Source organism: Alosa pseudoharengus, unplaced genomic scaffold (genome assembly GCF_046254945.1).
Source record: "Alosa pseudoharengus isolate Yale_2024_CS ecotype anadromous, Long Island Sound unplaced genomic scaffold, YU_APseudo_1.1 YU_APseudo_1.1_scf_11, whole genome shotgun sequence".
Classification (NCBI taxonomy): Eukaryota; Metazoa; Chordata; class Actinopteri; order Clupeiformes; family Clupeidae; genus Alosa; species Alosa pseudoharengus.
In genome coordinates this window covers 24,482,683-24,554,771 of record NW_027468576.1, presented here as the reverse complement: position 1 = coordinate 24,554,771, position 72,089 = coordinate 24,482,683, and the positions used below count along the sequence as shown (strand labels likewise).

At 42.3% G+C, this 72,089-nt stretch overlaps 2 protein-coding genes across 5 annotated transcripts; both read right to left on the bottom strand.

Moving 5' to 3' along the window:
* Positions 1 to 23,830: 23,830 nt before the first annotated feature.
* Positions 23,831 to 31,044, bottom strand: mfsd12b (major facilitator superfamily domain containing 12b). Its single transcript, XM_076278533.1, has 10 exons — positions 30,290 to 31,044; positions 29,977 to 30,187; positions 29,634 to 29,763; positions 29,164 to 29,385; positions 28,511 to 28,603; positions 28,294 to 28,386; positions 27,601 to 27,771; positions 27,401 to 27,495; positions 26,962 to 27,092; positions 23,831 to 25,196 (listed from the first exon to the last, which is right to left on the bottom strand). Exons 1-10 carry the CDS (start codon positions 30,552 to 30,554, stop codon positions 25,117 to 25,119), a joined length of 1,491 nt encoding a protein of 496 aa, XP_076134648.1. The 5' UTR covers positions 30,555 to 31,044; the 3' UTR covers positions 23,831 to 25,116.
* Positions 31,045 to 33,375: 2,331 nt separating this feature from the next.
* On the bottom strand, positions 33,376 to 66,916 carry csnk1g2b (casein kinase 1, gamma 2b). 4 transcript variants are annotated; one of them, XM_076278530.1, is made up of 12 exons: positions 66,776 to 66,916; positions 62,555 to 63,393; positions 53,554 to 53,623; positions 44,589 to 44,737; positions 44,061 to 44,295; positions 42,485 to 42,570; positions 40,574 to 40,658; positions 40,275 to 40,420; positions 39,726 to 39,806; positions 38,312 to 38,413; positions 37,222 to 37,328; positions 33,376 to 34,591 (listed from the first exon to the last, which is right to left on the bottom strand). In XM_076278530.1, exons 2-12 carry the CDS (start codon positions 62,780 to 62,782, stop codon positions 34,537 to 34,539), a joined length of 1,344 nt encoding a protein of 447 aa, XP_076134645.1. In that variant the 5' UTR covers positions 62,783 to 63,393; positions 66,776 to 66,916; the 3' UTR covers positions 33,376 to 34,536. The 4 variants fall into 4 exon arrangements, with proteins under 4 accessions (XP_076134645.1, XP_076134644.1, XP_076134647.1 ...); XM_076278529.1 differs by having other exon boundaries at positions 40,275 to 40,423; positions 66,776 to 66,915; XM_076278532.1 differs by lacking the exon at positions 38,312 to 38,413 and having other exon boundaries at positions 66,776 to 66,915.
* Positions 66,917 to 72,089: the final 5,173 nt, after the last annotated feature.

Genomic DNA, 72,089 nt, shown 5'->3' with positions numbered 1-72,089 from the left:
TATTTGTAATCCTATTACAAATGAATATCTCTCCACAGCATGCCGAACGCTAATGTACAAGCAGACCAGATCAAAAACGATGTGCATACGTGCATGATCTTTTTAAAGTATATGTCACCTTTGTATAAGTCGTGCAAAGAAAAGAGGGATTGTGTATTTTGATGTGTTAAAGAACTTGACCACATTTAGCAGCCAAGCAGAGTGTGCAGACAGACCACCTCACACATGTTTGTAAGGTTGTGTGGGTGCAAGCTATAAGGAGGGTATTTTGTTTTTTTTGCTTCCATGCGTTCAAGTTTATGTGCAAGTCCTGACTGGTCTGGTGACACACACACACACACACACACACACATACACACACACACACACACACACACACACACACACACTCACTCACACACACACACACACACACACACACACACACACACACTGATACACCGTGCAGTGCTGTGCTACTTCCCACAAGGCTGGTCTTGTCTGGCTGGAGGTGTTGTCATTCCTTTTGCCCTCTCAACCCCAGATAGTAGTTGGTGCAGACATGTGAACTACCAACAGAGAGAGAGGGCTGTGTGGTCACACAGGACCAAGAATAAGAATAGAAATAAATGCCTGGCTATAAGTCTGCATTTGCCACTTGGATCAATGGGGTGAACGATCATTGATAATTAAAAGACCATTCATTTCAAAGATGTTCTTCATTTCAAAGATGTTCTTCTTTTTTTTAGTTTCTTTAAAACAAAAAAAATCATTCATTTGGCTTTTTTATCCAAAGCGACCAACACATGTCAATTATTACGGGGCCAGTCTCCCTGAAAGAACTCATGTTAAGAGCCTTGCTCAAGGGCATAACAGTGGAACGCACAACTTCTTCTGGCTACTGCATGCTAGTGGGACCTTAGCCACTACATTACCGCCGCCCAACATATTTCTGCCATCAAGGATTATGAAAATCTTTGCCTGACAAAAAGCATCTATCTTTTCATAGTCATAATAGTGTAGATCACATCACTGTTGCTCACAGGTTAGTTGGGTTCAGAGTCAGAGTTTTGTTCAAGTATGATCTCAAATAAAAGTGCAGTGCACACAGACCAGTTAACATGTTGGTACATTTCCAGTCAGGAAAATAAAACATTTCAGAATAATGCTTAGTGAACGTAGGAACAATGAACAAGAGAGAGGGAGAACTCATACCGCCACAGGCCCAGTCCTAATGTATGCAGAGCCAACCAGAGCATTTGGGTTTATATCTTTGGGCCTTTGGCACACAGTATGGATCATAGATTAATGTGCTGTAGACTGAGAACTCCTGGAAGCACATTCAGGACGGGGGTGGAGTGGCAGGAAAAGAATTACGCATGTGTGCAATATCAGAAGCCTAAAGCATGAGTTTTTTGGCTGCCTCCTCTCTCAGCAAACACATGCACTCACATATGCGCCAAGGACCTGCAGGCCTATTGAGGTTCGAACAGCAGCATGAGCAGAGCTGTGTGCTACTTTACTGAAAGGAAAACCTGATTGGAGTTCAGTTGATTAAGCACCTGGTCCATGGTATTTCAGTGAAGGACATCCATCAAAGTGTTGTCCTCAATAAACCCAACGCCACTTTACTGTTAGTGGTGCTACGTGAATAGGCCGTTCACACGGATAACTTTTGCTCATAACAGCAAAAAAACAGCAAGGATTTCAAATCATTCTCATGATTTCCTCTAGAAAGCTTGTGAAACTTTGGTCAGAGCGGGAATAAAACAGCTAAGAAATAAAGCAGGCTAACTTTCGTTGGGCGCAGGCCAAATACTATGAGCCATTACTAGGAAGGCCAAAGCAAACCAACAGCGATGTGGAGAAAGAGAAGGCCTCTGCTGCCCTCTAGAGGTGAAAAATAATACTAGCATGCCAAATGGCTATGCAAGGCCTAGGGTAGGGCCTACACACTAGATAACTATCATGGCGAGAGGACATACGTCTTGTACCAAAATAATACATTAAAATTGACATATAATTGTTGACAGATATTGATATAAAATATCAATATGTACTGAAAATAATTATATATGCTACTGTTTAGAAAACGCCTAATTCATTTTGGAATGAATGAAATAACCTTTTCCTTCCAGGCCCTCTAGGGTCAGCATAGACACTTGCGAGGGGATTCTTGCACAAGTATTTACAGGATAATCCAAGATCTAACTCAATACATTATTTCCAAAAAGCAGCATTACCCCAACAGCAATTTTAATGAATTTAGGCACATTGGGATGGAGAGGAAATTTTTTTAGAAAAAAAGAAAATCTCTGACAATATTCGTTCTAAACTGCTTCAAATAGAGACATTTGGTTTACTATGTAACAAAAGAATAAACTCTTGGACTTTGAAATGCAACATAGACAATAATGTTTTAGGCCTACTAAAAAAAGGTAACAAAACAAAAGGAAAACAAAGAAAGATACAAAAATGTAAATTATCTGCACAAAACCACTGATTACTGCTCTGATGCATGGATTTGATGATGGTATGACAACACTCCTCCTCACACTTTTGAGGCCATATTGCAATTATGCTAATCATATTCCTAACTGAACAAACTCATTAAAATTCCTAGACCTATGTATACAATTTAGCGGTGTCATACATTAGCCATTAAAATGCCCCAAATAACGTAAAATTGTTTATACTACTAAGTCACATAAAAATGATTGGCAAAATGTTGAGGTCAAACAGAAATGTCATCCTACACAGACAGACACAAATTCAGAGAATTCTAATTCTCAAATATTTTTTTATTTTTTTAAAAAATGGGGCTATATCATATCGACAACTCACAACAACAGATTAGATAGACCAAATAAGTCAATCACAAGAGCGGATGAAGAGGGGAAACATCATTGCGTGCAAGATCTTTCCGCACAGATGGCGTGAGGATTAGAGACTAAATGTTTTCCTTTTCTGATGAGGGAAGATAATCTGCGGGCCAGAGATTGCCTTTTGAGTGCTGCCCCACTCTTGTTAATTAAATGATGGGTCAAGACGAATGAGCATCCTTGTAATACAGATTTAAACCCCGCTGGGCGTATCAGCAAGGACTTAATAGTTTGGCAACATGGTTTTGCTGTGGAAGTAGTTTCGGTCAGTGTAAGTTATTTTATTACAGTTGCCCGTCATGTTAAGAATGTTATATTTCCCGTAGCCTACTCTGAGGGTGTTCCAAAGTGGGGCACCAATGATCATGTAGGCCTACTGAAACAAAATACAACCAGAAATCATTCCTTTGTCCCAAAACAGCACCCCCTCCCAAAACAGCATCTCTTAAAACTGTGAAAAGGCAGCTGAAAGATCTTTTCTTTGCTGGCGCTTGAGTTGACCATCCCCTTTCCTAATTTTAGCTTCCTCGCTGTTTCGGGTTCTCGGAATGATTCACGCTAGTTTCCAGACGTCTGAAGTCACAGCCTAGAACCACAAGCCGTTGGTCTGACCCAGCGCTGCTCCGGAGCCGAGCGAGAAGTGCTGAGGAAGCCGCTCCAAAAGCAGACGCCTCGTTTGCTCTCAGCCGCGGTGGGAGAACGGGCCGGCCTTGCCACGCTCCTCCAGATTATTTTTTTTTAAGGGCTCTGACTGTGGAACGTCAGGCCCTCAGCTTCCCACCCAAGACCTCTAATGTAAACGCTGTATGTTAGTCAGCGTTGTACGGCAGTAGCCCTGCTCGGTGATGCAAGACCGTCGCCATGTGTGCGTGCCTTTGGCACGGTGCGTGGTGTCAGCCCTGGGCCGCACAGTGTACTGGCATTTGCCTGTGAGGTCATACCCAAAGGGCGCCTTCCTACACAGCATGTGAATAAAGGCCGCAAGAGCTGAAAGCCAATGTTTCCCAACAGTCTTATTTTGTAAGGACTAAGCTAGTTTCAGAGCAGCTGCCAACGTTGTGTAGCCCTGAGTTATAGTGAGTGAAATGGAGGGCCATCATCTCGTCGACTACTTAAGACCTACTCAGTAAAAAATACAATAATACATGTGTTTCATTGTTATTACAAATATAAACACAGTAATGAAAAACAGCTTGTGGCATTACACCAATAACTAACGACTAACGTATTCCCTTTCCTAAATAATGTTAAGGGAGTTGGAGCGGGACGCAGTAGGCCTACTAGGGAAGTTTAAATCCCAACCCAAATTTGGATTTTCTTTTAGATTCCACTTAGTGTAATACAGTTGGATCGTTCTGCCAGAGCATGTAAATGTTTGTATTTAATTTCTGAAAGCCCATTAGACATCACTAATCCTGCGTTTGCTCTTACTTAAGAAAATCCCAAATTCTGAGGAGATGTTTCTTTGATTAAGTTTTTCACCCGTCTTAAGTATCAAGCGCAAAAGATTTGCCCACATCCAAATTTCACTCAGCCATCACCCCTGCAAACATACACAAACAGAAATCCTTTTTTGATCATTCTTCAATGTGATTTATTACATCTCTGTTTAATTTCTGGTGTTTCTCATATTAATTGGCAAGAGGATATAAGATCAAAGCATTTCAGCAGCATGGGCCTCTGACTGAACCACTGCCATAGAATAAACAATTCATGGTTTTATTTTAGCAACCAATTTAGGGAGGCCATAGTGATCATTCAGTCAACATACTACCCACAAGGGAGGATTTATGCCATCTTATTATACATATCAAGATCAATTCATATCATTTTCAATTAACGCATAGCACATAAAATAAAAATCTCAAGGGGTGCTTTGCGATACTCAAGGGGTTGTGTAAAGGTTAAAGAATGTATTTTGCATTTGTGTTCTCTGATGAGCTGTGAGCGGAACTTCTTTTTCCTGTTTCTTTTGCCATCTTTGAGTTTATGACCACAACAGTCAAACATGTGTCTCCCACCCCCTCGCCCTGACCAAACGTTTGGTAACCGGAAGACACAATAGTAAATATACACACACTGAGACACCCACAAAGAAAGCACACATACACACACATACACACACACACACACACACACACACACTCACACACACACACACACACACACACACACACACACACACACACACACACACACACACACACACACACACACTCTCACACACACACACACACACACACACACACACACACACACACACACAAACTTACACTTACACAGAGATACTCACATATAATATGCATACAAACACACACACACATTTCTACACGTGGGCAGACTGAACACACAGAAACACATTAAAACTCTGGAAAGGTCAAAGAGTTTGGTCAGAGGGCAGGGATGAGTAAGAGTCCCTCACGTGAGACAGCCTGGCACGAAGTACTCATCTCCCACGGTGACAGCACACCAGCGGCCCACGTCCAGAGAAGACACGAAACATCAACCGCATCGTCTGTTCTTACCCATATCACAGTGATGTCAAAGTGACTTACAAGTGAGGTACAACGCAAGCAAATAGCCGATCATGTAAAAAAGTCCAATTCAAATGGTTTTATAGGTTTTGAAGGGCCAGCTAGGATAGAGAGAAGATTTTTGTTGTTGTTGTTAATTCGTGTGTGTAGCTGCGAGAAAATGACCTCATACTCGGTACCATTTTCATTTATATTGTGAGTATAGGCTTTAAAGCACGTTGTGCCTCTATACATGCTTCATAAGTGCTATGTAAATAAGATGATAATTATTATTTATTATTGCTGCTCATGGGACAGAGGAAGGCCTTCCCTCACTGCCTGGAAGTCAATGTTGAGAGTTGGCCTGGTCCCAGGCAGAATACAGGCCTGCAGAGCAGACTGGAGCCGAGCACATGTGTGAAACAGAGGCCCATTTCTCAAAGCGCGCCTGACAAACAATCAAAGCCCCGCATTTTGATTAGTTATTAGTAAGACCTCGTGGCACGTCTTAATTGCCAGGGCGGTTTAAACAAAACTGTGGGTGGCTAATGCTGAATAGAGAGCAAAGGAGTGAGGGAGACAGAGAGAGAGAGTGAGAGAGAAAGAGAGAGAGAGAAAGAGGCAATCACCTTTGTTATAGAAGTTGGAGAGCGAGAGAGCGAAGAGGGGGGAAGAAGTCAATCCATTACAGATGGATAAATAAGCCAAAAAACGGAGACTGTAGCGTTGAGCAAACACAGGGCATTCCAAAAGCAACTGGCTGAGAGAAGAAAGGAGCTCTCCAGAGCATGGAAAACTCAAATGAGAGAGACAGTCCCCTGGATAGCACTGAGGAAAAATCACCAAACTTTTCGGGATTGTAAAGTTGCAAGGGACTGTAAAGGTAATAAGAGCTACTCACGTTCCTGTTGTTGGTCCACTGAGTCAATTATAATCATTGATACAGGATAACCAAGACCCCCTTTCAAAAAAATATGTAGGCAAAACTGAGTTCAGGGGTTGTTGCGGCACTATGAAATACCTTGCGTCATATTCGACTCAACTCCCAGAAGTTGTTAAAAATCAAATCTCGGTTAAGCAGTAATATTCAAATCACAACACATGGAAAACAACCTCTACAAAACTAGATGATATTGCAGGCAACAGTATGTTCTTAGACAGCAACATACAGTATACATGGTTGTTCATATCTGGATGTCATTATAAAAAATCAGATTCTGAGTGCTGAAAAATGCTCAGGAGCATTTACATAGAGGGCTGACGGCGAAGAACATTATTTCATCGTCAAAACAATGCAGACAGAAAGCTGTCAAGCTGTCAAACATGTGGACTTTGAGAGATATGTTCTTTTGCTTCATGAAAAAGTGAAAAACAACTCTAGATTGGTCCAAGATAGTTTCTTATCGTTGACCATTCATGAACATATAGCAAACATTTAAACATGACTTTCAAATAAAGTTTTCCTTGCTCCTTCAATGAAATTGCCAACAATGAGTCAATAATTCAACTAAATCACCAACAATGGTTCACATAAAACTGGATATGACAATGTAAGCTTAGTGACTTAATTAAAAAAAGAGAGATTATTTAATGATTTAAAGATGATTTAAATATATAAATCATTATAATTGAGGTGTCATCAGCAAATTAACAACATAACAACTAAAGATATTATATTCAAACCGAATATAATTGAATGATCTGTGCTTTGTTGTGCTGTCTCTGAGCTTCCACGCAATATCCCATATTAACACCAATTGATGGTAAAGAGTTCTCCAGAATCAGAATATCATTTATGTCCCTAAGGCTTCAGTGGTCACTTTAAATGATGAAACTAGTTCCTCAACACTTCCCATCACACCACAGCACACAGCCGTGCCAACAGAGTCCCATACCCATTACCATCTGTAAACACAATTAATCAGCCAATCTCAACCTGCAAAGATCAGACCTGCTAAAACCCACCCACCCCCACCCCCACCGCCCACCACTGCCGTCAACAGCCCCCTGGTCAGTCCCACCAGACACTCACCATCCACCAGGTCTTGGCCGTCATGTCGTAGCAGAGTTGCCATTTGACAGCGCTATCAGCTGCGCCTCCGCTTCCACCACCCATGTGTGTGATGCTGGGGAGCTCCATGGCCGTTGTATGTGCCGCACACCCCGGGACGGTGGACAGAGTCGGCAAAGTGGCTCTCGCCGCCGTTCCACGCTCACACACACACACACACACACACACACACACACACACACACACACACACACACACACACACACGTTTACACACTCACCACACTAACCACGCTCCCTCTCCACGATTTCTCTCTTACTCAGGATAGGCAGGCAGGCAGGCAGGCGTCAGTCGGTCCTCCGTCACTCTGACACATCCATATGTCCACACATGCATACACACACACACACACCCACACACACGCATGTACACACGCCAGCAGCACATGGGGTAGATGGGTCGACACACAGAGACTCCTCCAGCCAGTTCTGTCTTTCTCTCTGTTGACTTGAATCTCCCTCTTTCTTCTCTCCCTCTCTCTCTCTTCCTCCTCTCATCCTCTCTCCTCACCTCCCCATGGGTCACTCACTCGGAGAAGATTGGGCAGTCGGAGGAGAGAGAGAGAGAGTGGGTAAGACCAGCAGGATTAGGGCACCGGCAGCCAAACAAGAGCTGCCCCCACTTACAGAGTAGACACACACACACACACACACACACACACACACACACACACACACACACACACACACGTATGTACACACCCACACACACATACACACACATTCAAACCAGAGCCACAGCCAGCACCACCACACTCTCGCCACAAGCTGCTACAGACTAGCTAATGCCAGCTGTACTAACACACACATAAACACACACACACACACAGTAATATGCTCAACAGAGGAGCAATTTTGTTTTGTATTCATTTGATAAACTGGAAGAGACCAGCAGATAAGGTTAACTGAAGCAGTATGTTCAAGTCACCACTGACATGAAGCAGTGAATGTCAGCTAACCAAATCGGAGGAAAAACAAAAATGACGATGCAGTTTTTTACACGGAAATAAAGACTGCTAACAGAAGGCTCTAATTGTCTGCCCCCTGAAACCACCTACAGAAGTTCCTCCTAAATACAGTAACAATATGGGCACGTGGGGTCATAGAGCTTAGCAGACTCTGGGGAATAAACACACACACACACACACACACACACACACACACACACACACACACACACACACAGTCAAACATACACACACAGAAAAAACACACAGTACACATAACAGTACACAGAGATGGGGGAACACACAGGTTGAGCTAACAGCCAGGGAGAGACTGCATCTCAGCCGTAATAACCACACAGCTGGAGTCAGTTAGCCAGCCCTCCTCCAATACCCCCTCCTCTCCTCTTCGATTCTCCTCTCAGCGTGCATCTGGAAGAAAGGGACATATTACACGTCTTGATTGGGCTGAAGGCAATCTGCCATGTTTTAAGGTTACACTTCCATGCATGGAGAGTGAGTGTGGAAGTTAAAATGCCTCCTTTCAGAAGGGCGGCCCACTTGCTGGTCTCAAGGCATTCTACCCACAGGCTTGCTGATTGTGCATAGAGGGGGGAGAGAGAGAGAGAGAGAGAGAGAGAGAAAGAGAGAGAGTTTACTTTGCCTTTAAATGCTTTTTTATGCCTCCCACCACTCTCGGTGGCAAAGAATGGTAGGGTGCCAAAATACACATTCTGTTTTTGTACTATCCTTTGGTGTAAAGTAAACTACATGAAGAGGATTATTTCAGTGTACTTTATGTAGATTGATATGTATGTTTAATGCCATGTATCCATTTCAGTCATAAAATTATACAGGTTGCATTGAATATGAACAGTTTACATATTACCGATTAAAATAGAACAAGGACATTTCAGGATTGTTTTTTTTTTATAACCTGATAGGATTGACAGCTGTAGGACAAAATTATCTATATACTCTATATGACTATCATCATATACATTTGATGTATCTGAAAATTCAAACAAAAGATACATTGTCTATGTCTTTCCTTTAGGAAAGAAAATTTAGGAGCCCCCTGACAGAAATGGTCAATGAAATTTTATAAGCATCAGTTTGTCGTGTCATTCTCGGACCACTGAAAAACGGTACAGTATCTCAGTACAGAATCTCAGCTGTTCCACATGTGTCTTAGACACTCTGCCTACCAATTTCTTCAAAACTGTTTTTCACCTTATAGCGACAGATGTCCTTCACATTGTAAATGTATCACTGCTGTCTGGCACTTTTCCTGAAAACAGCTGTTGTAAAGTCACTTCTAAAGAAGAATAACCTGGATGCCTCCATGCTAAACAATTACAGGCCCATATCCAATCTACCTTTTATTAACTAACCTCCTTCCTAACATCAAATGGGTATTTTGATTACTTTCAGTTACATAGTTTTCAATGACATACACCTCAACACAGATTCAGGTAAAACATCAGTCCTAGTGCTACTGGGTTGGATTTACAGGCACAGTTATCAACTGGCTAAAATCATATCTACAAGAAAGGAGCTTCTTTGTTGCCAACGTCCTTGACCTGTGGTGTTCCCCAGGGGTCGATTTTGGGACCACTATTATTCAACCTCTATATGCTCCCACTTGGACAAATCATCCAAAATAATTTGATTTCATATCATAGCTATGCAGATGACACACAAATTTACTTAGCTCTGTCACCAAACGACTATGGTCCCCTTGAATCTATGTGTCATTGTATAGAACAAATCAACACCTGGATGTCTCACATTTTCTTCAGCTGAACAAAGAAAAAACTGAAGTAATTATACTTGGTAAAAAGGAGGACATATAGGGTTGCCAGTCTCCTTGACACAAAAGGGTTGAAGGCAATTGGATACTGTTAAAAATCTTGGTGTATTTATTGACAGTGATCTAAATTTCAACAGCCACATGAAAGCGATAACTAAATCAGCTTCTTACCACGTCAAAAATATTGCCAAACTTAGAGGGCTGATGTCAAAACATGATTTAGAAAAACTCATTCATGCATTTATTTCCAGTAGGATTGATTTCTTCAATGGACTGTTCACAGGCCTTCCTAAAAAGATTATTAAACAGCTTCAGGTGATACAAAAGCAGCTAGGATTCTAACAAAAACTAAAAGAACTGACCACAGTACTCCAGTTCTTAAGTCTCTGCACTGGCTCACAGAATTGACTTTAAAGCACTACTGCTTGTTTATAAAAGACAGTAAATGGAGCAGGACCTAAATACCTATCAGACATGCTTCAGCAGTACATACCTTCTCATCCTCTCTGGTCTCAGGTGAAAAACCTGTTAGTAAAACCTACTGTTAGAACTAAACATGCTGAAGTTGCTTTTAGCTGCTATGCGGCTCAGCTCTGGAACCAACTTTCGGATGACATCAAAAAGGCCCCAACTGTAGCCAGTTTTAAATCTAGACTTAAGACCAAACTGTTCTCAGATGCTTTCTGCTAACTGCGCTGAGATACAAATCCTGAATCTGCCTTGAAAATTATTCTACCTTGTCCTTTATTACTTTTATTACTTTTTTACTACCTTTGCCTTTGTTTTTTTGCTTATTAATTATTCTTTATTTTTAAATGATTTTACCTTGTGCATTTTATGTTTTCTTTTTATTATGATCTTTATTATTATTATTCTTTACTTTTTAAACTATTCTTTGACTATTGCCCTTCTATGCTTTTATCAGCTAAAATTCTTGTTTGCTTTTGTTTATGTAAAGCACATTGAATGACCTCTGTGTATGAAATGCGCTATATAAATAAAGTTGACATGACTTGACACTGGACAGAACAATGTACAGCATTGTGAATATATGTGTGAGCGTGTGTGACAGTGAGTACATATGTGAGTGTGTGTGTTCGTGTGTGTGTGTGTGTGTGTGTGTGTGTGTGTCTTATGTTCAGGACCCCACACACTGAGAGCATCATGGAAAGTAGTGCATGCCGTGTAACATTCTTGACATCTGTGAGTGATACCAAGTGCGTCTGTGTGAGTCACTGACTCTTTCTGTGCTACACAGCAGGCTGTGCTGCAGTAACGCCATATACTGTACTGTATACAAAACAAGTGCCACAGGCTTCATCTCCTGTCCTGTGGACCTGTCCCCCACTGGTTTTTAGAGGAACACAACAGGCATGCTTAGAATTCCCTGACAACCTTGAGTGAGCAGCAGATTTTGCTGGAAAAAAACCTGAAAACATTAGGGAACAGTCCATTTGTGAGTTATTGCCTATTCACAGTACCCTAAGGTGGGATTAATGCATAATACACCATTTGGGCCGGTTGGACTTTCACAGTTTGCACCTCAAGAGAGCTAAAAAATCGTGGAGTAAAAGAGTGGGTCTGCAGAAAGTGAATTTTCTCCTCAGGCACTTTTATGGAGCTGTGCAAGCACACTCCATCTCACCAAGCATTGAGTTTTTGGGGAGGCTTATTAAAACAAAATCACAGTTGTACTATATGTGATATTAAGCATGATAACAGGGGTTTCTTTGGTAAAAAGATCTATTGGAAAGCTGGAAAGTCTGGAGAAGTTGTCTCTAGATACCAGGTGATCTCAGGTCACACACAAATGTCAAGTTTCAGTGAAATTTGGGGAGCAGGAGGGAGGGAACTTAAGTGAGAGATGTGGAGTTATCATTCCAATAAAAACAACTCAGTTTGAAACTCAGGGAGAAGACAGGCTTGGACAAGACTTGGAAAACAGATACAGAATGAGTCCAAAGTCCCATTCCACAGCTAGAGACTTCACACTGGATTTTAATGCATAAGGATTAGATCAACAAAAAGGTAACACGAACTGACAAGCAGGAACCAGCTGAGTTGACCAGCTGATTAGTAGAAAGTGTGGATTTGCATATGCCTTTTGCATAATTCAACAAGAAACCAGAAATGAAACTAAGGACAGTCATAAGACATGACTGTCCTTAGTTTCATTTCTGGTTTCTTGTTGAAGAATGCTCCCCTCTCAAAACATCACACAGACTTCTGAATAGTGAGTGTAAAATAGACCAGAATAAACAGAGTGAATACTTTTACAAATGAGAACTTAAAGGATAAAGGAAATAAAAAAGTGAAACAATATGGCTAACAATGCGAAAGAGAAATGTGTTTTGATCCCATAAACAAAACACATATATTTTCTTAATGTGTACATTAGTTAGATTATGTTTTGGTTTATTTGATGATACTCTCCCATTTCAACTGAACATGTGAATATGTTTCAATTCAATTTCAATCTGTAAAAGAAGCTGTGCACAAAGACATCAAACACAATCAGTTGGCGGCCATGTTGGTCCGCTTTTGCATTGTAAGCAGTACAGGCAACTCTCATTTTACTCTGCAAATATTCTCACACAGACTTTCAGAAGTGCAATATGTCATCATGTAACAATGCCCTAGGTTCACAATATATTATTCCAAAAGTAAAGGCACAACACTAACAAAGTGTAAAGTAAAGAATGTACAGAAAGTAAGTAAAATAAAAGAAAAGGCACAGCCTGGACAATGCCTGAATGATAATAACAACCAGATACAAAAGTGTTAAGAAACACTGCTCCTGTACATGGAAAAAAGGCTTTATATAGACCACCCATGTTTATATAAAATCGTCTTTACAGAAGGCAGCCATGCTTACAAGAAGTCTTTATGAAGTCATACAGGGTATCAATGTTTACAAGAAAAAAGTCTTCATACGGAACACCAATGTTTATATAAAAAAAGTCTTTACAGAAGGCAGCCATGTTTACAAGAAGTCTTTATGAAGTTATACAGGGTATCCATGTTTACAAGAAAAAGTCTTTATACAGGATAGGCATGTTTATAGGAAATGTTTACAAGAAAAGGTCTTTATGTCGGGCAGTTGTGTTTTACGAGACCATTTGTCATGGTGATGAGGGTTTGCCGTGGTGACACTGATGTCTTGTGAGCGGGGTGTTCCAGCCTCAGCAGGTTCCATCTGGACCTGATACGGACACGGTGGCCTGGCACTCCGACTAATCTCCGTTCTTCGGTCATCCACAGTGAATCACCGTCCAATCCCTTCTCTGACATATAATGACACAGTCTCAGGCTGTAACCTTTCCTCGCTCTCTAATTCCCCTCTCCATAAACTTTTGGTAATTTCGATCAAGAAAGCAGTGTGGGTGATTTTGTGGCAGAGGTCTCACCCCTATTGTGTAAGGCCGAGCTCTTGTCTTTCTGATCAGCAGTAAAACAGAATGCAATACAAAACTGTTTGACGGGTAGGAAAGGGAAAAAAAGAAATACAGTCACAATGCCCACACAAGAGGTTTTCCAGTAGTTCATGTTAAGGGCTAACTGATGTTTTAGAAACACTGAAAATACCCTTTTTGCCAGAAAACTCAGAGGAGAATACCCAGGGAAGCTGCTCCTCAGTTTTTGGTTGAAACCACCAACTATTGGTCCTAGGCTGCCAATACCATTTCGCCATTTGAATTATGGAATTACAGTCTAAAATTGACATTCCTTAAGAGCCACACCATTCTCTTGGGAGCTAGAGCATGCCTGCGTGCTTCTAATACTCCAACGTCCAGCTGGGCCTGCAAGGCCGACTCAAACGCGTCTTCGGCCTGAAATCAAACCCAAGGGTGTATTTTTATCCGATATATAGGAGGGGTCTGAGACACATTTGCATCTCACTTCCAGTAAGCAGGAGAAACACGTTGTCTCGCTCTGTCATTGAGCGCGTGGCCATGTTATTGAAGCCGTCTCTCTCCGTCTCTCCGCCTCGCATGGCGACGGGAGAAATCCCTCCTAATGTCTGACCGGGCGAACGAGGCGATGCATTTCAGTCCCCGGAGAGGCCAGGGGAAGAAAAGAGAGCAGCCACATTGTGTTTTGTAGTGAAACCAGCAAATGTCAAGTTGCTGTTTATAAGTTATGAAGTACATACAGTGTATCAGATGGTGACTGTAATTACACAATTTGTTGAGGCGATTGTTGGATGACCTCCTAGGAGCGAGCAATATGATCATATGGCACTGAAAAAGGACTTAACTGTTGCTGGGAAATTATACCACAACAAATATAGTCACAAACCTTTGGGTATCACTGTCGTATTATCATCTCTTCAGTTTTAAAATGAAGTTAGCTGTAGTTAGGCCTATTGGTCAAAAGACATACTGTACACATGCAAGGCCAACTTGACAAGTTTTCCACCTAAATTTGAATATCAAGGCCAATTTACCAAGCTCTCTATCTAAGGGACCGGAGGAAAATAGGGGAGGGTCACGTCTTTTTATTCTTTGTTGAGGGGAGGGTCACCCGACTTTTTTTAGTCTAGGAGGGAGGGTCACCCAACTTTTGTATTCATGAAAACAGCAAAATTTGGGCCATTGCCCAGGACCTCGCATCTGATAGCCCTAGCACCTGGCCAAAGATAACATTAAAGGAACCATATGTAAGAAATGTATTTCAATTAATCATAAAATGGCCCTGATAAGTCACTAGACATTAAGAAATCATGTTCATTTCAAATACTTATATCACTGACAACAGTAGTCCGGTCAGGGCATGGGCGTAGATTTAGGGTGGGACGCTAAGGACTAGTCCTAATCAATATTTTAAGATGACAAAATTGTCCCCACCAATATTTTAGCGAACTCATTTGTGCTGCTGATCATTCCGACAGCCAACACAACATTACCTAGCGTTCATGGGCTTCGGAAAAACCTTTCTCCGAGTGAAAACATCATCATTCCGCGTCATTCACGTCACTTAATGTGTGAGTCAGAGGTTGGAAACTGGGGCTAGATTTTGCTAACAGAGTTGCCCAGTTAGGCGCTCGTCATCACTTTTGTCGTCACGTTGTAGTTCGTCTGTATTTGCTTAAAATATAGTGTAAGATGCTCGTGAAAGAATGATATGCAGCTTTTCAAGTGATAAAAAGGGCAAATTCCCAAGTTCACATTAAAACTGTTGGACATGAAAGGCCACATGGACTACAAACGAACTACAACGTGACGACAAAAGTGATGACGAGCCCCTAATTGGGCAACTCTGTTAGCAAAATCTAGCCCCAGTTTCCGACCTCTGACTCACACATTAAGTGACGTGATTGACGCGGAATGATGATGTTTTCACTCGGAGAAAGGTTTTTCCGAAGCCCATGAACGCTAGGTCAGGCTACAAGAAAGTCATATGATTTGCTGAAAAACAGAGGGGGAGGGGGAAGGGGCTATCTGAAATGCACAGTACACGCACAGAGTGTCAAAGCACAGGCTACTGGCAGTCAAGCAGCGGGTGTGTGTAAACGACAATGGTAAGTTAGGGCTATCCCATAAAAGGCCAGAGTAAAACATTGTGATATTCCCTTTGCCCTTCAGCATATATGTTTGCCCCTTTTTGTGGTTTGTAGATCAGCTATGCCACCCAAAAATACGAAGCTTTTTCATTATTCAGTCTAGGCAAAATAACTAGCCATACTGGCAACTGGTGACCAGACTTTCAAATGCGGATTTTACTGTGTAAAATAGCATTAGCTGTTAGGATATTACCCAGGATATTGTCACAGCTAAACCTAGCTTCTGTAATCTTCCAACCAAAGTTAGGAGTCATGTTGAATAGGCTAAGGGTGTGCCGCACGGACAGTCGCATATAGGCACAGAATAGAAGTCACCATCACTGTTATAGGCGGGTCAATATATGAAAAAAAAAAAAAAACACCTAACCTCAAAAAAATTGATACAAAAGCTTTTTCAACTGATTATGATACCTTTAGATGTACTTAATAACATATTAAAAATCTAGTAAAATCTGACCCCAGTAAAGGGGTCATTTTCAAGATGGCGTCCAAGATGGTCACCAGAAGCTAATTTGGGATATCTGAAGCATTAATCAGCCTAGGAAAGTGTTTTTCATGTTTAATCAGATTTAGAGGTCACTGATTCATATATGTCACACTAAAGTATCAGTTCATAATTTTCAAAGACTTATAATTTTCAAGATGGCGTCCAAGATGGCCACAGAAGCTAATTTTGGCTATATCTAAAGCATTAATCAGCCTAGGAAAGTGTTTTTCGTGTTTAATCAGATTTAGAAGTCACTGATTCATATACGTCAGACTAAAGTATCAGTTCATCATTTTCAAAGACTTGTCATTTTCAAGATGGCCACCAAAAGCTAATTTTGGCTATGAAGCATTATTCAGCCTAGGAAAGTGTTTTTCATGTTTAATCAGATTTAGCGGTCACTGAGTCATATATGTCAGACTAAAGTATCAGTTCATCATTTTCAAAGACTTGTCATTTTCAAGATGGCCACCAGAGGCTAATTTTGGCTATATCTGAAGCATTATTCAGCCTAGAAAAGTGTTTTTTTTTTATGTTTTATCAGATTAAGAGGTCACTGATGACTCTTCATCTCCACCTTTTTTAGTGTTCTTATAGTAGGACCTGAGGATGCATGATGTTTTCTCTCTCAGTGTCACCATGCCTTCAAAACCTTTCCCTTCTGTGAAACATATGTCATTCCCGTACCGCTCCCTCAGTTTAGCTTTCAGATACTGATTACCGAATGGAATGGAATCAACCTCAATCAAATACTCTTTCATGTTAGATCCAAGTACAGAGACAGTCAACTGTTCTTAATTGTGTGCATTTCTGCAAGACACTCCGCTGTTCGTGTAGAAGATATGGATTACCTTGCACTGCTGCCTGTGGAATGTGTCAAAATGAACAATGTGACAATCCACACAAGTTCCTTTCAGAGGAGTCAGAGGATGATGAATAATGATATAATAATTATTTCTGATCTACTTATGCATATAGTTTAAGATTCAGTTTAATTAGCTCCCCCCTAATGATAGATGCCAACAATTATTGATCTACACAAATATACAATGCATGCCTATACAGTACATGGGTCATGGTTCATTAAAGTCATAAAACAGCCACTTACTCATTACTAACATTAATCAACAAAATAACATTTCCATCTTGCTCCACACCAAGCATAATACATACTCTATTCTGTATAGGCAAACATAGTGTAAAGCTGATACATTTTGGCATATACAGTACAGGGAAAAAAAATGAAACACCCTAAAATATATATTTTCTGAAAGCATATAATCTGTAGATAAGATATAACACCATTTAAAATATGTCCCATCTTCCTCCATGAATGCACAATACAATGCCCTCTATTCTGTATAGGCGAATCTAGTGTAAAGGGGATATATGTTGGCATGTACAGTCCAGGAAAAACAAATTAAACACTCTAAAATATATATTTTCTGAAAGCATATAATCTGTAGATAAAATATAGCACAATTTAAAACATGTCCCATCTTCCTCCGTGAATGCACAATACAAAGCCCTCTATAATGTATAGGCGAATCTAGTGTAAAGGGGATATATGTTGGCATGTACAGTCCAGGAAAAAGAAATTAAACACCCTAAAATATATATTTTCTGAAAGCACATAATCTGTAGATCAGATATAGCACCATTTATAACAAGTCCCATCTTCCTCCATGAATGCACAATACATTGCCCTCTATTCTGTATAGGCGAATCTAGTGTAAAGCGGATACATGTTGGCCTCTTTTGTCCAGGGAAAACAGATTAAACATCCTAAACTATATATTTTCTGAAAGCATTTAACCTGCAGATGAAATATAACACCAGTTAAGACATGTCCCATCTTCCTCCATGCCATGATCAATACATTGCCCTCTATTCTGTATTGGTGAATCTAGTGTAAAGCAGATACATTTTGGCACGTACAGTCCAGGAAAAACAAATCAAACACCCTAAACTGCATATTTTCTGAAAACATATAACCTGCAGATGAGATATAACACCAGTTAAGACATGTCCCATCTTCCTCCATGCCATGAACAATGCATTGCCCTCTATTCTGTATAGGCGAATCTAGTGTAAAGGGGATACATTTTAGCCTATATTGTCCAGGCAAAACAGATTAAACACCCCAAAAATATTTTCTAAAAGCATATAACCTGTAGATGAGATATAACAACAGTTAAGACATGTCTTATCTTCCTCCATGCCATGGAGATGGTTAATAATCCTGTATTGCATTTGCTCTGTATTAAAACACATGGATTTTAATTTATGGCTGAGAAAAGTTGAGCATTGAAACATTTTCAATTTTAACATTTAAAATCCTATTCTTGTTTAATTTGACCATCATTTGATATCAATTTCACCCCTGTAGGCTGAATAGTAATTGAGATATAGCCATTCTAACCTGTTGACAGCCATTTTGGCGGCCATTTTGAAAATGACCCCTTTCCCAAAGTCAGATTTTACTAGATTTTTAGTATGTTATTTAGCATGTCCAACAGTACCAGAATCCATAAAAAAACCTTTTGTATCAATTTTTTTGACGTTGAACCCTATATTGACCCGCCTATTAGGCTAATTGGGCTACCAATCTTGCAGTCGCAATAAACAATGGATCCGAGACATTTTCCTGTTCCTATATTCTGTTTATGTAGGCTAATGTATTTGTGAATGTAGCCTGCACAATGCAAAGAAATAAAAGATAAACTGTTGCATTTCCATACTCATAGACATTGCGAGACACTTATCTCTTCTATGATTTCATCCCAGAAAACAATTCTTTGACTTGTTAGTTTTTTGAACATTTATTTTATCTAATGACATAGCAAACATGATTAATTGAATCCACATATCCTTGCACTTACAAAACTATTTTTCACTAGCCTAAAACCATGAGACTGAAAGCTAATTGCTTTCACGTTCCTCTTAAAGTGACAGGCACAGATTTACACACCACAAATGTGATGATATTTAAGACAAGTGTAGCCTAATCATTTAAATATCAATATGATGTATTCAAATTACTAAATATGTTTAGCTATTAGTAATCATGCAGATCATAAAATACTATAAATAATTAACAATATAAGTTTATAGTTTATATGAATTCCAAAATATGACAACCATCACTTTCTGTGTGTGTGTGCGGAGGGTCAATCAAATTCTATGATTGCCACTGATGATCTGAATGATCTCACAAATCACACAAACCAAATAAATTTTTTTAAAAATCGCAATAGTATCGAAATCGAGATTCTTCACTTGCTATTGGTATTGAAACAATAATGTTGGATTCGTGACAACAGGAGTTGTGAATGTGTCCCCACCAAAGCTGAGACCAAACCTACGCCCTTGGGCCAGGGTATTGTCATTTAAAAAGTGAAGTTGCAGCCCTCAACTGATGTTGATGTTGTGTTTTGTCATGTCATGTTGTGTTTTGGCCTGATGCGCCCTCCACCTATCTAGTAATCACAAAGTCAGTAGTGTTTCGGCATCCGGTTGGCAACCTCGAGTCAGGGGGGAGGGGGAGGGGATACACCGCTCTACAGTAATTTGAAAGTGATTGCAGTACCAGTTTTGGCCACAATCTTACATATGGTTGCTTTAAAGACAAGCTGGTGTAGCCAGCTTGTCTTTAAAGCCAGTAGTTTTGACACTTAAAATGTCCCACGGCACACTAACATCCTGTGTGAAGAAAAAATAAACATACCATAGCCTAAAATTTCAAATAATACACAGATATGGCCTTATTATGCAAGACCTGCTCAATAAAACAAGCACCCTCTGTTTCATTTGTAGGTGACTATATCTAATTTAATTGTTGTTATGAACTGGATATGTGATGATTCTGTGAATACTGGATATGGGGCCCCCAATGTACAATGCCTTCATACCACAAATAGTGCAATCATACGAGCATGTGGTTATAAATTCTTTGATGCAACAGTTGCTTTTCTGGACCAGTGAGTGACATTTGGGTAATTTTCTGCGACACACCTGATGATCTCTCACGGCACACTAGTGTGCCCCGACACAGTGATTGAAAAACACTGGGCTACAGTACGTGTAAAGTAGGCTATCGCATGATTTCATGCACGTAAGTCAAAAGGGCCTCGCACCGGTCAAGTTCCCACAGGGCCCTTGCGACGGCCCTGCAGCTCCTCAGACAGCGGGGAAAAAAGTTAAAATACGTGATAAACCCGGAAAAAGTTAACAGGGTCCAGGTAATTATTTGTGAAATTGTGCAAACAACAGCCTTTTCAAGGCATTTCAAGGAAGGAGTGGTAGCATGCAAGCTCCCAAATTGACCCAGTAGGCTACAGAAGACATCAATAAATTGTTGGGGAGGGTCATGCGTTTTTTCTCAATCACTTTGGAGGGTCATAGAAAAATGTCTTGCTGGCGAGGGAGGGTCACGTCTTTTTTGACTAACGCTCCCAAAACTCCTCCGGTAGCCCCTTAAATAAATAACGAACAGTCCCTAAATGAGAAAATACGACTGAAAATCAATATTACTGTGATTACATTACAAATGTGGGCGTTACTTAAAAAAGCCAAAACAGATGTTTAAAAATGATATCACCTAACATATGTCCAAAGCTTTTTTATATATAATTTTGTTGAATCTTTCTGAAATAAAACCAGGACTTGGGTGCCCAAGCTCTTTAGGATGGAGAGGCACCCCAGATGTTTCCAACAATGATTCATCATGCCCTTGTTGTATATAACACATGTCTACATAGTAAGAAGGCAGTGCAACATAAAATAGAAATGCTTTGTATAGTTAGCATGTAAATTATGTAATTTCCCTACCTTCTTGTGAAATGTTATTTGTAGGGCTAAGTATAGCTTACACGTTCAATCAGCTTGTTTTTATAATCTATACTAATCAGGATCTCACATTTCTGACCATGAATGTGCTAGCTAGCATGTGGCATCTACTCTCCACACAGAGAAGTCCTATGAGGTCTCCTCCCGCCACTCAGAATACCATAAGTGTACCTAAGCATAGATTAAACTTTTCCACAACTCAACTCCGTTTATGAATTCAGGTTAATGATATCAAATCTGAAATAACATAAGAAAAATGCACAAGAGTAAGACAATGGTGGAACTGTGCAAGGCTATTAAGCACATCATATATTTTATTAAGATCCAGACCAGGAACTACTAATCAGCTTCACACAAGCATCCGCCCACTGCAGAACCCCTGTACAGCAGGCATGTGGGAGGCTATTTGATCTCCATAAGCAATAGCACCAGCAGGTCTCCTCCTCCCACACGCTCTACATGTCCTCCCCTCCACCACACCACACTGCACCGTACCACGCAGGCCTGGATCGTTTGCATTGCACCGCCTCCAGCCAGCCACAGGCCCCTACCCAAACTCCAATTAGTGAGGCCACTAACAAGCAGGGGTGACGCCTGCTCTTCAAATTACCCCCGACCACATTTCTAAACACTTCGGTGGGGGGCACGGCATTGCTCGTGCAGGGGTAGAAAAGGAGGAGAGAGAACCAGAAGCTTTTACCGCTGCAAGAGCCACACAGTGCCCCCCACCGAACTGTTTAGAAATGTTAGGGGGGTTTGTTTTTTTTACTAGTTTCTGTTGATTATATTCCATAACGATTTTTTTCCATATTCAATTAAAGTGTCCACCCAGATGTTGATGACTCAAAGCCAGATGTGAGCATCAGACTCAAAGCAATGAGATGAGGGCATCAGTTCAGGGACTTGTGGATGAGATTTGGAGAAAACAAAAATGCTTCATTTCTTTGCACTGGTGATGAATAGTTTTCAGTTTGCATATTGCATTATTTTATCTTTACACGACTTAGGATAAAGCTGCAAACTTGTTGGTGGTTAAACAAGATGTGAAGAAAAGCGTTGTGTTCGCGGTCAAATGTGACCGATTGACAATTATTTTCTCTCAAAAATATTGTTAACTTATTCTGACCATCATGAGGCTCCTTGACTTTGTTAATACAGGGCATCTGAACACGCAAAACAAATTATAATAATTTTTTATAACAATTTGAGTGTTTTATTTAACCTTAGAACACCCATGTGTATTTCCGGTCAAAAATGACCGGCCATTAGAAATTAATGGGTGAGAAAATGGTCAATGTATGAAATTGAGTCCAGGCACATACTTATTGATCAGGTGGACTGTATATGTCAACACCCAAGCAGCACTCCTAACTCGTTTGTGGACTGTATATGTGCTTCTGTACATTAAAAAAACACACACAAACACACCCTCACTCCCCCTCTTTGCTTCTATGTCAGCCCCCACTGGAACCTTTCCCCAATAGAATCTTCCCTTTTCTGACTTGCATGAGCTCAGGTCAGTGAGGCCTGCAGGCCATCAATAGCAAATGGAAGTACAAAACTGGTTATATCCAATAGACACAAGGTGTTGGTATCACAAGTGTTGTGATACAAAGGTCTATCACAACATTACTTTACTCAATAAATTTACGTTACTATGGATTTATAACAAGTTATAATGCAGCGGTCATTTTTGATTGGGAACACAAAACTAGTAAACATAAAACGAACACAATAGGAGGGTTAACTCATTTTCTTTCTTTTTTCAAAAGAACTTCACCTTTTTTTACTTTATTTGATACACTGTTTTACTTCATGATTAATTTATTTAATTTTATGTTAAGTCTTTTTAGAAGAACATTGCTGCAATGATATTAGCCTATATTTTGTAAACGGCCATAGCAATGAAGATGCAGCAAATCAGGTGCGGCCTTAACAAGCGCTAAAGCCACGCCTATAGGCGCTCGCAGGAGCAGCGCTCAGAGTCGTCACAGGTGTGTCTACTGTTGGGCCTAATTCAATGAAACCCTGATGAAGGAAGGTACCGGCTTGATAACTCCAGTGAAATACTCTCCAAGGCTGTTCTGTTGGTGATGATTTTTCTGTCCACAAAGGTTTCCTTGTTGGTGATTTTTCTTTTTCATGGTAAATAGGCTTGGTTGTTGATTGGCCACTGTGGGAAATTCGCTACCTATACTGTAGCTCTAGGAATGTGACATGTCTATATCTGAAAAAAGAATGTTGTATGTACAGTATGCTGCTTTGAGTCAGGTTCGCTAGATAACAGTGAGGAAATGATTATTTCCTGCCGTTTTGCTGCTTTTTTGAATTTAGATGCATATTCAAAGTTGAAATTGAGGTTTAAATGGAAAATTAGATGCAGTGATGAGAAGTAACCTGCATCTGCTTCATTAAATACACTCTGAAATCTATGCTGAAGGAATGACCACATCATTGCCAGCAGGCTACCCTAAGCAAGGAAAACAGGTGTGTCGAGTTTGAGGTATGAGGAAGTTTCCCTGAGAAGCGGTCATAACAGGAGGAAGCAGAGATGACCATTTTAAAAGTTAAAAACTGCTTGGGTAAAAGCCGACCTCCAATCTCCAAAATATGAATCTATACGATGTAGTCCACACTTCTCACCAATTAAATGAGATTTCTTGTTTTCTCAAAATGACAATCCAGAACATAATAAATATTACTGTGAATACAAAACAAGACAAAAACAAAATGATTGAAACACATTTTACTGACAAACCCCATGTATATACCTAAATTAAATCTACTGACCTAAAAATTCCATTTGACTCTACTGTATGCACACTTGTACTCTATCACACTATCTGAGTACAATGTGATCCGCTCACAGACTGAATGTACTGAATTTGAAAGTGCTCTTTGCAATATAAATAATTTGGAGAATAAAATTTGACTTTACAACTGAAAGTATAAAAAATACATCCAATACAAGACTTTAGAAAAAAAAAACGTATAAAAAAATTACATTTAAGAAAATACCCTTCAGCACAAACAAGCATCAATGATACACACCCATCAAGTTTGAGCTATATTAACATTCCTTTTACACATCAAACATGTTTGCATATCACAATGAGAAAGGCAGCAGTAACAATTTAGTAGAGGCATTAGAGCAGTGTTTCTCAAAGTGTGGTCCGCAAGCTATCTCAAGTGCTCCGCGAGCAAACATTGTAATTGCAATATTTGCAGTATTGAACCAACTTGTATGTAAATCAAAACAGTTCTGCAACACTGCCTATGTAAGCTACGCCATGAATCTTCTGACACAATAAGCAAGGTGCAAAAACAATAAGGAAGGTGGTTCAGTGAGTAGGCCTAGTGTAATATACTGTTGAAGTAGGTTTTTTTAGCTAGGTGGTCCGTGATTTTTTTTGTATTGGTAAAGTGGTCTGAAACACTGTGTTAGAGGAACAGAAACCAAATTGTTAGTAGAACTCTGTTTTCTATGAAAGAGTAAGACAGTCTGTCCCTGGTATCCACTTTCTCTGAGCTTTTACACTAGAGATAGTGACTTTCAAGAGCCTTTCAATTCTTATTACAGAAGAAGTCTTTTTTTTTTGTCTAAAAACTGTTTTTGAGTGCCATCAATATGAATCTTTAGGTTATAACAACTAACTACCCATAAAGAGTACCATTAAAACTGTATAAATCCTTAAAAAACAATGACTCATAATAAAACAGTTTGAGTGTTCTGCCCAAATGCCAACAATGAATGTGTAAAACATCTGGTGATTAAAGATAGTGTCAACAATGCCATAGCAAATTGATGTTGTCTGATGACATCAATAACAAGTCTCTTATATTATTGATGTGCCTCACTGTTTAACAAGAAGAAGGATCTGAAAAAAAAAAAAAAAACAGAAAAGTGAAACAGGGTTGCCAGGTGGTTTCCTTTCCTCTTCCCATCCACGGTGGAATATGACGAGCAGCCTAAACATTCGTGGCAAACGGCAGTGTTATCAGTGTGGCCTCAGGCCCTCAGTTCACAACAGAGTGGGCCAGAGTGCCATATGTATCCTTTCCATCCGCAGCCGTGCATCCGGTCAAAACAGGAAGACCTGCGAAGAGACCAGGCAACGTTTCAGTGAAGCCCATTCACACAGAGAAACAGGAAGTAGAGCTGAGAGCTGATCTACACCAGCGCTGCATGTACCAGCCGCAGACAGAAAAAGATTGATTTGCAGCCTGGTGGGCTGGGTAGCTTTGCATACTACTACACACTGACTACAACATAGGGGAAGTTAGGAGAAGTACGACTTTAATCCAGTCATTCTGAGAACAACTAAGGAACCAGTCTGAGTCAGAGGTTCAAAAGAAATGGGGGGATGCAGGAGAGACTATTGCCTCAATTCATCATTTTAACTCCATCGTGATACATGCTGATGTTGCATAGTTGGGCACAGAAAAAACATACTTATTATATGAAAATGTACTTTCTTACAGGTAATCTAAAACTTGGTCAGACTGACCAAATACAGACAAACTCAGAGCTCTAATAAATAAAAATGGATTAGACAGCTTTAAGCTTAAACCTTTCCATCAAAAGTCAAGTTGCAGGAGCCAAGTTCTATATCTGCTGTATACAAATAACAAAGGAACTAATGACATTTAGCTACAGGAAGTACTCACAGTCCTTATTTGACACAGGTATAAGTGCTGACTTCCTTGTTTTGAGAGGGCGGGGACCATTGATAAGAACTGGGACAGAGTCTGCCTGCGAATGACTGCCACGGTTAAAATTCATGGCTGAGATTAATAATTTAGGGTTATGCACCCCATGTGGATTGCCTGAACTTCTGAGCAATGGTCATTCCCTTCAGTGGGTGCTAAGTCAGCTGTTTCCAGTTGTGCACTGATCTCTACTCTCTACACGTCCCATATCTTATCTGCTATACTGACCAGGGTATTCTTAATAGAAAACAATGATTAAGAGTCACCTTCCTAAAATAATGGCATAAGTCATTTTTTCCAGGTTTTTCAGAAAACACATAAAAAGTTAACCAAAAATGTAATGATGATGATTTATAAAATATAATTGTTATGTCTTTAGTAGTCAAAAATGTATGCGTCAATCGCCACAATTAATTGAATTATTAATTAAAAGTTAATTAATCACTGACTTTCAGAGGCTGTACTGAGCTCAATTCTACAGCTAGGATGAAGACTCATTGGTATCACTCTTAACATGCTAGAAAGAGGGGAAGAGGGCTAGCTAACGTTCCAAATCTAGTCAACATTTTAATGAGGGAAGAACTGGCATGATAATTTTCTAAAAAGGTCTTTGAATTCTCTCTCTCTCCCTCCCTTCCATGTAAGTGCTGTTTGTTTCTCTCTCTCGCCACTTAATATTTTGGTTGGGGTTTGCTATAGTGCATAAGAAATATGCTTTTACGCTAACAGTCAATGACCTTAATGGTTTCATTGGCAATCTGTTGGCTTGTTTTGTGTAGAATCTGTGTTCAAAGTTAAGGAGATTAAAGTTGAACAATAGCATTTGAATTCTTTGCTGAGTTTACATTAATTCCATGATATTACATTTCAATATCCATTATATAAAATTATTTATCCGACTAAACTATTATTGTCAAGTTGCACAAAAGAGCAATGCTGGGAACAATAATTTAGGCACAAGAACCTCATGTGCAATAGTCCTTCTCACCTGTCAAACTCTTGGAATGCACCTTTCAGATAGAGTAAGTAAGGTCATAGGCAACTCTCACCAGCAGGCTGTCATGTGCCTGCACTGATACCCTTTCCATGAGTCAGGTTAGAGGAATGCATTGAGGAAGTGTTGTTGTGTGCTTGTCAGGGATGTTTACTTACCTCGGCGAATCTGGATGGGCCAGACGAAGAGACTGATCAGAGCTAGTGCTGCCACCAAGGCCACCCCGCCAGTCACAGACACCATCACACTGTGGTAAAACCACACACAGTCAGGACAGCAGGCTGCAGTACTACAGAGGGCAGAAAGAGCAACACAGACACACAGACACATGTTAGAGTCTAGCGCATTATACTGCATTTTATATATGTACTAAATTATATTTAACATATTATCTACTTTTAATTTTTAAAATTGATTATATCAAATATCTAGTATACTGATGCAAGGGAATCAATTGTATGCGCAGTCCTTTCTGACCAGCAAACATAATATAGTGCTTAAGGTTGGCACGGAAGTGAGTAATAAGCATTTTAGTGTAATGAGTAATGAGCGTTTTAGCATCTTAACGTCATTTAAATGTGTCTGGGTTTAACTTACTGACAAGGATACAAGGTTTGGATTAGCATCACACCAAGGCCATTGGCAACTTTGTCAGTAAAGCTCATTGCTCCGTACACAAAGGCTCCACTTTGCTGGGGATGGAAAAATAGGGCAGGTTAGCAGGGTCATTAAGGACACCCACCAATGTGGCAAAGTAGCTGAAAAAGATGCAAATGCAGAAGGATGCAGGTGCCAACCGTTTGTTCTCCGATGAGGTTGGCGGTCAGGGACAGAGACATGACCAGGATAATAGTGGAACCGGACCCTAGGAGAACCGCTCCACCGTAAATGAGCTTCCCCATGTTCCTCTCCAGCAGAACCCACAAGGCAAAGGCCATAATCAGCAGCAGCCCCACCAAATAGGTCATCTGCGATTTATTTGAAGCAAATTGTCAGACATGACCAGTCTTTTGGAGAGTAATTTCAAAGCAACAGGACTTGATTCCGTTTCACATTATGGAGGTATGCATCAGTGTAACTGAAGCTTTAATGAAGTAACACTGATGTCTAGTGCAGGTGTACATAAGTGAGGAATTTGTTCCAAAGCATTACTTTGCTCTGTGATGCATTGCACAGATTTGGGGTTTTTCAAAGTTCACTGTTGGCTAAACACTGATTTAACCTACTTTACTAAATAACTCTTTTTTCTACCAGTTATCCATCTCATGAGTGTGACATGAGGGTCAACATTGATCTCAAACATTTTTTCTTCAAAGAAATCTATATTGCAAAAGCATACTCCTGCATCAAACATCAATTCCTTACCAATAATTTTGTTTAAAGATTAAAGTAATTGTCAAGATAATACAAACAGAGAAAAAGGGAAAGAGAGAAAGAGAGAGAGAGCGCGAGATATCCAAGAATGTAGCGAAAAGAGAGTGTAGACTCACCTTAATGCTGATGCGCTTGCTAAGAGGTTTCATGACCAGAGATGACACCAACCCACTCACATACATCACCAGTGGGATTGTTGCTATGAAGTTCTGCGATGGAGAAGGAGAACGACAGGAGTGCTGTCAAATCTACATGCAAAACTCTATCTGAGGAGTGACAGAAGAATAAACTTCATATTACTGAGACCATCAAAGTGTGCTTTGGGTTGCCTACCTTAGGGAGCAGCAGGGAATTGGTCAAGAACATGGAGATATATGTCTGTGACAGGTTCACTATCAGCCTGGTGCACATATACAGCAGAGCCACCTGTGGGTTAAAGCAGCAGCATCAAAATAGGTGAGTTGGTCGGGTGGGAAGTTTAAAGTTCAGGCATGAACAGGCAAGAGTATTTCATTACCAAGCTTTGCAAACTGTTGCTGTTTCTGGTACAAATGCACACATTCTGCTGCTGGTATCTGGCATGGTAGATTCTTTTCATTTTACCATGGAAGTATGTGATTCAGTTCTGTGGTACACTACTACAATTTATTTCTCCCATATGTTATATTTTAAAGACTGGGAGTCTCTTGGCAAGGTAAATGTGATCAAAGTATATGTAGCCTGTGCACCAAAAAAAAAACATGCAGATAAAGTGTATGCTGTGTTATATATGTACTGTTCTCCCCCTTTAGTTGCTGATTTATCAAGAACCCTACCACAGAAGCAGAGAAGTATTCTCTGGAAAACTAAAATGGTTATCTGAACAAATTTTTTATTTTTTATGTATCAGCATTAGGTGTCAATGCATCAATAACACAATGATCACAAATATTGCAATATTGCTTTCTTGATATTCCGTGTCCATGCCTGGTGAAGGCCAGGCTCACCTGGTAGAAGGATGGCTCCCGAAGCCAATGTTTCCACTGGAGCAGTACAGGAGGGGTGGAGCTCTGAGGGGATGGAGGCATGAGGGTCTGGTAGGAACTGGTCAGGCAGTCCCCCTCACCAGCCGCCGCCTCCTCCTCCCTCTGCTGGGCCTTCTCACGCGTGCCCAGGTGGAAGATGAGGGAGAACACTGCCCCCGTGCCCACCACTATCAGAGCCAGCTCCTAACAGGAGGCATGCCAAGGAAGGCGATAACATCATATATTAAGGTGCCTTTGCCTGTTTATGAGTGCAGTAGTTTATATGAGGTGTTCTAAAGGTTTAGAAGGTGAGGTCTTCTAAATTTAGTAATTTGTCTAAAGGCTTGTGCTTCATATTTACTTACTGTAAGACATAATTTACTTACTGTAAGACAGAACAGTTTTGAGTATATAAATATAAAAATTTTGGCAAATGGGGTCAGAAATGTTACCCTGAACAGTGGAATATCCACAGGTCCCAAGCTGTCGGTAACGGTGGGATCCGCGTGCTGTGCTTGGAAGTGGAAGAGCAACCACGCCACAGCATACACTGTGATGTTAGCCACCACACTGAAAGCATTTCTAAACAAGGAAGAGACACATGATGTTGCCATGAATATTATCAACACAAATACTGAGATCTGAGTGACTCTGCATGCAGCTCTACTTTGTCTCTACCAGTATCAGTGTGCAGTGTCACCTTTGCTTTTAAAAAATAGGCCTACTCATGTGTTAATAGATATATAATTTAATTCTCTGTTATGTGGCTTGATTTACTGAAACTGCTGGCTATACCTGTATGCTGTGAGTTCCACCTTGTCATGTTCGCAGGAGACCAGTTCAGGGATAAGGGACAGGTGGGATATCTGGGTGGCTGCCCAGCCGAACTGGAACACGATTATGAACGGGGTGAAGTAGGTGATGCCCACCCAATTTGGCGTACCCCCGGCACACCCAAGACAGGGGTTAAATATAAAAGGGAAGGACACAATCACACACAAAGTTCCTGAAAGGAAACAGAAATAAGTTAAACTCTGCATTTCTCCCAGATATACTTTCGGTAGCCGTTTTAAAAAAAATGTGTGTACGCATGTCACAACAGCCTTACCCACTAAATGCCAAGTCTTTCTTTTCCCATAAGATCCACATCCTGGTGTCCGGTCCGATTCATAACCGATGAGAGGCGTGCAAATCCCGTCCGCTATTTGACCGATGAACAGTAAAACACCTGCATATGTGTCGAGGAAACCGAGGACGGTGTGGTAATACACTAGCAAATACGTGAACCACATGGACGCGCACAAGTCATTCAAGAAATGTCCTACAGCATAGCATAGGCGCTTGCGGATTGGTAAACTATTCTGTTCAGGCATTTTTGTTTTTTATCATATGCGGAGATCTGTCTTCAATATTATGTCAGACCTAATCAGACGATGATAATGAAACGTTTAAAATCTAACCATGTCACGCGCAAGAATAAAGGATGCCCATCGTATAGCAAAAGTAAATAAAAAAAAATCAATATCCAAATGACAACAGGTGTTTCCAGGACGTTCTTGTTAAAGCCCTTCAGCAGTCAGCACTTTTACTGGCCTTGACGACTTTAAACACAGTACAGATTATGCTGAGTAGTTGGCAAGGTTAAAACAAAAACCGAAGCTATTTCCACGAACGCTCCTGCACTTTTATGGACAGTCTCCAAGCTTCTTAACATTGGCCGTATCACAACACAAAGTCACATGCGTTATGCTTCCTCTTTGCCGGGTCTGTCAATGACGCCTTTAAGATAACTAATAACTCAAAATGAAAAGATGATTATGAAGCGTTTTTAAAGGCAATTTTTTATTAATCCTTTCATTTAGTGCATTCTAATTTTCACTTTCCTTTCTGTGTTTGGTGCTTTCCACTTATGGAGGCGTTTTGTTACTTGTTTAGGCCGTCCCCTTAGGCTACAGAAAAACATCTCAAACTAATTTTGAAATAAAAATCTTATTTTTTTTTTAAGAAAAAAACAAAACAAAAAAAGAAGCATAGCCTATAAAAAAAGCTTCTTACAAGTAATGTTCCAGATAAATTGGCTAAGGAAATAAGTCCTTGCACATAAGCCTATTTTGAAAGCTAAAAGTCAGTCCCAGCTAAACAAAGTCGTGCACATAAGCATTTCTGGAACTTCTTTAGCATATTCCCTGGTTCAGGCCTGTAGGCATCGGACCTTGACATCATCAAATGCCCTGGCTATCTTCTTCACAAACCTACTTTGATTATCCGGTAAATATAGGCTATCCTTAATAATTTTATGCACTCACAGTCTCTCTGATCAGGAGGTTTGTATGGCATCAAATATTGATCAGGTTTGTGTGGCATCAAATATTAAACACAATTTGCAGCTTAAAAGTTCATATATGTGCCAGTGAGGCTGAGAGGGACATAACCAGTAGGTTATTTTGGAGCATCGATTGGGGCTAATATCCACCCAGGAACTACCTCGGGATAAGACCTGGTCATGTTCTATGTAGGCCATTAGGATTAATTATAATATCTTAAAACTTTGAGACAAATCATGTGGAACAATGACAACAACACAAAGCTACTGTCAAGCGATGTTTATCATTTCTCCAAAGAATGATAAGAGCCTTCTTTTTTGAGCGTCAACAAGACAAGCTGACAAACATGGTTGGCTTGGTCAAAAATTATATCTCAGTTCCTCTTTTCTACAAATTACATTGATTCAGAGCTAGCAGACTCACACTCAGCAGTGCTTTAACCACTCACTCATGTAGCCTATCATGTCGACATGATGTCATATGCGACTTGGTCAGATGATCACATCATGCCATGGTAGCCTACTCCCACTCATGTGTCACATCAGCTAACATGTGTAATGATTCTTCACATCACCTTAAGAAAAGAACAACAAGCTGTATTGAAAGTGATGTGTAGGTCTACATGATCTTTAGATTTCCATTGCAGTATAGTTTCTCATAGGAGTGATTGTACAAATCCTTTTAAGTTCACATGCTTCCTTATAACCTTTTTTTTTTGAATGAAGAACGTTATACGAGATGAAACCTTCACATCAGATTTATGCGCAAAAAGGTACAGAAGTGTAAAGGAAACCTGCTGTAATCTATGAATTTTTCCCAAAACGCAGGGTTCACTAGGCATATTGCTGCATGCTCATTTATAAGGTTTACTGCTATGCTACAGCCAGCCATACTTACTTATTTTGTATAAAGGCCAATGACGACCAGAGAGCATAGTTGATAATTGGCAGATCTGTAGAAGCTTATACAAAATGAGCAACACACTGAGTTTGACATGAGATTTGTTGTCATTAAATTTCATAGCTTGTTCTCTTTTCCACTGCCAATTGATGGAGATTGTGGAAAACAGAGTGAAGGTCTTGAATTTGTGAGGCCAACATAAAAAAAAAGATTCACCTACAACAGTGCCCTCAAATCGTTAGTCATTGCTGACTAGACTTTATGGCCCCTTGTGAAGTCAACCATTAGGAACCTTCAGAAACCATGACTATACAGTGCAAAATCTTTGAACCCAGGACAAAGGACCAAAGAACAGTTCTCCACAAACACCTCAGATTACACCAAGATTTTTTTTTTTTTTTACAGTGATCAAGATGTGCACAGTCCCGCACAAATGCTGGAAGCATAATCCGAGTCCAGATTTGAGCAAGAAGCAAATCCAATACATGACACGCAGCAACTTCAGTCATTGGCAAGCATATTTACATACACATTTTGAAGACCTTGCAAATACTCTCTTATACCTGCTATTTAAATTCTGGTCCTCAAAGAGAACCTAAATTTAAAGATTCTGAAAAGATATAGAAAACTAGTATTACAAATGACCCCTAATTACTGCAGCTAGATCCCCAGACCTATTTTTTTTCAAAAACTGCATTCCAGGCTTAACCGCGTATGTATGTATATATATACACATATATATTTGATTGTCAGAGCATAGGAGAGTCAGGCCATGGCATAGAATAGGAAGCAGAGAAGGGTAGCCTCTTGAAGGATCCATGTATTCGTTATATACAAGGGTGTAGGCATATGCTTACACGCACAGGGACAGGGGCAACTGCACACGCACACTCACACACAGAAAGCTCTTGAAGTCTTCACATCACAACCAGAGTCAAACCAGATGAAATGTCATTGCAAGACACTTGCGTTGAGCTTTAAACATTTTACTTGGAAAGGCACAAACTATGATTTCCTGGTAAATTATTCTGAAGTGAGACATAAAACTGAAAAGACATTTTTTTTGTTTCCTTCTAAATGAACATCTCTGCCCTTGTACAGATATCAGCCTCGTGTAGGAATCTTCCTAAATCAGTCTTTATTTAGTTGGTTTCCTGTTTGTTAATTTCAAACCCAGAATTCCACTGTTATTTTGTCTTTTTTTCCCCAAAAGTGCAACGAGAGGAGAGATGTATATCTGAGGCTCTCCCCATCTTCCACAGTACCTGAGGCCAGTGACTGTGCTACAAAGTCCACATTGACAGAAAAAAGAATGGAAAAATTAACAAAAAAAGAAAGCAAATGAAAAAAATGAATTCCAGAGCACTACAACATTAAGGTAAAAGTGTTTTGTTTGCAGCCAAAAGGAGACATTTGAAACCAAACTTCAGATTACATTTACAAAAAAAAGGAAAAAAAAGAAAAAAAGAAAAAAAAACTGAAAAAATTAAAATCTCCAATTGAGGCTGAGATGAACAGTATCCTGTTGCCTTCTTGATTCTTTATCATTAGAATAGTTCGTTCTTGCCTCCCAGGGTTCCCACAAATAAGGACTATTTCTAACAAGTAATTCAATTCTCACACATCTCTCTCCTTTCATGTTCTCATCCATATCAATGACAGCCCAACAGTAAATGTTCAGCATGGAATCTAGAATACAACAACTGTTTCAAACAGTATCTTTTTTTATATTCACGCCACGGTGGTTGTGTATTGTAGTTAATGTTTTTTTTTGTATTCTTTTCTTTTATTTTAACACATTTCAACCCCCCTCCCCTTTTTTAAACACATGTATTTATGTTTCGGTCTTTATTTTTCTCATTTGTAAAGGAATAAAAGTCTGTTGTGTTTGCCCATCGAACAACAACTTTCCTTCACGCTCCAATAGTGCGGAGCTATAACGTGAGAAGAGTGAAAAAAAAGGAGGGGTAGGAGAGGTTTTGGGGGGTATAGGAGCAAGGAGTGTACTGGAGAGGGAGAAGGGGGTGAAAAAAAAAGAAAAAAGAAATGGGTGATCTGTGTGTTTTGCTTCCATTTAAAACTTGACAGTGACCAGAATGTTTTCAAGTTCTCGCCCGACGAGGCCTTCTTTTCACTTGTGTCGCTGGAGCGCTTTCCTCTTTCTCCTTTTGAAGAAACAACAGCACCTGGAGGGAGACACAACAAGACACAGATGTCAGAGACGGAGTCTGAACGAGTTACTCTGTGGCCTTTAAGGTAACATTCCTATGATCGGAATCATTCAGTGACTTTAGAATATCTGATAAGAAAGCTACTAGCTCATTAAAGGTGATTGTCTTTGAGAACCTCTCTGCTCATTCCAGCTCTTGGGGTAGGATTGGGTACTGAACTCAGTACTTTTAAATGGTACCAATCAAATTATGTGGGCATTACCGAATACCAATTCACATTAAATCAATCGCCGTCAACTTTTGGTTCCAGAGGAGTGCATCTTTTGTTGCTGATCGGATTATACATGGCCACTGCAACAAAGAGGAATGGCCGAAGAATTTGTTGTCAAGAGAACCCATCATGAGTGTGGAGGGGTGGTTCTGGGAGACCAGACACTAATGTTGAGCCTCCTGGAGGTGTTGTGATGAAGGAAGGTGCCTGAATGATAACCTCAGTGAAAAGCTGCTCTGTTGGTCATGCTGTTTTTTTTTGCGCACAAAGGTTTCTTTGTTGGCGATTTTCTCTCCGTTACTTTTGTTCTTTAATCTGGCATTCAGACTACTGGCAGCACATGTGGTACCGTGAAGGGCCATTACGAATCCTGGGTGCAACACGTGGCACGATTGAAAACGCCGCCAGCCACCTGTGCATTGCTGTTGTATCCGGTGTCATGTTGTGCAATTTTAAATATGTGGTTGTTGATTGGCCACTGTGGGAAATCCCCTACCTACAGCACAAGGAATTTAACACATATCATGACTTCCAAAACAGGCCCGGGGTGGGTAATCGGGAGAATTCCCGGTGGGCCGCTTCACCTTTGGGCCGGTCGAGGAAAAAAATATTGACATTTGTCACGTTAGTCTTCTCTTAAAGTAGGCTACACGTTCCGCATTCTGTGCATGGCACCGTTGCCTCTGCATGGGTTGTAGCCTACCGTGTGAGGGAGTTCTCCCCTCCCAAAAAGAGTTGGTTGGGTCCATATAGCCCGTCTTTTCCAAAAAAGTTTTCTCAGATACGGATAGCCGGGCCGGCCCTACAGTAGCCATAAGCGTCAGGAAGGATGGATGGTAGAAAGAGGCCAGGAGGGACTGAAACGGCCAGGTAGATGCTTCTAAATGTGCCAAGCTTCTAGATTAGGCCTACAGACAAAAGTGGCAACTGGTAAAGAGAGATAGCTATAGGCAATGATTATTAGCAGTTAATGGGCTAAACGTTGTCAAGCTATTTGCAAGCAACATATTACATTTCTTAAAATATTTTAAGAATTCATAGACTTTGCAGTATGCAAAACTGAAGTTTGATCTGTGTAGACCTATGCGGTAAAAATTGTAGCCTCTGAGCAGCAGATCAACCAGTCGACCACTGAAAATGATGAGCCTGAAATTAGTGATAAGGAGGCCATGACTACAGGGACAAGTAGAGAGGATAAATTAAAGTTATTTAATGTAAGAAAGAGCCAAATATGTATGCTACATGATGAACCTATATGCCTTGTTTGCTTAAAAGAGGGTGTAGTAAAGGAGTAGGCTAAATCACCAAACAACAATATAGCCTACCCATGAAAAAAACATGTAGCCTAAACATTAGTTCAATATGCCTCTTTGTGGAAGCGTGGGATGGGCTACATTTCAAAGGCTTTCTTTCTTTCTGTCTTTCTTTCTTTCTGTTTTTGTTAACTTGTGGAATAGTGGAATATTTTTTGTTAACTTCTCAGTTGAAGTGAATTAATATAACCTTTACACATTTGTTGAAACATGGTTCTAATAAAAACTACAGGATAGTAAGAGCTGAAATGTTGCTTCATTTATCCAATTTCCACCACTATGGAAAACGTGGGCCGGTCTTGGGCCTGAAACTCCCAGGCTGAAAAGTGGCCCCACTCCGGCCCTGTTCCAAAACATTCATTGAATTGACTGAATTTCATAATATAACACATATCATGACTTCCAAAACATTCATTGAATTGACTGAATTTCATAATATAACACATATCATGACTTCCAAAACATTCATTGAATTGACTGAATTTCATGATTTCTCCAGGCCTGAAAAACAGGGATTTACAATTCCATGATGTTTCCAGGTTTTCCATGATGTATAATATTTTGTTGGATTAAACTTGGTAACTCCACAAGTTACAGGCTTTCCGATACAGTTACAAATTCAGACAGCGTAAAAGTACTGGAAAAATCAGGTACCAGTACAAATATTGGTTCAAATGTGAAAGGTACCCAACCCTACAAGAATCCCATCTTGGATATCCTCCATTAATTCCTCCCCGCTCAAGCACACCTGATTGAAATCAGAGAGTATCGCTAATGAGTTCAGTCTGGTATGCATAGCAGGGCATGATGGGAAAACACAGAACAGGAGGTCCAGGAGCAGGAAGAGAGTGACTTTTCTCAGACAAATCTAAATAAAGATAAATGCGTAAATGATACTTTGTTGCATCTTTTGAAAAACGTGTTTCTACATAGTTCCTTGAAGACACCTGTGCAAAAGATGCTACAATAAAATAATAAGTTATTCAAAATCAGCTGATCAGCTGAAGCAGATCATGCGCAACATGGTCATGGTGACAAAGAACACGGTGAAGGGAACTCACTTTGTATCGTCGGCCACTTCCACCTCAGTGGGTGCGGTGATGGGGGCGTTGGAGTGTCCTGCAGTCGGGTCGTCAGTATTCAGCTCTCCGTTCGTCGAGCTCATCACCTGCACACAGACACGGCTCATGTCACAACACAGAACTGCATCACAGGAGGACAAAAATAAACAAAGGAACAGAGACAGGGAGGGAGGGAGGGAGGGAGAGAGAGAGAAAGAGTGAGTAAGTGTAAGAGATAGCGAAAGGGAGAGAGAGAGAAAGAAAGAAAGAAAGAAAGAAAGAAAGAAAGAAAGAAAGACATAGTGAGTAAGAGGGAGCGAGAACGCAAAAGTGGATAATGGGAAAGAGACCAGAAAAATGAGAAAAATGAGGAAGGAATAATAGAAGACAAATTATCTTCTGAACTCATATATTGACAGAAGAGGGACCATCGCAGTAGTCCTATAATAAAACTGTTGACCTTTGAGGAATGTCTGACAAAAGCACATCTTAGTTATGTTGAAGTGACATTTTGGCAATTCCCAAATTGGACACAAGGGGGCATGTGAGTCCTGTCAATGACCATGTTATAAGTGGAACCACGATGCATTATTTCTCCATGACTGGCAAGCTAAGCTAGCTCTCGAGTGTTTAAGGACATTCGGTACTTCTTCTAGACAGCTATTCACACTTACCACAGCCTACAGTTTTAAATTATGTTTCTGAGAATATCTTTTTGAGCTACGACAGCAACCTAGCCAGAATGTTATGCTGATGAAGTGTGCTCCACTAAATTTGGGGCTCTCTTTGGAGGTCAACAGGTCAACTCTAGACCTCTTGCACTTGGATCTTAGGCTGAAGCGTGTTAAGCAGTGCACTGCTAATGAAAGTGCTGTGCTGATAGCGAAGAAAAGACAGGAAAAAGAGAAAGAAAAGAGGAGAGAGCAAGAAAGATGTGGCCAGAGGAAAAGAGAAGAGTTGAGGCAACAGGTAATCAATAGGGTGATCCAAGTCATAGGGTGTGACAAAGAGAGAAGAAAGTGTGAGAAGGAAAGAGAACAACATTTCGCAAGAATGGACAAAGCCATGCAGCGCCATGCGCAAGCAGTACCTGGACAGAGCCGCCCAGCCTATCAGCTGTGAGATGTGACCCCAGCGTCTCGTTATTGGTCACTGGAGTGGGCTGAGACTCACTTCCTCTGGGCTCAGGCGACTGACCAACAGCACAGTGGACGACAATTATAGGGGTTGGGGGGTAGGGGGGAGAGGAGGTGTGACGGAGGGTGGGTGGGGTGCGACAAAAGAGGAGGGGAGGGGGAGGACGGAGGATAAATGAGTAAACAAACAAACAAACAAACAAACAAACAAAAACGGAAAAAAAAAATTACAAGAGACATTTGACATGCAGAAGCAAGCTTGTTATTCAGAACTACATTAACAAAGAAGAGAAGTTAAAACACAGAAAATTGAAGGGGGGAGGGAGGGGATAAAGAAAACGCAAACAAAAACAAAATCCACACTGAACCATGCAGAGAAATAAGCGCTTGGCTGAAGGGGTCTATAGGGTCCACAGGCTTTTCATGTATGAACTGGCTGGGACCTCACGGTGACCAATAGCACAATAGCTGCTCTAGGGCAAGTTTGTGTGGACTCTTGACAGGCAGACAACCTGATCGTAGTTTATTATGGTCATTGCTAAAGATTAATCTAGTAAAAATATACCCGAAACACAAATTCTGTAGTCCTATCAACACAGTCTCCAGACAGAGTCCAAAGGTCTGCCGTCAAAGGCCTTTAATGGAGTTTGTTTGGTCTCTGCTTGTACTTTGTACGTTTATAAAATCTGTCCAATACAATCAAATTAATTGAGGGCTTGCATAATGCTCAGCTGCTTTTAACAAGCTCTCCGTAGAGGTTGGCACTGATTGCATCCAGACAGCAGTGGAAATCCTCCATGTGGGCTGATGATATAAGGGAGCTGTGAGTTGAGTACAGAGTTGTCAGATAAAAGTCCTGTGTGTTCTGACCACATGTGGGTTTGGGACGCCTCCTGTGTGTTCACTGCTAGCGGCCAGACCCCAGTGCTGTCTGCTAAGACCGGAAGCGGAGGAGGATAATGAGGAGTCCTAGTGTGTGTGTGTGTGTGTGTGAGTGTCACTGTGTGAGGTCCACCTCAGAGGCTAGCACTGAACATCGCCACAACCTTCTGAAACCAGTAGCAGTGGCCATTCATCTAGCTGCATGTGCTTGGGTAACCATGGGGCAATTGAGAGCAAAAAAAAGACTCGAGTGGACGCAGTGGAGGAAACAAACAAGAGGGGAGACGTAGAACAACAGAGACAGAAAGAGACCGATACTGCAGCAGGGTTGAGTAGGAACAAGACCATCGCCCTTCTGAGGAACTGATGGCAATAGATCTGGCCAGGGTAGGGCCTTGTATGCAGACTGCTGGCAGGCAGGGATGCAGTGTGTGTGTGTGTGTGTGTGTGTGTGTGTGTGTGTGTGTGTGTGTGTGTGTGTCTTACCTGGTTTTTGGTCTGCTGTTGTGCTTTGTCCCTGCTGCTTGGCTGGGGCGTGTCACTCGGGATGGGGCCGATGGGTGTGGGCTGTGTTTGGCATAAACAAAAAACCTGAGTGAGTCATCACCACGGCAGCACACAGAAGATTCCGTCAAGTCACAGAGGCCTCAGAAGAGCCGGAAGAACATTTCTATCGTCAGCAGAGGGATACCACTACCAGTACTACTGATACCTGCCTTTTTCCTAAACAAAACTTCCAAGATTTTTATTTATTACTTTTAAGACCTTGATTGTTTTGTAGGTTTGTAGGACTAGACCTTTGATAACTTCAGGGCAATATAAACTGTTGTAAAAAATAAAATGTGTGTTTTATTGTTAGCAAAACGTCCTGATTATTTTCCAAGACAAATTTCCATACTGGGAAAACTGGGGAAACCTCTCCAGGCCTGTATAAGCATCCTGCACTACCACTGATAATCTCAGAAATTCATTATTAGTGAGGCTATGCTTGTAAAGCTGATTTAACATTGAAGGGTAAACAAGAGGAGCACTCACGAGTGGCTTGCCGACCCAGTCATATTCGTAATCAAAGACATAGCCATTTCTGTCAAACAGATCAGTGAAGAGCTTCCGCAAGTAATCGTAGTCCGGTTTCTCAAAGAAGTCAAGCCGCCGCACATAGCGCAAGTAGGTGGCCATCTCTTCTGCAGGCAGAGTCAGGTGGAAAACACACACACGCGCACACACCACACACACACACACACACACACGATTGAGTTACATTTGGTTCGATTACCATTCAAGCGGCAGGTTTAACCATGACAGCAGCGTTCTCTGAAACAGAAGTAGGCTACCTGGAAAACTTTCACAGAGCACTTCGATCGGAGTGGCTCGCTTGGTGTCTCCGATCTTCTGGTAGCGCTCTTTCAGAGTGTCCGCCTAACAGGAAAAGCACAACAAAAAACAGTGTCAAAAAAAAAAGTCTTAGACAAAGAAGATAAAAACATTTATAAAAAATAGCAGAAAGTAGTTAGAAGAGAGAAACAGTTGGGAGGGAAAAACATCAAACAAACAAGAAGTAAATGTAATAAAATCGGCAATAAATGTACAGTGGTGTAGCGAGAGAGAGAGAGAGAGAGAGAGAGAGAGAGAGAGAGAGAGAGAGAGAGAGAGAGAGAGAGAGAGAGAGAGAGAGAGAGAGAGAGAGAGAGAGAGAGAGAGAGAGAGAGAGAGAGAGAGAGAGAGAGAGAGAGAGGATTGCGCTGTATGCAGCTATGGCCTGATCCCCTGAGTTTGTCGTCCCAGCTGGCTGGAGAACCATAACGCTGAATAACCAACAGAAAGCAGGCCAAGAATCTGCTTTAGGCAAATCCATATTAAAAATGCCCGAGTTTTTTTTTTTTTTTTGTAAGTAAGGTAAGAAAATCCAGCTGACTGGAACAGTGATGAATGAAAACGTTCCACATTTTTCTGCAGTGTTGCCCTTTCCGCAACGACCGTGCCATGATCGAGTTTGTGCCCGAGTCACAAACGGCACCAGGTGCTGCGTAAGCACAACGGCACGACCTCAGCATGAGGGGCAGAGGCACCGCATGTGGGAGAGCACAGTATGTGTGTGTGTGTGTGTGTATTCAGTATGGGAAGGGATGGCTACATGCGTGTGGGTGTTCAGCTTAAGAGAGGGTGGCTGTATGTATGTATGTGTGTGTGTATGAGAGAGAAAGTGTTCTGTTTGGAACGGGGTGGCTATGTGTGCATGTTTACGTGCAAATGTGTGTATTTAGTTTAGAAAGGGTAGCTGTGTGTGTGTGTGTGTGTGCATGTGTATGTACAGTGTACAGCATGTATGAGCAGCTCTGTGTGCGTGTGCGTGTGTGTGTGTGTGTGGGAAGGAGGTACATTCCTCACACCTATGTGCGCTGGTGGGAGAGCCAGGGAGGAGATGTTGGCAGAGCTCACTCGACAGAGACATGACTACAGAAATAAAGAGCTCGTGGGATGAGAGGAGCAGGGGCGCAGGCGCAACACTGCGTTGGCATGAAGATGGAACAAAAAACACAACAGAAGATGGAAGAGCCAGTGAAACCAGGGAATTACTTGAAATCAGTCACAAAGACGGCAGCTTGAGACCAATTAAGCACATCTGTGTGTGTGTGTGTGTGTGTGTGTGTGTGTGTGTTCTAACTGGGTTAAGTCTCTTACAAGGCGAGTCCAGAAAATTAGCTCTCAGCCACCCACTAAGCAAAGAGCTTTGCATTAGTTAATTATTTAGCCACAGTGCCATCACTGAGATAAGCATCTCAGCCATGAAAAGCTGCAGTCACTAATGATTGAGAGGACCATTAACACCTGTGGAAAATGCTGTGTGTGTTTTTTCGTATGTGTGTGTAAATCTATGAGTGTGTCCATGTCTACATGTGTGTGTCATGGGTGAGTTTGCGTGGGTTGGTAATGTGAGTGTGTGTTTCATGTGTGTCCATGTCTGTGAATGTGTGTACATGTGTGTGTTATGGGTGAGTTTGCGTGGGTTGGTAATGTGAGTGTGTGTAAATGTGTGTTTCATGTGTGCCCATGTCTGTGAATGTGTGTACATGTGTGTGTTATGGGTGAGTTTGCGTGGGTTGGTGACGTTATTTTGTGTACGAGAGTGTTATGAGCACAGATCTTCAGAGCGGAGCGCTCTAGAATCTACATTTATGAGTGCGTTATGGATGGGTGTGTGTGGGCTGGTCGTGCGTGTGCATTACATATTCCCCAGCGGTTACCTTGAGGCCCTGCCAGGGCAGACTGCCTCGTAGGAAGTACATGAACATGTGCCCCAGAGCCTCCAGGTCATCCCTTCTGCTTTGCTCTGGATGGAAAAAGAGACAAAAAGACACATTACACATATGCATGCACATTACACACAAGCACACAACACTAGCGTGTGTATATACATGAAAACACAGCACATGGCATATCAGGGCTCCAGGATGTGACCAATTTGGTCTCATGCGCTACAAAATTCTGCCCAGTGACAAAAAAACAACAAAAACCTTCCATTGGGCGCACCGATGCATCTAAAATTGCCAGTCTAACTCTGCCCCCCCTTTCAGTCACTTTCTAAGTTGCTTTTTTTTTTTACTCTTAAGTTGGCCTTCATAAAGTCTTCTAAACTGATTCACACAGCCTCTCCTTGCCCTGCTCCTTGCCTAAGTTTGTTCTTATTGCAATGAAATGGATTCATGCATGTTAGGAGCCTTAGGATTGCTAAGCTAATGTTAGCTGGGTTGTCAGAGGTTAGCTGCTTGTTGGTATCGACAAATAGTGGATAACATCATGCTACCATTCATTAATTAACTCTGATGGAATGTTTGCCCCGTCAATCCTGATGAAAAGTGAGAAAATATTTTACAAGACTGGAAGGGGCTTGTCTGGAGGAGGCACAATGCCTGGACCAGGGGAGAAAACAGAAACTTAAAAAGCACACGTAGGTAAATTCACCAGTGATTAGATATCCAATTACTTTGTATGCATCTCCAGGCTTCAACCAGCGCTGCTGTGGCAGCTGAAGCCGCAAGAGACAGTCAAGAAGAGAAAACTGTAGAGAAGAGTAGAGGAGGACAGTAGCTAACATGGTGCAGTGGGAGAGCCAGGATGTGCAAGCAACAGCTGAGATAGACAGCAAACAGAGAGATGTGGCCTCATTTCGGTCAGGCTATCAGCAAGCATAGAGACAATGGATTTAATCCAGAGTGGATGGACATGCCACACATGACCTGTAATAGTAGCAGCGATATCTGCCAAAGTCTCTCTTTTTGGTTTTTCTTTCTTCTTTTCTAGTAATGTGTTATGATAAAAGCATTTTATATAAATGTGATGTGGCCCCAGAGTCCTAGAAATAAACCAGTTCTGCGAAAAGCCGGCCCTACTCTGTGCTTACTGTGAAAAACATTCTTGGGAGCACCTAAATTATGTGCCGGTGCACCAGAATGAACAAGTTGGTCTGGAGCCCTGCAAATTTAGAGCCAAAACAGTTCACAGAATTTACAGTTATAAATACTGATTTACAACAACACTACCGCATGCCTTTTTTACAGTTATAAATCCAGATTTACAATAACACTACCGCATGCCTTTTTTTGTTTTTATTACAACATTAAAAAAATAAAATAAAATAAATAAATACATGTTCCCTGGTGGTTCTTCCTGGTTCAGAAATTGTTGACACAAAATATAGGGAAATCCTCCCACTTTCTTAAACGGTTATTTCTACCCCCTTTGCCCGCAGGAACATGCCTGATTTCTTTGGAAACAACGCTGCTGCTAGCTAAGAGTGGAGGCGTTTCTGTAGAGGCTCACCTTTGCCCAGGTGGGTGTTGATGCTCATGTATCGCGCCGTGCCCGTCAGGCTCTTGTGCTCCCGGTACGGGATGTGTTTTTTGGTCTCGGGGTCGATGTATTCTTTGGCCAGCCCGAAGTCGATGATGTGGATGGTGTGTTGCCGCTTGCTGCCCGGCCGCCCCACCAGGAAGTTCTCGGGCTTGACGTCACGGTAGATCAGGCTCTTGGTGTGGACGTACTCCATCCGCGTTATCTGGGATATGACAGACAGACAGAGAGGAAGCAAGGACAAAGAGACACAGAGGGGGGAAAAAAGTTATTGTCTCTTTACTGTTTTGCCAATGAAACCAACTTGAGAACTTGAGATTAAAAACAATGATAGAAGTGACAAAACACTGAAGGGATTTATGATTGGGATGTGTTTGTGAGATGGCTGTAGGATGGTCATGTGAAGGTTGTGAAATGGCTGTGAGATTCTGTCGTAGCTGTGAAAGGGTTGCAAAGTGGTTCAGAAGTGGTTGTGAGCTGGACACTTGTCCATCTTACCAGCTGTATGGCGATCATGAGGACGGTCTTGAGGGAGAAGGTGCGGTCACAGAGGTCAAACAGGTCCTCCAGGCTGGGCCCTAACAGCTCCAGCACCATGGCGTTGTACTTCCCACATGGGCCGAAGTAGTACACCTGAGGAATGCCCTCTGTAAAGAAATGACAGACACACAGTCAGCGAGATGAAACACGCAAACAGGCCCTGAGGCAAAATGGCACTACCACTGATTAATTACCCTTAAAGCACAACATTTGTTACCAAAAAAGTGTTGGTGGATTATGGGACTTGATCCTCAGAATACACTTTGAACATGGTTTAATGCAAAAATGTAGCAGCATAGTTGTTTGTAGAAGCCAGCCAGAACAGAAGACATAATACTAGTAGGACACTTAAGAGATATTTCTGTATACCACACGAAAGCAGAACTATGGAACCTCCCGCTTTCATGTCACATAACATTTCAAGTAATAACATTATAATAAAGCCCATTTGATGAAATCTGACAAAACAATCTCCCCAGCTTTCCTACAATTCTAGGACCTCCTACAAAATATTAAGCTCGAAGAAAATCACACAGCCAAAGGGTGACCGGAGTAGGAAAGTGACAAAGCCTCTTTACTTCTGTATACTAAACAACATCCATCAATTTGTTCCTAGTAGTTTGATCTTACAGGAAATCTTATTTCTAGCTAGCCACCTGACAGCTTTTCAGTCATAGTTTCATGATGTGGTGCACACATTCTTTTCTAATGCACATTCAGTTGTATCAAGAGGATCATAGAAGAGTTATCCAAGCGATACAGACTCTGCTGTATGTAGCCATGTTTGAGGCGGGGCATTTTGTACATGTAAGCCTAGTTTGTACTTGCACCCAAACCTTTATCGGTTTAAAATCCTGCTTCTCCTTTCTAGTTTCTACTTTTTCCGAGCTAAACTAAGCAAGTAGATACTCCTATTACTCTGAAGTGCAGAGGCCTCTCTAACAGCTAGAGACATGTGACAGTCATCTAATCAAATTTAATTATGAGCTGCAACAATGCCTTGGTCAGGCCCTGACTTTCAAGGCTTGTCTCTGCTGGAAAAACAGGGTGTGCACTGTGTGTTTTGTGAAGCAGCCCTGTGGCCATGTGTGACACGAGTCGCTCCCGTCTTAAGCCTGCAGGTCAGGAGGGCTGGCTGTCTGCCTGCCTGCCTGCCAGCGACACAATCACAATGCAGGCCCCTGAGCCCTAACAAACATTCATAGTAGTTACTACGGAGCTACACACACACACACACACACACACAGGATTGCCCAGACAGACACACACACTTTTTCACTACCTCACCCACATTCATAAATTCCGGCTTTTATGTAATAACAGCTTGGAAGGCTAATTGACGGACAAAAATTCTATTCACAATAAAGTGCTTTTTAAAGGGAGACACTGCTTATCTTCACCCGTTCAGTCTACCTGGAAGCGTCCACAGAAAACATGTACCGGGGGAGTGCACAAGGAGAGAGAAGCATCCCTTTAGACCAGTGTTTCCCAAACTTTTTTTCTGGGGACCCACTTTTTAAAAATGACAGACCATCGCGACCCATTTCATTTCAAATCTACCCTGCAACCACCAATATTGTTTTAGGCCACAGGTTCTCCAACTTTTATATAGCTCCCCCAACCATACATTGCTATAGGATCTAAATAGATAGATCCTGCTTTGAACACGGTTGTGTTGCATTTTGAGCACCATCAGCGTGAAAAGTTGGAAATGACTACTGAAAACATCCGAGAGTTAGAGAAATTCTCGCATGTTGCGCAGTCGTCATTCATCAGCATAGTAAGCTGTTCCTGTATTTCTAAAAAAAAATTTGTAGGCTACGTTGCGTTGCAGACAAATGGGTCCATAACACTGTGGACGTTAATTCCGATGTAAACAGCAAATAACTCAAGTCTTTATATTGTATTGTTGTATTATATTATATTGTATAGTTGTTATATCAGAACAAGAGGCTTTTGCGCAATAGCCGGAAGAATGCGCCTTTACTTTGAGTTAGCGAGGTAGAAAACGAGAGGAATAGCGTTTAAAATGTCCATTTAAATTGTAGCCTAATATAATGCACTGGTATCTCTTAATGTTCGTGCAAATAGGCGGATTCATGTTCCTTGCAGTTTGCAACTGTGAGGTAGGCTACATGGCAGGCGCCCCACAGAACGGTTTCATTTTGAGAGGTAGATATCCATGCTCTGGCACCCCCTCTGCGATGCGTTTGTCCCCCAGTTTCATGAGCTTTTATGACAAAACCGTGACTGTACATCCTAATAGAAAACTGTTAGCTTTCCTGGTATCAAATGACAAATGGTATCATTTAGGGCGGCTATAACAAAACATAAATTGAGCTGGCGACCCAAATAAAATCTCCTGCGACCCACCCGCGACCCAGACTTTGGGCAACACTGCTTTAGACCACGATGGGAGAGAAATAATGGTGCACACCAACAGCAGCAGACTACCCTTACATTTTCAACTCAACAAAAAAAAAATATACATTTACTCAGTGCAAAGCAGCATATGATGAGGTTAAAAGTATAAAATGTATAAAAAAAACAATATTATGTGGAGCGTATACTGAGACCATGAGAGAAAGAGGTCAGAACCCGCGAACAGAGTAGAGCGAGAGAAAGGGCCCTTTCCATAGCACTACATGTTAGGTTATCATGAATCTGCTGGAGTCTGGGAGCCCTTGAGTGGTTATCAGTGACAACGTCTGATCTCCAGCGGCTCTCGTCCACAGCAGACAAGCAGGGGCTTTCCCAGCAACACACACAGGTGCTGTACCCACAGGGCCCGAGCAGCGCCATCAATTAGGCTAAAACAGCCATGGCACGCAGAGGAGAGCAACAGAATCAGAGCCTTCATCTGGACACAGTGTGTGTGTGTGTGTGTGTGTGTGTGTGTAAAGATCAGGACATCTGAAATAGAAGTAATGCCCTTCAATCTCCTTTTAAGTTGATTTATAAAAATTCTCAATCACTAAAAAATGTATTAGGCAAATTAAATTGTCGTGCAGTTTGAGTTCTATCACTTTCTGGATAGGTTGTGCCCATCCCCAAGCACTACTGACAATCTGAGTGGGTGATTCAGCGTGCACTGCAGGCATGCCAACAAAGGCACTTTGTCACCGTCAGCTGACCAGAATGTGCACCACGCCCCGAAGCTGACCTAAAGGAAACCCACACACTGGTAATGTCACCGTGTTCGAGTATGAGTGTGAGTGCTCCCTTTCAGAAAACATTACCCATTGTGTGGAAACTGTTGGATAATATGCGTGTATGAAATTGGTGTGCAGTGCAGGTTGATTGCTGCCTCGCTCGCTTGCTCCCCTTGGGATGGGCCGTGGTAACTGCTGGAGGACTTCATGTCCTTGCGTCCCGCACCTCCACCCAGAGTTGTGCCATTCCTGCCGGCCCCACCCCCCCACACCGCTGCCAACAGGCCAGAGGCATTCAGTGGGCAGCTGTTGTCCTGAGGACACCCTGACAGAGACGATGACGAGGAGGAGGAGATGATGATGATGATGATGATGAGTTGAGTGATGGGTGGGGTGGGGGTGGGGGGGGGGATTACGGGCAGGATTTACCTGCTCAATGCTCACGTCACTCACATAAGGAAGTGACGACAGGCAGAAAGACTAATAGACAAATAGCCGGTTAGACAGACAGACAGGCAGGCAGGCAGGGCAGAGAGATCTGCCTGTGCGTGGCTGAAGCTCTGCACTTTGGACAGGCAGGTTTTGGCAGGTAACACGGACCGTGACTGATACAGCTTCTGCCTCAGCTGCAATGAGGAAGCTGAGTCATCACAAAGGCCAAATCTGGGAGGGAGGGGGAAGGGAGTGAGTGAAAGAGTGTGAGAGGGAGAGTGTGAGAGAGGGAGAGAGAGCGGGAGAGAGACAAAGATCTGCGCACGTGAGAGTGCCACACCAGCAATCAACAAGGGAGAATCACGCTTTCCCTGCTGAGCACTTCCTCCATTGGTGCAAATTGCCCACAACAAACATCCCCCTATCAAATCCTAAAAACAGACTCAGCGGTGCCAATAACGAGAAAAAATAAGAAAAAAAAAATTCACAAGGAGAAAAATGACAGCTGTAGGAACACAGACTGCCTGGAAAAATATTTTGATATTAGACAGAGCCAAAACAACAGGAAAAAAGGAGAGGAAGGACAAAAAGCGAGCCTCTAAGCTAAAACAAATGGTGGGCTGTAATAAAAGGCAATCATTTTCGTCAGTCATTTCCTGCAGCACTTCCCTGAGAGAGCTGCCCTGCTGTTAACCATGGCCGGCCAGTCGGTCGGCACTTCAAAAGAGGCCCCTTTTGAAAAAAAAAAAAAAAAAAGAAAGAAACTGCTGCACTCCTATCAGTTATACAGCAGCACAGAGAAGGGGAAACCCCCTACTCTTAATTCCAAATGTTAACTCTCCCTCCCTCCCTCCTTCCCTCCCTCCCTCTCGCTCTCAGTCTCTCTCCCTCCCTGCATCTCTCTCCATATCTCGCTGCCTCTCTCTTCCATTCTCAACAATTGTCTGTATTGTGGCGGGGCAAGGGGCGGAGTGCAGTTGGAAGGGCGTGGGGGGTGGAGGGTCGCTGAGGGGCTGGGGTTTTGGCTGGCCCTGCAAGGCCAATGGCCAGACACAATGGAATGCCTGCCGCTCCGACAGAGGCACAAGCTAAGCTCAGGCTGGGCCAGGTCGCAGAGGAAGAGGAGGAGGAAGAGGAGGAGCTCCACATTAAAGATTCAGTAGGCGAAAGAGGAGGGGAAAACAGAGAGGAGGGGAGAGAGAGAGAGAGAGAGAGGGAGAAAACACAAGGGAGACATAAAGAGAGACTGGCAGAGAGAGAGAGAGAGAAAATTACAGACAGACAGAAAGAGAGACAGAAATAACGAGAGAGAGAGAGAGCGAGAGAGAGAGAGAGGGAGAGGGAGAGAGAGAGAGAGCGAGAGAGAGAGAGAGAGAGAGAGAGAGGGAGAGAGAGAGAGAAAGCAACAGGAGAGAGGGAAAAAAAGGGCTTTGTCTGCATTAAAGGCAGAGGAGACGAGATCTGGCTGGGAGGGGATGAGACGATGAGGTGACGAGGTGATGAGGCGAGACCTGCAGCAACAGCAAGCTGTGAGCTGCAGTGAGGAGATGGCAGCCGTGACATCACGTGCCACCCGCACCAGGCAGTAAAATACCACATGCCAACCCACAGGGCACCTGTGCAGCAGCAACAGCAGCAGCAGCAGTAGCAGAGGCACAACAGCAGGGGATTTTACCAATTGAAGCCGTGACCTCATACCCGAGAACGTGTCAGCAGCTAGCAGGAAGAGCGGTTGAGTCGCGTTCACACACACACACACATGCTGCACACAACCAAAACACACATAGACACACACACACACACATTTGCACAAGCAAACACAAACCTACACACAAGTATGCGTACAGGTACACACACACAAATGGGTGCACACATTGAATAGATGCACAACTCACACATGTGATGAGGTTTGCAAGCCTAACACAGCTGCATTATACAAAGGCCTGCGTCACAGGAGCATCTCCCAAGCGCTTATCCAATACACAGCAATTACACTTTGCAGTGCTAAAGATAAAAATAAAAGATAAAAAAAATGAAATAAAACGGCTATTTCCGACAACAGCAGGCCTCTGTGCAGCTGGCAGGGAGCTTGAATCCACTGGATAAATTATTGATGTTGACATAAAAACTGTATGGTATTTCTGATGCAAACCCTACTCTCTGTTTGGGGAGAACGGGAGGACTCCAAAACCACAACCTCGGGAGATTATGCACTATTTTCATAGTGTGTCCTGGAGTCAAGAGACCATTGTTCTATTCTATTGTGACACACAGGATGCCACATTTTACATGAGGACGTTTAGTTTCAGTGAAAATACATGATGGAGCATGCAGATTATCAAGGCAGACACTTGAGGTTATGGTGGCTAAGTCTGTGTGGAGTGCAGATATAAACTGAAAACATATAGAACACTGATCATGATCAGGTCTACATAGTTTTTAATATAAGCAGAGCCAATTTCCTAGTGCCACTTTCAATTAGCCTGATATACGACAGGCTGAATTCACCATTCACTGAATGTCATTTCACTACATGTTTTACAACACTATTGTGACAAATAAAAAACCTTAAATTTAAAAGAAATAATTTGAGCACTTGCTATTTAGACAATGGACATGAATACAATTCAGAAGAATATATTTCTTATAGGAGGAACAGGAAGCGTTATTATGACAGCATCCTGTCTGGAGCTGAGTTTCTTTAGTGTAGTGTAAGTGTGAGTGTGAGTGTGTGTATAGAGTCTTTCCAGGGCAGGAGGAGTATTAACTCTTTGGATTAGTCTATCCCCTGAGCCCTAACGCCAGCTTTGCGAGCCGCGAGCCGTGAGCCTGCACTCAAAATACAGCACTCATCATTTTGCCTCTCTCAGTGCCACGCAGCATGCAGGTTAATCACTTGTGTCGCACTCAAAGCTGCACATGCAGAAAAACGCTTAAATGCAGGAGTAGCGCACCTACCCCCCACACCCTACTCCCCCACTAACCCTCCCCCAATCCATCTGTGGTGCAGGGACAAAGTAGACCTATAAGCTGAGGGGCTTTCATAATTGCCCTATCAACCCTCAGAGCTACGAGACGACCCAGGTCCTATACAAGTAGAGATGGGACACAGGTTGTGAGCGCACTCACGGTGGGTGGGCTACGCGAGTAAAGGCTAAGTGAATCAGCCTTTAGAGCTCAATCACCAGAGGCCAAGGACCTGCTGAGAACCTCACAGCCTCTGCAATTAAGAACCAAGATGGTGGTGGGAGGCAATGATGGAAGAGGTGGGTGGGTGGAATCTAAAGTGGCCCTCAGTCACAACGTGGATGACCTTGCAAACCCACTTGTTCATACATTAGGGATGATGCAGCAGCATAAAAAAGGCTCCACAGTGACGACCCGATAAAACCCTCTCATAAGATCATTCACCATCTCTCACTCCCACACCAGCCCTTGTTTGCTCTCCATCCAGGATTATGTTGAGAGTCTGACAGAGCTGTTTACAGACGCAGGCCCAGCGTGCCGCATGAGTGGTGGAGGGGGGTGGGTGGGGCGGGTGGTTGGTGGTTGTATCCATCCAGAGTGGCGAAAGCCACTTCAGCTCTTTCCGCAGGTCCGTGGCAGGAAACGGCCTCACCGGTGCCTTCTACGGAGGCCCATTGATGTGTAACTGGAGCACTGGAGATATACGATAATGGGAGAGTGGCATGAGGTGGCAGTGGGGTGTGGAGGATGGCTGGCTAGCTATAAATAGACAGCTGTATAACAGCCCAGCCCCTCTCACGAGCATGGGGTGAGGGTGGGGTGAGGGTGGGGTGGGGGTGGGGCCTCTGCAGTGATGAGTGGTAGTGGTGCGTCAGGATCCCCACGTCAGCCAGGCCTGTGAGTGAGCATGAAGAGAGAGCTGGGGTGTGGTGCAGGGACTGTGCGCGTTTGTGTGTGTATATGAGTATGTGCATTTGCATGTGAGGATGTGTGTGCTTATGTAAGTATGTATGTGTTGTTTGTATGCTTGTGAGAATAGCTGCGCTTGTGAGGATTACAGGAGTGTGCTGGTGTTTGTGTTGTATGTGGGTGTATGTACAGTTTCTAAGTGTGTGTGTGTGTGTGTGTGTGTGTGTGTGTTGTTTGAACAACAGAGCGGAAGAGGGAGAGCAGAGAAGAAAGTGCGACTCTGGGTGGACATCTCCTTTTTCCAGTCCAGTGATCAAATGGACACAGTGGAGAATTTGGACAGGTCATTCATCCTTCCTTCCTTTTCATCGGAGGAGCTTAACAGGATCAGAGACGGCCCAACCCGACTAGGATGCTGCTTGGAGCAGTTGCAGCGGCGAGCACGCCAAGCATTGCTGCCCCAACACTCAAGCCGACCCCGAGCGCTTATCACAACTTATTCATCAGCCCTCTTGTGTTAGCGAGCCACAACACATCCCAACAGGCCCTGCAGGCTACAGTACCGGCGACAGTACTGTACAGTACACACTTAGACAAGGGATGGCTCTGTGGACACACATATTAAAAGATGCAAAGTTGCTGTGACGATGGTGGTGTTTTTTGTTTTATTTGGAACATCCCATCCCAACACAATTTCCATGATTAGAGAGAGAGAGAGAGAGGAGAAGCAGGCTGACGTCAGTGCCTGAGAGAGACGCATGGCTCATTAAAAATGCATGGCTGCACGCTGGAGATGGGAGCTCAAGTCACTAGGCTGGATGGCTGCAGTCTGGCAGGCCTTTTTTGAAATCACTTCACAACTGCAACCGCAGCAACAAAGGCGAAAGCAACAGCAGCAGAGGCAGCAGCATTTGATACCCCTGAGCTTCCAGCTACAGAACGTGAGAAGAGAGAGGGTGTACATGCCTCTCTTACACCCACACGCTCAACACAGACAGAGATAGAGAAAGAGAAAGAAAAAAAAAAACAGAAAGAGAGAGCACATGCGAGATGGCAAATGTGTGAGACATAGTGTGAATGTGCGAGTGTGTGTGTGTGTGTGTGTGTGTGTGTGTGTGTGTGTGTGTATGTGAGTGGGCACGATGAATGTGTGTGTTTAAGAATGTGTAGGTGTACCTGTGTGTGTGTGCGCGCGTGTGTGAGAACCTGTGAGTGTTTAAAGAACATTGGGGGGTGGGGGGGGAGCAGTCGGGCGACCACATCAAAGCGCCTGAGAACTGCGCCCCCGTGCCTCACAGCGAGCTCAGGGCCCTGTCTCAGGAACTCACACCGGATGGAGGAGGTGGGAGGAAGAGAGGAGGGGGACTGGGGCTTCCTCATCACCATGGAAAGAAACGCAGTACGTGAGTGAGTGAGTGAGTATGTGTCATCAGATAATCAATGATGTGGTAAAAGTCCCTTACCTGAATTTCCCAACTGTTTATAAAATCTATATTCCAAGTGAAGCTGTGGTGCTCTGGACTTAATGGGTTCCTGGAAGGGAAGAGAAATGGCAAGTGTCAGATGTATTACAGATGTCTGTAACTTTATCTACTGTTATAAGGAGGAGGGGTTATTCAGGTCACATGTCAATCTAATTTATCAAATGAATGTTTCCATACACACAACTTAAAATAGTACAACAACCATATATTTCAGATATTACAAAAAATACTTGGGAATAATCCACACTGACTGAGGCAAACAAATTGACAATAAGAATGTCTTTATAATATGTAAAATAAAAATATTCAGGTGGCTCTACAGCATGTGCTAGGCTACAGAGGCGAGTCATAAGCCTGTGGTGTCATGCTTGCCCTATGAGGATGACATAACATTCTCTAAACTCAGTCCCCATGTTGGGCTAAGAACATAAATCTTAATCAGCATCGGCTTAACTCAACCTCACGCCGCCCGCCCTAGCCAAATGATGGCAGCCATTATGGGTTTGCATAAAAACATGACAACATCAACGGTAACAGCAACGCAGATCCAGCACTTACAAGGGATTTTAGTCTGTGTGAATGTGTCTTTACCAAAAACTGGTATTTCACCGATCGCGACCTGCCTTACAGGCTCTTGACAATAATATTTCAGAAAGTCACTGTTATCAAGTTATTAAAACGCTGCATTAGTGTGTATTAAGCCAACACAAATAATCTCTAATGGCCCACTGTCATTATTTTAGTGGGGGAGAGGGGCAGTTAAAGTGACTTAAATGAAGACGTGTTCTATTGACACAGGGAGGGTGGGTGTGATAAATACGTAGCATGGGTACAGTACAGTGCCTGTACCACATGGGGGCTGGGGGTGAGACTGCTCGACGAGAGAAGAGAGTGTTCTGTTCTGCTGACCGCTGCATTGAGCTTCACTCTTTGCTTTGTTTCCTGAGAACTCATCAGCGGTCCATCAAAATGAGAATGAGAATGAGAATGAGAATGAGAATGAGAGAGAGAGAGAGAGAGAGAGAGAGAGAGAGAGAGAGAGAGAGAGAGAGAGAGAGAGAGAGAGAGAGAGAGAGCGACCGAGAGTGGGTAGGAGTGTGTGTAGGTGGGAGGAGAGCACGGGGGAGAGAAAGAGAGAGCACTAGAGAGGGAAAATTAAAGTGAGAGAGTGATAGAGAGAATGAAAGAATGAGAGCAAGCAAGACTGTGCACTTGGGAAAGCGTCCCCGGTGGTTAATGGCCTGTGACGAGAACACACAGGACACCACTTTAGCCAGCATCACCACATGAATGATCAACCAGCTCGACCACGCCCCGGTACACTCCAGTCCCCCCCAGCATTTCCTTACCCCCCGTCCCTGCTCTGCCCACTCAGCTGAATTGGAAGGCAGGAGCCGGCCGGACCAGGAGACGCAAGTCTCCAGCGTGACCTTGCAGAGTGTAAAAAATGGCAGCAGATGCTGACCAGCCTCTTAACACACGTGCCTTGGGAACATGGAGAGCCACGCAACAAATATATAAATAAATAATATATAATGCTTAGGGTGGTGGGGGGACACAGATGGCAGTGAACCACAGGAAAATACTAAAACGCTTACTCTGGAACACTCAGGCTTATGGCAGCTTTGCGCGCTTGAGAATCAGTGCCGTATTGGACACCAACGTCCGGGTCAATGCTCAGTCACCTCTTTAGTCATCACAGACAGGTCTGTCATAGGGCTGTCTAATGCCACACAAGTCAGCCATTCTGCGCTGGCTGGCTTTAAAATAAATAAATAAGTAAAGTGGGGAATAAATAAGAGAGGTGGGTGATGTCATGTGTTTTAGTGGTGATGTAATGGTGAGCTTCTGAGGGAAACAAATCCTCCTGCTCTTTTCAGGAAGTGAGGAGAGAGAGGGAGAGGGAGAGAGAGAGAGAGAAAGAGAGAGAGGGAGAGAGAGAGAGAGAGAGAGAGGGAGATGTGTGCTCCAGCATACTATTCACACCAGAAGGGCCCAACCAAATGTCAGACAAAAATAAATCGCCACACACTCAAACCTGATCTTTCATTGGTGACGAACGGCCGATGGCATGACATTTAATAATGAGCCGCTTCAATTCACGAGAAGCTCCAAACCTGAGCAAGGACAGAAGGAGGGCGACAAAGTATTAGGCTCTCTCTTACGCAATAGGGCCACACACACACACGCAATACCAATAATAATAACAGACTAGATTCATTTCCATGACATTGTGAGCAATCAGTCTCAAAGTTCAAGGGAAGCCCTGACCTTTGTCTGAGCGGGTGGTGTGTGCGGCACGCAGGCTTTTTTCCAGGAAACTCCAGACTGTCTGAGCCAGCTGACCCAGGCAGCACCAAGTGCTCTTCAATGTCCAACCTGCTGCTCGGGCTCAGGTCTGCTCTCCAGTTCAGCTGCCGCCACTAGAACCAGCCTCACGTCTCATCTCAACTCGACACGACACGACTCTAAACGAACACGTCTGCTTAAAGCTGAAGTCATCGCTACAACTGGCCTTTCCCGTCTGCACTAGACTCAAAAACCCTCCGCAATACTGGTGCCGCCATCGTAACCAGCTTACACAAGTAGACAAAAAACTCTGACTTGACTCAAAACCCTCAAATAAGTTGGTAACTTGGTCCAACCGCAACAACCAGTTTAGTCTTAACTTGACTCATAACCCTCAAATGAGTTGGTAACTTGGTAAAACCGGTTTACAGTCTTAACTAGAATAAAAAAATGTCGAACACTACAACCAGGCTGCGGTCACAAGTACACCTGAAAACCTTGCTGGCATCACTATTATGTCAACCAGCCTTCAGTCTCAACTAAACTAAACAAAATCATCTCGGTGTGAAACATGCAACGTGCAGTCACAACACCTCACTGTCACTATCTGCGAAGGGGTAGTTCGAGTCATTCGGCATTCAGCATTCCTGAGAAAAACCTCAGAGGAAACCAAATTTTTATCAAGGCTTCTTATGACACCCCGAAAAAGCATTTCTGCCTTTGCATATCTGCATTTGCATATCTGAACCTTTAGAAGTTCTTTTTAGATAGTTTGTTGGGTTACTATAAAGCACAAAAGCAATTCTCTCTCATTCTCCATCTCTGTTGCACTACCTGTCAGAATCTCTGTGTGATGATAATGTATCGCTTCAGCAAGGGTTCCTCAATTGTGTGATCCCTGATGAATCACCCTTGTTGTTACATAACATTAATTTCACAAGTACCCAGCACAAAAACAAATTGCCTTTGAAGAGCAGCCACTAGGATTTGGGGCTGCATGAAATTTGCTAATCATAAAAAAAAAAAAGCAACGACACTGTATATTAGCGTCAACCCAATTGTTGTGATCACCATTTCAGCGTGTTTTAACCCTTCAGCTAGTCTCTCTCTCGCTCCCTTTCTCTCTCAGCAAATCCCAGCCCAGTGATCAAGCTGAATCTCAACATGGATTACAGCCACAGCTGATCTGATCCTAAATCTGATGACTTATCACCACCACAAACGACGACGGCAATCAATCGGAGCCTGCCAAAGCCAACGGCTTGCTGCTGGGTGCGTTTGTCAGCACAGTGACAGATACATGCCAATAGTGCCCCCCCTCCTCCATAAAATCCCTGCTGTTGCTAACCGAGAACAATGAGCAAAGTACAGCTTGGCTCAATAACCATCATGATCGGCCATTAACAACAGTAGATAAGCAATATGATTAGTGTGTGTGAATTGTTGTTTGCCTGTGTACGGAGCACAGACATGTATATGTGTAAGCATGCCTGAGTGTGTGTGCGTGGCCTGTAATTGGGTGTGGGTATGCTAGTGGCAGTGTTTGGTGAACTTTGCCAACTTCGCCCTTCAAAGACAGCCCTGGCTCGTTGTGAGCAAAGAGGTGACACAAATGGAGGAGAAGTGGCACAGAAACTAATTTTCTGTCATGTGGAGCCAAGACAGCAGCAGATTCCTAGCCTAGAAATCTAGACGCGCCTCTAGAAATCGAAACTTATTCAGGCCAATGAAGTCGGTAGGCTTAACATAATGATTGATGGCAGAGTTGCAACGGTTTGGCTTGAATTCCCTGCTACTAGAAAACAAATAAGATGGATGTTGCTGCTGGCGAACAGTGTGACACGAGTTAAGCTTTTATTAAGTTGGCAAACGTTTGAACTAGCCAACTAGCTCCGCTGGTGGGAAACGCATGGGACTCATAGCGCTGCCGCTGTCCTATTGCGTGCAGAGGGAATTTGAAAGACAACTGATTATCCCGCCCCTGGGACTGAGCACTGCGAACGGTGAGTGCCCAGACCCTACATCTTGATGTGGGTCTGGTTCGCCAGGCTAGCAGATTCCATGATCTGGGGGGTCATTTTCATTGGCCAACGTAATGCTGTAGCGCAGGGGCAGGGCTTGGCTTGGGGGGGAGGGGGAGGTCAGTTGATGGGGAGATGGATAGGCAGCTTTTATGGACAGAGGTGTCGAGGACGCAATCTGAGAAAGCAACAGTTGGCCCGTGACCAGGCACTCTAGCCTCACGGCTCGAGTTTCAAGCTGCAGATGGAGGGGGCAGCTGCCTGCAACAAGATAGAGAGACTGCGAGAGAGAGACTGCGAGAGAGAGAGAGAAAGAAAAAAAGGAGAGGGAGAGAGAAGCCCCCTTTTCAAACATGTCTGCCTCAGCTGCCTGGGTGCGAGGGGTAGAAAGAACGAGTGAGAGAAAGAGAAGCCTCACATTCAAACATGCCTGCCTCAGCTGCACGAGTGCAAGGGAGGGAGGGAGGGAGAGAGAGAGAGAGAGAGAGAGACCCCCCACCCCCATCAAACATGTCTGCCTTAGCTGCCCGTTGGGGCCGTGGACAGGGCTGGTACCAATGTCACTGCTGTCTCCTCCCGAGAGATGCAGGCTGGACAAAGGACAGCTCACACGCCAAGCGCTCACCCCACACCTTACGCATGGCAGGACTCCTCCTGCTGCAAGCCCACCAGCTGACACCACGCTCACTTTTCTCTGGACACAGTTAAGCCGAGTGTCTTCACACCAACCAAACTAGAACTTCAAGGGACTGACCCTGTAAACAAATAATCCCCTTTAAACTCTCTTGACTTCATAGTGAGACTATTGTTGGAAGTGGTCATGCTGAAGACAGAAACAAATAGCCATCTTTTCTGCTATGCGGGACAAATGCAGATCTGAAAAATAGACTGTGTCATACGTGTCTGATGTGGTAGGTGTGATGTATCTAGTATGGTTTTTACACGGAAGTCTGTGTTTCCCACGTCACATCTAGCATCAACAAATTACTCAACTGGGGAAATGATTCAAGGCATTGCTTAAACTGGGTGAGACAAGGAGTGGTGAAAGAAAAACACTTAAAATGACTGTGCATGTTTTGCTTCTCGTCAGTATAGGGAGGACAAATTGAATCAAGTACCATCAAGACCAAGGATGGCTGATTGGTTGAGCTGAGCAGCGGCCTCGACAGAGGGAGAAGAGGAGGGGTAGAAACTTGAGAAGAGGGGAACAAATGACCAGCGGAAAAAAAAAAGGTTGTGAGGAAAGGAACCCCAAACCATGTGGGGGATGGGACTCTCCTCACCTTCCTAATGAGGGCTATAAAAGCAGGCATAGAACAAGAGAGCCTGGCAATGCGGAAAAGGACACTGACTCCTATCACTTCCTAGAGTCTGGACTTCGGCCACAGTCCGACAGTCAACGGCTGTTTGGATGGCTTTCCTGTCGAATCGGGATCCCATCCCAATTGCCTACCCCCACCCCGCTACTACTGTTCTCCTCCTCACCCCTGCACCACCCAAACCTTCAACGAGTGTGTCGGCTTGCAGCATGTTTCCAGCGCTGCGCTGTGCTCCCTTTCCAACCCCCGACGGGTCTGTGCCACTGTGAGAAAGTGCACAGCTGAAGCGAAGACTGAGACTACTGTGTGGACAAGGCCAGGCAACAAAGACAACCTTTCACCAAGCAGTTTCCCCTCGCTTGCTCACTTGCCTTTCTCCCCTTCTCCATTTCTTTCTGTCCTTCTCTCGCTCTCTCTCTCTTTCCCTTCTTACAGAGGCATACACTGCGGTCCTCTCCTTGCGCTGAAGGAGGCCTGCGCCTGTCTCTTCAGTTCTCTCACGTGTCTGGCAAGGGTGACACTGGCGTTAACCTTTGTCCCAGGTGCACTAACCACACAACCCACTAGCAAGGTGTTGAAGATTAAAAAAATGCTGGAAAAAAAAAAAAACCATGTCAAACAGGAATGACTGCTGTAAAAAGCCGTGTCAGCGTCAGAAGGGGATGGGATGGGATGGGGTGGAGTGAGATGGGGGTGGGGGCGATCAGGTTTTTGTCCCTTCCCCGAGGCCTCTATGTGTGACCACAGAATGACACAACCATGCGGACAGCTGCCTTGGTGTAAAGGCTCGCTATAGGCCACGACATGACACTGTGTTTATGACTGCTGCCTTGTGTTCAGAACCCAGGGAAGGGATGGGCAGTTGAGATCAACTACAATCAGCGCTTTTCAATAAGCCCAGCATGTTTGTAATTTTCCCCTACCACTGTTAATTAACTTCATACCACTTATGCCCTTCATAAAAAAAAGGTGCAGTGTCACTGTGACTGTGTCAGGAATATAACATGGGCTTTCCCCTATTGGAAAAAAAAAAGACTAAAAAAGCTCAAAACGTTAATCACGATATACTTCACTTAAAAGGAAGCAATGACCACAAAACGTTTTGGAAAATGGACTGTGAGAAAAATGAGGCACTTGAAATTACAGTGATAAACTTTACTTTAAAGAAGGAAAGAAAAAAGACTGAAGGAAAGAGTGGGCCTTGACTGCATGATGACAGTGACAAATCTCAACATAATCACACATCCACTCAGTTAGCGGTGGGTGGAGAGTAGCTAGACCTGCCCTAGAGTACAGACATCATCTACCACACCACCTCTTATGTCGTCCCTTCCCAGTGCTTCATATCTCTCCCCAGTGTACTAAATGTTATCAACTGCATATAAGGGTTTTATGAACCCTGTGTATAGTGTACAGCACAACTTCCTCTAAAGAGTAGCAAGATTAACCTTACGGACATGTACAGCCCTGGGAAATTACACTTGTTTCAACTTGTCCGTGATGAAAATGTTTAACGTGATGCTCTCAAGGACAAAGATGAAATTTGTAAGTTTAGCAGGTAAATGGCAAACCATGATCCCTAATGTAGATGGCAACAGTGCTGAAATCATTATTTGGAAGCTCCATTGTTCTGACAAGGTGTGAAAATGTTAAACATTTTCCATTACTTGAGTACCATAATCAGGACTTAATTTCTCACAAAATGGTTTCCACATTCTATTCTAGACCATCACTAGAGGTCAGCTAAACTGTTAGCCATAGGCATCATCATGAGCAATACTGCTTGATGAAACTTACACAAGCCCACAACCCAAACAATAGCAAAGTCTCGCATCATCTTAGTCAACATCCACAAACCCACTTCCTCTTGTGGGTGGAAAGAAGTTGCCGGTCAACGTAGCAGCAAAATGTAAGTCAAAAAGAGGTCATAATGTAAATAAAAACTCTTTTCACTCCGCCATCTTTTACTGTTTATGAGGTTTTGGTCAACTGACCAGGCAAATTGAGTTCATCTTGGATGGACACTTTCATGATACCCACTTAACCGTGTTTGGCTGTCAGTAGCTTATCCATGGAGTTTACATTTAGTCAAACACACAGTGTGACAAAATGTTTAAACTTATATTTGTACATGTTACAATTTTTCAGATGAAAAAAGATGCTCTGTGGTAAAAATAAATGTTTTAGGAACTCTACTGGATCCGTAGGCTAATCAGCTACCTAAACAATCAACATGATGTGTCTCTGTTAACCAATCAGAACACTTACAAAGAGACAGGCATGTCTACCTCCAAATGGTTTTCTGTGTACACAATCCAAAAGAAGGGATGGGCCGGCCTGTACTATGGCTTTATTAAGGTACGTAGTTACAGCTATTTCCATAGAGGAGTAGACGGTTGTGGAGGGGCAGAAAAAAAACTGGAACAGAATTTCAGACCTACAGTCTTCACTGGAGATTTGCATAGCGTAAAGATGATTTGAAGTACTACGATTGAGTGATATCAATCACGTTGTGAGCTGACAGAGAAAACTACTGTACTGTTGAGACACTTAATGCGCATATGTACTGTAGATGAGTGCAGATGTTTTGGAATATTCCATTTGAGTTGATAAGGTGAAGTTCACTAACATATCTAACCTTGCCTAGAGTTTCTTTAAGGAACAGTATTGGATAAATCTTGAGATATATATATATATATTGCAGTGGAAGCTTTGTCTTACTTTAAGACACCATACATTGTGATTGAATGCCTTGGCCTGCCCAATTAAATAATCTGCAAATTGAATCTACAGCATCTAAATCTACATACAAAATAACACACTGCAGTAGAACAACCATTACAGTTTTTCACAATTGCTAAAACACTCAACTCCATTCTCTGTTCTCCAAACATATTTCTTGAATCGATCCCCCTTTTAGCAACATTTTAAACAGTTTTCACATGTAAAACACATTCTCATGCAATAAGACATATTTTGCATATATTTTTGAGTTATGCTTTTTGCTTTGTTTTTTTTGTTTTTAGATGCAAAATGCATTTACTGTATTGTAAACAATGACAGTTTCTCCTGACTGTGTTACCCATTGTTTGATGTAGTGTCTAATGACTGCTCAATAATGTTTTCATTTTGACTGCTTTGTGAGATGATCTGAAGACAGTGTTTGGTTTTGAGCACAGGTACTCTTTTGGGGCAAAAGTTTTGCAGAGGTTGGCAAAGGTTTTTGGAATGTAGCTTGAGATTTGGGATTTCTGTTTATTCTGTTTTGAGAAAAGGGTGGCAGGTTTCAAAAAATGTGTATTAGCAAAAGTGAAAAACTGTAAACATAGCCTGTGTGGTATCCATACTCACCAATTTGATGGCCACATATTCATTGGTGTAGAGGTTCTTCCCCAGTCGCAGCTCGCCGAAGTTGCCACAGCCGATCTTCTTCCCCACGCGAAAGTTGGGGCCAACCATGAGAACCCCCGAATTGGTCCCTGTGCTCCGGCCGCCATGTCCAGTCCTGCTGCCAGCCGCCTTTGACATCCTTTTCCCTTCCTCTGCGTCCGCCTTCCCTCCCCTCTTATCAAAATCCATAAGCTTGTGATACCCTGGCCTCTCCACGGTTACACCCCTGCCATGCAAATCAGAAAGGCGTCGAAACAACTACCAGGGAAAGTGTAAGGGAGGGAGGCCACACAACAACAGAGGGAAGGGGGTTGATTTTCTTTTGTTGTATATAGGAATAGATGAATATATACACACACACACAAGAAGTGTATGTACAAAGGTTTGTTTCTTGTGAGCTGACGTCAATCCAGAGTGTGTCGAGTCGTAGTTTGTTGTCTTGAATGGAGGACTCCACTCTTGGTTTTTTTTTGACAAAGGAGGGTCCAACCCGAGTTTCAGAGTCGCATGTCGATGCCTGAAGATGGCAGGCGGTGCTGGCATGCACACTCACACAAGCATACACACACTCACATAGGTGCACGTGCGCACGCACACACACACACACTCTCGCTCATGCACAGAGCTCTCAGCTAATGGATCCACAACGCCGACTGGCTACTTCCTCTTGAGCCCCTCATTGCTACTTCCAAGTCATTCTTTGGTAACGCAGGATACATTCTTCATGTCCTAACAGCGAACGGTGATTTGAGTGGGGAGCGGAGACGTTATGAGCAAAAGGGCCTTGTTCCAGTGGATATCTGGGGACATGAGAACAAAGACATTAGTTCACATCACTGCAGTGTGCAATTGTTCCTCATTCTAAGACTACTATGGTGAGAGATCCTATGTAATCCATGTCATCTGATGCTTTAAAAGCATAACGGATACGAGATTACAGTACACACTAAAGTCAGAAAATGACACTTGTGAACAGGTCCGAACTCAGGGATCAATGCAAACTAGCAAAACAAATAAAACACAGGATGGGTAGCTAAGAAAGAATCACACAAACAGGAAGTGTATTCACGGACAGTCTGATCCGAGAACAACGGCCAGGAAAATTGGATTTTATGTGAAATTATGAGAGATGAGTCTTGACAGCCCCAGTGTAGTAAATGCAATAGACGTGAGGGCTGTTAAAGGATAGATGTCTTTTTTTCCACCTCCCCTTGTGGCTGGTGATGTTGCTGATACCAGAACAAGGAGCCAAGTAATGCAAGCCCCATTGGCAGGCGGCTCTACTTTGTTCAGGAAATACATTTAAGCTGATCAATGTGTGCCAAAATGCAACTCCATGACAGCCTGAGAATTGGTTGCTGGAGCTACTGAGAGGAGGCCATCCACTCAAGAGTGCACAGTACACAACAAGCCAACGAGGGAGGGGGTGGGGCGGCATTAGACACCATTTCCCTTACTTTACAAATAATATTTTCCAAACCCTGCACTAATATCCTTTCTCAAATAACGCTAAGATCATCACTCTGAAAGTTAGTCTCATTTGCAAAGTAAAGAAGTTAAAGTGAGAGTCTTATACACACAGTAAGCCAATCAATATTTTACTATAAGGTTAGGAGCAAAATTATAAAATATTAAAGCCATCATTTAGGCAATGTCTTTAGGACCAGATGTACAAAGTGGTGCTGATATGGTAAGAAAAGGACTTGCATAAAGGAGCTTATACAATCACTAAAGTGATTGATACTGTTACACCTCATTCAACATAACACCAAATATTTATAAGCTTTCACAGTCATTAAAATACATAGCCAACCATGACTATATGACCAATCTCACTATAAAGAGACACTCACTGTTAAGAGCTGTTATCAGAATATAATCTGAAAAACAAAAATGTGTTCTAAACACCATACTATTTTCCTGACAAAACAATTCACGATATTAAATAGAAACTGTAATAGGACCTACAGTGCACATTGGTACTCACACAGAATGACTGGTAGATAGTCTTTGCCTAAAACAGGCTACAATTCATCCCTGCTTCCCTGAGTACTTGGGCAGCTCCAGCTATTTGATCTGATAACACTAATAACATACAGACTGAACACAATAGTTTGTTCTTTGACATTCTGACAGACAAATGTGAAATTTTGTCAGACTTATGTGAAATAATCTGCCAGAAACCATGCTATTGCTCTGGCAAATATTGTATAAGCACTTGTGTCATTTAGATGCATATCTAAACAGTTGCGCACATGGATCATCAGCAGACAATCTTACTTTCCCTAGGTCTAACTTAAAATTGTCTAATTCTCGCTAAACACTGGCATTAGGTAAACTGTTGGCTGATACAAGGAAGATCCGGTTGTGCTGGGGGTGGGGTATCCTTTCGCGACTACCAAGCCTAATTAATTTATGATCGAACATAATATTTAACTTGGAGGTAGGTAGCATGAAGAAATCTTTCCACGGTATGTCTTTTATGACAAGGCTGCGAACAACTATCTGTCTGCATATATCAAACATTACCCTGTTGTCATGAAGCCTTTCTCGTTACTTGGGCCCAAGCTAGTAACACCAACGTTCATAAAAACAAAGCCAGCTGGTTTCGGAAAATGAAAAAGAGTCCGCTAACATTAGCATGGGCCGAGTTGGATAATATACCAAATAGGAGGCTATCCTCTTAGACAGTCTGTATATTACAGCTTTATAGTTTTACTCAAACACTATTAAAAGTTTACCAGATGAGACATTCATAGTTGAGAACGTCATTAAACAGGCCTGACGTTTAGTTCAGTAATGTTAGCTAACGATTAGCTTAGTACCTGGCTAAAAGTCGAAACTAGCCAAATGGGCTTAGCTACCATGCAGCACACCAAGACGTTAGCAACCAACGTCTGTACTTAGGACGGCCAACTAGAGATCGTTAAACATTATTTTCCAAAGAACAATAACTGTCAAAATAGTACACATAATACCAATGAAAGCGTTCGTTGTTGTACAACTGTTTACTCACTGAAAATACAAATAAAAAAAACTGACCAAGCTTGCCCTGTCCGCTCAAAGTAGGCTAGTTTACGTAGCAATTGTCAGGGTGTAGCCCAGAGGATGGGCCTGGCTAAATAGCTTTTTCCACCATTATGACTATTTTCCTTCTAGGCTAATTAATGTTTTTAATTACTTTTGGCCTTAGCACGATACTATTGAAACCGAACAATATTACTGAAGCGTGTTGCCCAGTCAGTATATGCAATATCAGTTCGGGTAACGTTTATTAAGTCTGGGAGGGAATTTCTTCAATTTTCCAAGAAGGGTCAAAAGCTAACGTTAACGTTATCAAATGGTAGGTCCTATTTAGCAACCTAGTTTGCAAGAGTAGAGACCTAACTAAATTCATACACACAACAACATCCATTCATTTAAATTGATCTGCCATTACGATAGGACAGCATTACTGTATTTCAACGTTAACATTAGTCAATACATCTGCAACTCATACATTTGGCTACGTGCAACTGCGAAGTGGAAGGCCATATAGCAGCGAGGAAGTTGATTGGAGAAAAATAGCTACGCTAATGCTAACTAAATAAAAGTAATAGCGTTACTACAAGCTTACTAAATGAGTAAACTGATAACCGTGGGAATCCCTACTACCCCCCATATGTTATTGGTATAGCACACACAGATACTATCATACTGTTACCTGCCATCCTGAAGAATAAGTTAAGATTCTAACGTTACTTCTAAATAAAATATTCATAGGACTCGCTAGCTTAGCTGGCTAATTTCCACCTTAATTATAGGGTGGCCTTGTTCTTCGTCGGAGTAGGCCCAATTAGCTACTATGCGTCAAAACACCAAAATGATGGTAGAGCGTTTGTCTTCCTTTGTCTTTCTGTTTCACTGTGTATTATTAGTCAACCAAGTCACTACGTGAACAACTCAAGGTCTAATCCTCAAATACCGAAACCTGGTCCGCCTAACGTTAGCTATCTATCGATACCAAGCTAACGTAACAGTTGCTACTTATGATACAAGCGGTAGCTAGCACTAACGTTATAATTCATGTAGCTGGTTGGTTAGCTAGCTATCTACAACGTTAAATTGTGGCTCAGGCGATTGAGTTACCTTATATATGTATATACTCGAATTAACATCCACTACAAATGAAAAATATACTACCTGTAGTATTATATTAGGATGCAAACTTCGACATATTCCCTTGTTTATAAATATAAACGCGATTTCATATCCTTCTCCCTCGCTGGGTTTTGCTGTTGTCTCTTTAAGCTTCTCCAGTCGGTAAGCAAAAATCCAGCGTCACCCGACACTCCCATCGCTGTCTCTACGCTGTCAAACTAACGTATCTTGTTTTGAGAATATGCTCCAATTCCGATATGAGAACTTGCTAAGTTAGATGCTGTTATGTTCTGCAGAGGCACAGGTCTGTTGTGACAATTCACTCTTTGAGGAAATAAAACACATATTACTGTTTACTTTAGGAATGCCCTTATCTAGCCTATGTCGGGAAACTTCTTGGTTGGGATGTAACTGTGGTGACCATCCGGATGTCTCCTGTCCAGAGAGAGAGAGGGCAAAGCCTTTTTGAAGTTAATTTGTATAGCCTATTCAACTGTATTTTACGTATTCACATGTTAGTTTCATACAGCATGTTACATCGCCACTGACTCATGTGGATTGCCTTTTGAGATGGATCGTGTTGTAGGCTGGAATACTTAATCGATTGGTTTCACCTTCTGTGAATTTGTCGTTGATCGGTGATGTGTCTATTATCCAATGCTGAATCAATGGCAATTTAAGGCAATTGGTCGACTCAAGCCTATTTGAACTATGCATATAGTCAAGGCCTATAGCCTTGTGTGGTTTTATAGACAGCACGCCAGACTAGACTTGCGGAAAGGACAGTCATGTCAATTTGTCTGGGAATAAATAGCCTACATGTTACCTCTATAAAGGGTAGGCTAATGTCGTATATTGGAGATAAATGGAGGACACCATAATCTGCAGAGAGGCAGGATGTTCCTTAGGCTAATGTGATGAATTGGTGAAAAACGACGACAGCACTTTTATGACTGTTGTTGTGATTTAGGGACACAGTCTACATGGCTGCAAAAAAGTCATTACATTAACAAAAATATCTGTGGTTATGAGTGAATTTGAATAGCCTCTCATAACTTGCTATATTCTTGAATAATCACCGTTAACTGGTCAGACTTGGCTGCAAGAAAAAAATTACCTGCTTAAACCTACCAGGATTTTGCAAAATTCCATGTTTTGTGGTGGTAATTTAATGTTAGTGAGAATTCTTTGCAATGTTTGTTTTTCATTAAATCCCACTCAAACTTTAATAAATTAACCAGAGATTTAATTGACAGAAAACAGATTAACCTAGCTATTGTGTGTGTGTGTGTGTGTTCTTGTGTTCATTTCATGCACTCATTTTGTGTTATCTTTGAGACTTATCTTTGAGGTCATCTTCACCTGTGTTTTGGGTGATCAGAAGATTGACAACTGGATAGTCCTTGCATTGGGCAGCACAGGTCATCGATATTTAATTGAAATCGCAATTTGAACTATTGCAATTAGCTAATGCAAACGCTGCAATGAATCATGCAGCTTGTAACTCTGTCCCAATGGTTAATCTTGTCACGTCTATGATTTTTATATTCTTGTCATCCTCCTTGTGTGATGGACAGTGATGTTCACCTAACAGGGCTGTGCTTCTCATGCACAGGCATGCTCACCAATCAGAAGTGGCGCAACTTAAAGGCAAATTTGGAATATTGAACTGAAGCTTCACTATCAAAATTGATATTAATAATAAATATATTAAATATAGAATGATATATATTAATAATATTTAATAAATATAGTTAATATTTAATTATATATATATATATATATATATATATATATATATATATATATATATATATATATATATATATATATATATATATATTACTAAATCACAATCACAATATCTGTCAAAAACAATTAGATTCCCTCCCCAAATCATGCAGCCCTGCCCACACAAAAGTACAGGTGTAAATGCACCCAAGAAGCATTGAGAACGGATTGCGATCAAATCGGGGACACATTGTGAAATTCTGGAATATTTTCTAGTCAATATTATTTTCCTCATCCTTTATTGTTACGACCTTGAAAAGCATTAAATATAACACACAAAACACATGAAAAAGGTATATTTCGTTTCAGATCTGACTAGTTTGCAAGTGCATGGAGAACATGTGACATAGAAACCTACATTTGCTGAAATACAGATGAGTGCCAGCATTTACATTTAAGCTGAATGAACTTCACAGAAATATGTGTTAACTTGGCAATACACAAAAGCGCCTAAAAGCTTCAGTTCAACATAATGTCCACAAAGTTATCCACATAACTTTAATCATTTATTTAGACTGTGTGTGTGTATTCATGAGCTACAAAAGAACCTGAGCCTAGTGTGAATCAACTGAACATTTACATGTTAACATCCGGCTCAGTTAAGTAGTCCCAGTCTTCAGCATTTGAGATTAATTAACACCAAGTTTTCAAAAAGCGAACATTTGTCATCTTCTGAGTGGACTCTTGGGATGTTGCTGTTGGTTGTAGATAGGTCCATTAGGCCGAACCACAACTTTATTGTGGCTAGCAATCTCGGATGGCAGGCTGTAGTTTTTGCCAGGTGCAATATCCATAGCATGGTTGTGCTGCTGTATCAAAGGCCATTGATTTGGGGGATATTGCAAACCTATTAGCATCCCTAGAGTGTGGTGGGGTATGGGGTGCTCTCCTACAAAAGGAAATACAGGGGGAGAATGCAGCCTTGGTTGTGACTGTGTGACCAAGGAGTCTCTGGAACAAAATGTGGCTGCAGAGCCACTTAAGCTCCTGATAGGATGATGATTTGGGCCTTTAGAGTCTGCATGGATAATCCCAGTTGTGTCTTTTTCCCTTTTGGTTTCTTTTGATCCTCTGTCTTTAGATGGAGGGATATATTTCTGTCCCTTGCGAAATTTGGCACGCCTGTTCTTGAACCAGACCTGGGGTGGAAATCATTAAATTGTTAACACTTAAAATATTAACACTTGGTAAAAACATCAAGAACAGGCCTGACTAAAGCTAATATGAGGACACAGTGATCCTCCAAATCACTGCATTGAACATATAGCCTATACATGGTTCTGTAGACATTTAGCCTACCTGAATACGAGCCTCAGGTAGATTGATGCATACTGCCAACCTCTCTCTCATGCTCACGTCTGGATATTGAGTTTGCTGGAAAGCTTTTTCAAGTGCCTGGAGCTGAGACACGCTGAAGGCTGTGCGACTTCGACGCTGCTTTTGCTGGTTTCCATAACGCGCTTCAAGAATCAACTCTGGTGAAGATAATTTAATTACTTTTATAGGCCTATACACAACAAGCAAACAAACAACCAAATAGTGAAAGCTGCCAAAGACGTTTAACCAATTTAGACACTCTGGCACAAGGTTCTACGTGTCACGCCTCATCTTATCCCGCATAGCCATACCTGCCAGACGCTCTGCTACTGAGAAAGTCTGAAGCGATGAGGAGCCGTTTCTGGAGGGCAGCTGGTACTGCTCCGCCATCTGGTGGTGAAGGTCATAAAAGAGCGTGTTGACTCTGTGCACAGGAAAGGCCACATTACCGCTGCTTGTCGCTCCGAAGTACAGATGATTCATATTTTAGTTAGTTCAGCTGAAAATGAAAACAAGCGAAGTTAAGGTATTCAAATTTGACACGTTTCGATATGTGCTGAGAGACTATTAAAGGTTCACGACATGTGAGCGTATCTGAATTTTAGCCTACGTGCGTTGTCTAATTTAAATCAAAAGTTGGCAGTTATTTTTTTCTAGTTATCGACTTGTAAAACCATTATACAAACAGGCTTACACTAAAGACTAGGCTACTAATTTAATTGTATGTTTTTTAGACATTCTTTTCCTTCAGGCTTAATTGTTTAGCCAATTAAAATAATTGTGCAAAACCGAGACATTTTACCTGAGTAGCCTATTTCATGAAAAGGTTGAATTGTTGCCCGAATTCAATTTTTCCAAAAATAATAATAATAAGCGTCGCAAACGTATTCCCAATAAAGAGGCCTTTAGTCCATCTTCGTCGCGCCTCGCGTTTTGAAGACAAGAATCTATAGCGCAGTCTCACCCACGACTATTTAAGAAGCATTAACTCCAGCTTCCCTCAGCCATTAGCCAATAGAAAGACGGGTATTAGCCTGGATTAAGTGGGATGAGGGGGGAAAGGGGGGTCCAGGAGCTCAAGTTTTTGAAACTATTGAACTTGGGAGATTTACGCAAAGGATCTCCCCTCAATAACCGAGCGTTTCATTCCTTTCCTTTAAAACAATTAAAACAATGCGCTCGGCTAATCTCCGAGGCCAGGCTGATTAAAATAATAGCCTTTGATTGTCCCTTGTTCTCGTCCTTCTTTTCCCATCCCCTTGCTTTGTGGGTCTTCAAAATGAGAGCTGTTTGGAGTTTTGTTGTTTGTTTTGCTGAAAGGCTTCAAATTTTGCTCTTCAACCGTCCACACGCGAAATACAATCAAGGCACTGTCAAATAGCTATAAATACTGAATAAAGACACTTGTAATGGAAAAATAGGCCTAGGAAAACAAAATCTACACACTTCAGATAAAGGCAGCTTGAGGAATGAAGCCTGACTTAATCTTCTTTTGTCGTTGTTCTTTTTGCTGCCCCTCTGAGAGATTTCTTTGCCTAGTTTGACTGAGCAGGCTGAAAGGTTGACTAACAGTTTTCTTTCAGCCAGCAGTAATTGCATTAATATTTTAGCTAATATAGGTTGGTACAGTGCTCTGACATCTAAAGGTTTTCTCATGGCACAGAATAAAAAAACTAATTTATTAAATGTCTCCAAGTCCCTGCGAAGGCATTCAAGTAAAACATTAGTCCCTTACAGTATTTAAAGCAATTTAACAAACAATGGCTTTTTCAGCACTTTTATGAGAATCCAAATTCTTGTCACGACTTCAAGGCTGCCGTGGATTCCCATGGGTCTTGGCACACCTGTGCAGCTTGGCCGCGACTCAGGCTAAATAGTTGCAAATAAGATCATCACTAATAAACCTGCGCAAGTTTGGGGTGGTGGTGAGGGGTCTGAGGGGTTTAGAGATGTAAATTCGGGCCGTAAGCCTGACACTTGGCCGTGTGGGGCAGAGAGGCGAGGTATGCTGAGGGCGAGATTATGTTTCCCACGAGTATCAGCAGTGGGTCTGAGTGCCTGGGCTGGGGAGGTGTGTGCCCCCTTTCAGAAGCTAACGCAGCCACCAAAGATACCACGCAAGGAGGGGAAGTGGAGGGGCAGCTGGCACAGGGTTGGAGCCCATCACATCACCACTTATAAACCTCCCAAACCATGGCCTCTCCCCTATATCTTGACTTGTACCCCATTATCATGACCACCTCCAGTG

Excerpts from the sequence above, each read along its gene's own strand:
- mfsd12b (XM_076278533.1), bottom strand. The coding sequence starts at position 30,554 with ATGCCTGAACAGAATAGTTTACCAATCCGCAAGCGCCTATGCTATGCT. Across the intron at positions 29,764-29,976 it reads GTGGAACTCACAGCATACAG|AAATGCTTTCAGTGTGGTGG; the intron begins GTATAGCCAGCA and ends TTCCTTGTTTAG. Across the intron at positions 28,604-29,163 it reads GGGAGCCATCCTTCTACCAG|GTGGCTCTGCTGTATATGTG; the intron begins GTGAGCCTGGCC and ends TTTAACCCACAG.
- csnk1g2b (XM_076278529.1), bottom strand. The coding sequence starts at position 62,782 with ATGGATTTTGATAAGAGGGGAGGGAAGGCGGACGCAGAGGAAGGGAAA. Across the intron at positions 44,296-44,588 it reads TCATGATCGCCATACAGCTG|ATAACGCGGATGGAGTACGT; the intron begins GTAAGATGGACA and ends GTCATATCCCAG. Across the intron at positions 39,807-40,274 it reads ACTGGGTCGGCAAGCCACTC|CCCACACCCATCGGCCCCAT; the intron begins GTGAGTGCTCCT and ends TGCCAAACACAG.